This window comes from Bos indicus, chromosome 11 (assembly GCF_029378745.1).
Source record: "Bos indicus isolate NIAB-ARS_2022 breed Sahiwal x Tharparkar chromosome 11, NIAB-ARS_B.indTharparkar_mat_pri_1.0, whole genome shotgun sequence".
Classification (NCBI taxonomy): Eukaryota; Metazoa; Chordata; class Mammalia; order Artiodactyla; family Bovidae; genus Bos; species Bos indicus.
In genome coordinates, this window is record NC_091770.1 from 4,255,910 (window position 1) to 4,326,743 (window position 70,834).

Here is a 70,834-nt window from a genome sequence, read left to right on the forward strand (position 1 = left end):
TTGTGCGGTAGTTTGAGCATTCTTTGGCATTGCCTTTCTTTGGGGTTGGAATGAAAACTGACCTTTTCCAGTCCTGTGGCCACTGCTGAGTTTTCCAAATTTGCTGGCATATTGAGTGCAGCACTTTCACAGCATCATCTTTCAGGATTTGAAATAGCTCAACTGGAATTCCATCACCTCCACTAGCTTTGTTTGTAGTGATGCTTTCTAAGGCCCACTTGACTTCACGTTCCAGGATGTCTGGCTCTAGGTCTGTGATCACACCATCGTGATTAACTAGGTTGTGAAGTCTTTTTTGTATAGTTCTGTGTATTCTTGCCACCTCTTCTTAATATTTTCTGCTTCTGTTAGGTCCATACCATTTCTGTCCTTTATTGAGCCCATCTTTGCATGAAATGTTCCCTTGGGATCTAAGTTTCTTGAAGAGACCTCTAGTCTTTCCCATTCTATTGTTTTCCTCTGTTTCTTTGCATTGATTGCTGGGAAAGGCTTTCCTACCTCTCCTTGCTATTCTTTGCAACTCTGCATTCAAACAGGTATATCTTTCCTTTTCTCCTTTGCTTTTTGCTTCTCTTCTTTTCACAGCTATTTGTAAGGTCTCCTCAGACAGCCATTTTGCTTTTTTGCATTTTTTTCCTGGGGATGGTCTTGATCCCTGTCTCCTCTACAATGTCACAAACCTCCGTCCATAGTTCATCAGGCACTCTATCAGATCTAGTCCCTTAAATCTATTTGTCACTTCCACTGTATAATCATAAGGGATTTGATTTAGGTCATACCTGAATGGTCTAGTGGTTTTCCCCACTTTCTTCAACTTATGTTCTGAATTTGGCAATAAGGAGTTCATGATCTGAGCCACAGTCAGCTCCCAGTCTTGTTTTTGCTGACTGTATAGAGCTTCTCCATCTTTGGCTGCAAAGAATATAATCAATCTGATTTTGGTGTTGGCCATCTGGTGATGTCCATGTGTAAAGTCTTCTCTTGTGTTGTTGGAAGAGAGTGTTTGCTATGACCAGTGCGTTCTCTTGGAAAAACTGTATTACCTTTGCCCGGCTTCATTCTGTACTCCAAGGCCAAATTTGCCTGTTACTCCAGTTATTTCTTGACTTGCTACTTTTGCATTCCAGTCCCCTATAATGAAAAGGACATCTTTTTTGGGTGTTAGTCCTAAAAGGTCTTGTAGGTCTTCATAGAACCGTTCAACTTCAGCTTCTTCAGCATTACTGGTCGGGTCATAGACTTGGATTACCGTGATATTGAATGGTTTGCCTTGGAAACGAACAGAGATCATTCTGTCATTTTTGAGATTGCACCCAAGTACAGCATTTCAGACTCTTTTGTTGACTGTGATGGCTACTCCATTTCTTCTAAGGCATTCCTGCCCACAGTAGTAGATATAATGGTCATCTGGGTTAAATTCACACAGTTCAGTCCATTTTAGTTCGCTGATTCCTAGAATGTCGACATTCACTCTTGCCATCTCCTGTTTGACCACTTCCAACTTGTCTTGATTCATGAACCTAACATTCCAGGTTCCTATGCAATATTGCTCTTTACAGCATCGGACCTTGCTTCTATCACCAGTCACATCCACAGCTGGGTATTATTTTTGCTTTGGCTCCATCCCTTCATTCTTTCTTATTTCTCCACTGATCTCTAGTATCATATTGGGCACCTACCAACTTGGGGAGTTCATCTTTTTGCCTGTTCATACTGTTCATGGGATTCTCAAGACAACAATACTGAAGTGGTTTGCCATTCCCTTCTCCAGTGGACCACATTGTGTCAGACCTCTCCACCATGACCCATCCATCTTGGGTGGCCCCACATGGCATGGCCTAAGGCACCGACTTAGGAAATGACAATTTAATGCAGTGATTTTCAAACTCTAAAAACTAGAGTAAAAAATGTCTTATGTTGTGCACCAGCATACACGTATGTTGTCTGTTTCACAATACGATGCTTACCCTTTACTACTCACTTAGCTGATATTTTATATTCACTTTTATTTCATCTTAAAAATTAACTTTATGACCCATTAATAGGTCAAGACTTAAATTGTTTAAAATAGGGAAAGTAGACAAACCCGTAAATGCTTACAAAATGAGAAAAGTATCGGATTCATGTTGATATATGGCAAAACCAATACAATATTGTAAAGTTAAAAAAATAAAATATAAAAAAAAAAAAGAAAAAGAAAAGTCCAGGCAGTTAGACAATACGGGATCCCCACTTGGAGCCATCGGGGACCTGATATTGACTTTGAGCCCTGAGGAATGCAAAGGCAGCCGTGCCATGTGGAGCAGGGAGGAGAGTAGTCAGGTTGTATCAGCGATCTGTTGCTACATACCAAACCACTCCAAAACTTGGTGGCTAAAACAGCGGTCATTTATTCAATCCAAAGTCAAGGTGACAGCAGGTTTGGTTTCTTCTGAGGCCCATCTCCTTCGCTTGCAGGTGGTGGCATCTTGCTATGACTTCACGTAGTCTCTCCTCTGTGCATATCTAGATCAGGATATCCACTTTTTATAAGGACACCCATCATACTGGATTAGGGTCACCTACAGACAGAACTTATTTCTTTGAAGACCTTATTTCCAAATATGGTTACATTCCGAGGTACCAGGGATTGGGATTTAAACGTGAATTTCTAGGGGTTATGTGTGTGCACAATCAACCCTTAACAGAGGGGTTTCAGGGTCCCCCCCAACCCCAGACTACTCTGCCCAACTCTGTTCCTATGACCTCTACCTGGCTTTGTCCCTCCACACTATTCACTCTTGATTTGAAATCTTCAAGCTTTTCCAGATGTGATGTTCAGAAGGGCACTCTCCAACACCAGGACTTCTATTTCCCTCTACAGACTTTAGCTTAGCTTATTCTTCAAGCTTCTGGTCTGCCCACTGCCTCTAGCAGTATCCCCTCTCCCAGCTGATCCCCATGAGACCTAGTCTGTCCCCAACCAGTCAACTGGCATGTCTATGGATAGGCTTTCCCAGGACAATTGATGCTAAGCTGCAGAGCTTTACAGATGTTGCAGTCAAGGTTAAGTGAGCTACAAAATGCATCTGGTATTACTAAAAGGCTTGCTTTGCCTTTATAAGGAGTTAAGTAATAGAGGATAACTGAATTTAGGTAAATATCTGCTGAAGACACATAATTTTAGGGACTTCCTGGGTGGTCCAGTGGCTAAGGTCTTGATTCATTCATCAACATCCAAACAAGAGAAAATCTGGGGAAATGTTTCAACTAACTATACTTGAAACACTAAGTACTCTGAGTAACCTATTGATAAAAGTGAATTCAGGATTGGTCACACAACTGAACAAGGAATCCATACATTAGTAAAATATAAAAATTTATTGTTAAATTCATACATTATAGGAATGATCTGTCCACAGTTAAAAAAAAAACCCAACATTCATTTAAAGTAGAAATATATATGTAAATTAGGCTACTATCCATCATATTTTTTTTGTGTGCTTATTATGAAAAATGTCCACTGTTGTTTCATGACATGGTCTTAAGTCAAAATCACAATATCCAAGGGAAAAACGACTCTAAAAAGAGAAGAGAAGAGTTTTTTTTAACAAAAATGATCAAAGCCACTTTTTAAAGAATGCTACACAGTCACACATGAGACTATATCCTACCTGTGGTTTCTTAAAATAATCAAGTCCCCTTCCGATCTTAATTATCCATCCATTGTTGAACCTATTGAAATTAGTTATATAGTATTACACTCCAGACATTTAGGTCAGACAATGATCAAAGTTGTATGAAGTGTCAGCTAAATCTCCCCCTAACAAATAAAATCACTTCTTGCAGTGGCGAGTTGAACCAAACCTGGGTTTACCTATGGGCTGTGTCTACAATGAAACAAAACAACCATTAGCTGATAAAAGATTTTAACAATTCAATTAAACCTTCCTCATGAATTTCATCTTCCTGAGAAAGCTTCCCTGTTCTGTTAACAAGTGGCTTCCAAGTGTACTCAGGCAGACTGGTGATGTTTCAGGGACTCCCGTGCCTAGAGGTGGGGATGTGCCAGGGCAGAGGAAGCCCTGATGGGCACAACACAGCATCCTGTCATGCCTGCTAGAAAATTTAATAAACTATAAGAAGTAAAGCCAAATTAAATAAATACCACTATCACCCCAAAAGGAAATTATCCCAATGTCATAATACTGTATGTATAATTGGATAGAAAAGTACTTCCTTTGCTCAGATGACACAGAACATGTAAATTTTATTCCATTAGGAAACAGGAAACTCACACAGAGGACACAATTAGCCAGATTTTTTCTTCAAAAGTGAAAAATACTAAAATTAAGCTTTATTTAAATTTTTAATATTTAAGTGGAATAGTATATGTAATTATATATAATTTGTGAGAAATAAAAATAAGTATTTTTCAACTGCATAAAAATTAAAGTATTACTATATACTAACCTAATTTCTCGGTCATGTATTGAAGAAGAATATTCTAATTCCAAACTCACTCCGTGATTCCTGAGCGACTGTTTTATTTCTTCTAGGCCACTATGCTGATCTTTCCCAGTGCCCTGTCAATAGGAAAAAAATTTTTGTTTACTCAGTTATTAATATTTTAAATTATTCCTAAGCGATGCAGTGTGTGTTCAGTTGCACAGCTGTGTCACTGGCAGGTAGATTCTTTACCTCTGAACCACCTAGAAAGCCCATGCAATGTATATCTTAAAATGTAAATATTCTACACTAGTTTTACTGTCCATTACTGCAAAGAAGCAACCAAAGAAGATGAAGTAGTTTAAGAGCAACTGTTTTTATCAAAATAATCATTTTTTTTCCTAATGTGAACATAACACAACTTGGTGCCATCTCCTAAGATGTATTTTAACGGTGCTGTTTATTCAGATGAGGCTTTCTTCTCAAATTAATCCTGGAAATATGAATTGTTTAGAATTATCCCTATTTAAATCAAAATCATGATAGAAACTATCAATACTGAAGACAGAGTGATTGACTCATAGAACATCCAAGAAACTAAACTCACAAACTATTTGAATAGAGAGCTTAGCTAAGTGGCCAAATGCAAGGTACAACATACTAAAATCAACAGCGTTTTCTCCAATGTATTTTATGCCTAATCCCAGATGGCTCAGGAATAAAGAGTCCACCTGCCAATGTAGGAGACGCTAGAAACGCGGGTTTGATCCCTGGGTCGGGAAGACCTCCTGGAGGAGGAAATGGCAACCCACTCTCAGTATTCTTGCCTGGAGAATCCCATGGACAGAGGACCCTGGTGGGCTATAGTCCATGGGGCCGCAAAGAGTCAGACACAACTGAGCGACTGAGCATGAAGATAGCAAGTTCATTTCCAATGAAAGAGCTCTGGCTGAAGCATTACATCCAAGTTTGCCTTGAACTACATCTTACAACTGAGTGAAGTCCATGATGTTAAGAAAGAGAAAATGCTTTCAGGTACCTACTTCATCCAGAGAGGTGAGAAGATGAATAGTTTTTACTTTACATGGCCTCTTAACCAGCATCTCACAAAATCGAAGGAAGTTATACAGCTGAAAGACATAGGATGGGTTATTACTCGTACATGTTAAATAATGACTATTTCATCCTGTGTGAGTACATTTCACCTACCTGATGTGTGTGTCTAATATAAGGATCTTCTATCCAAACTTCTGTAACTGTTTCACTCAGGTATTCTTGAAAAAGGGACTCATAGCTGAAACCTGTTGCATTCTCTTCTATCTTAATTTGCTTGTGATATTTTCCAGCTACAAAACAGAAGTTTCTGTAATAAAACCAGTGACTACTTGTTTTCTTTTTATACATACTATAAACAGTGAGGAGCACATACAAGTTAATGTTTTTAAACTCATGCACTCAGCGAGCATTTTTGAATGCTCAATCTATACCGGACACATTGCCGGATGCTACACACACAGAGGTTATAAGGCAAACCATTCAATGAGTTTCGCCTTCATGGAGGCCAGGCAAGTGGGAAAGTCCAGAGATTTCTTGGAATAGGTTCTTGAGCTAAATCCTACAGAACCAGACAGTTTATTCAAGAAAGAACCTACTGTATATAAAGATATCTAATATTTTTGTCACCATGAGTAGAATCATAAGCTTTGATTGAGTGGGCAACTGGTCTTTCTCTTCAGATTTAAGTCTTTTTATGTCTTGCAATTTAATAGCTGAGGTATTACATATATGGTTTCCCCAATGGCTCAGCAGTAAAGAATCCACCTGCAATGCAGGAGATGCAGGTTTGATCCTTGTGTTGGGAAGATTCCCTAGAGAATTCCAGTATTCAACTCATTTCAGTATTCTTGCCTGAAAAATCCCATGGACGGAGGAGCCTCGTGGGCTACAGTCCAAAGGGTCACAAAGAGTCAGACATGAGTGAGTTACTACGCACACATTAAATAAATAAATGCAATATAATATGGAATCTAGGAGTCTTAGAACTTGTAGAGAGTGTGTTAAGCAAAAACTTATAGTACTTCTTAATAATCCAAGCCAAAGACTAGAATGCCATAGGGTCAGCAGGGGAGTTCTATTGTTTTTGTTCATTCAAAATGAATAATTATTGAATAAGTTATCAAAGACCTTTAAGGTTTGTTTTTTTTTAAATATGATCCTTAATGGTAGTTCCTGATTTATACGGTGGTTGCACTTTTAAACTTTGTTTGAAAATCAGTGGTTTGGATTGTCTTCCTAATATTTCAAAACATAAAATGTTACAAACTGTGCATCAGTTTTGAAGCCAAGCTAGTCACACAGGTTAGTTTTAGCCAGTGTATTTAAGCCACAAAGTTGATGGTACTCTATTTCCTTCAGATTTCAGAGGGAAACTGCATTGCAGGTTTCAATTTGGGATGAAGTAAACAATTTTATTACTCCTCAACAAAGTAGCCAGCTAGCCAGGTTAATCTGGGTAGCCAGGGTTTGGGATAGTACAGAATACCAGGAAGAGGCGTGCAGAGGGCAGGAGTAAACAGGAGCTGAGGGCTGGGGGACATTGTTTTTTTTTTTTTTTTTTGAGGACAGCAGTTCCTTTGACTGTAGGATGCAGCAGCTGTGAATGTCAGGTGGCAACGGCCATTTGTGTCTGTATGTCTGTAAACTGGATGCTCAAAAAGTAGTGAACTAACCATACCTCCTGCATCTCTCATCACTGTGAGTCTCAGTCATGTCTGACTCTATGACCCCATGGACTACAGCCCACCAGGCTCCTCTGTCCATGGGATTTCCCAGGCAAGAATACTGGAGTGGGTTGTCATATCCTCCTCCAGGGGATCTTCCCCACCCAGCGATCAAACCCGTGTCTCCTGTATTGGTAGGCTGATTCTTTACCACTGCGCCACCTGGGGAGCCCCCAGAGAACCAATTATAAATAGGGAACCATACCTTCTGCATCTTTCATCATTAAGAATACCTAACTCCTCAAACGTTCTGATTCAAGACAAAAATCGCAAAGCAGCCCTGGGCATTTCTTGAGCTACTTTAATATTTTGGTCATTTTATAAATGGAGATACAAATAAAATATAGGCTTTACGTTCAGTATTGCTCTGCTTCATGGGGATCATGAATTCCTTAAAATGGCATGCAAAGTTCTGCAGTATGTAGAGCTGTCCTCAAATTCTCAGGAGGAGAATCTGACTGCCACCTTCCCCTGAGCAGAAAACAAAACAAAACAGGGCAAAGGGGCTTCCCTTGTGGTCTAGTGGCTAAGACTCTGAGATCCCAGTGCAGGGCTCTGGGTTTGACCCCTGGTTAGGGAACTAGATCCCATACACTGCAACCAAAAAAAAAAAAAAAGACCCTGTCCTTTTTTTAGTGATGCAACTAAGAGCCAATGTAGCCAAATAAATAAATATTAAAAAAAAAGTTAAGAACTGGAAATGCAGAAGAGATCTGTAAGCTCCCAAGGGTAAACAGTCCAGACCACACTGAGCTCCAAAGGGCACAGCCAGGAACACTGGGTGAGACAGGCTTTGTCACAAGGGCTCAGGCACACACTCTCCAAAACAGCCTCCTTACCTTCTTTTTCTTGGTCCAAGCGTTTCTTTAAGTGTTCTGCTCTATCCATGTGGTCAGAAATTATTTTTCTGAGATTACGCTTCTTTGTTTCATCTTTGGTGCCTACAAATTAAAAAATAGACTCTCAAGATTCCAAACAGGCTTTCTCTTTGGTATAGGCAGTGTTTCCTAAGTTTTCCATGGATTTCCTGTCCTTTGGCATGGTTTGCCATGGTCCTAAAATACACAAATAATAGGTCCCAGTTTAGCTTGATCCTGTATGACCTCCACCTTTTCACTGAGCATTGGAAGCCCTTTATTTAGAAGTGGGGACTCTGACACTGTGACTGATAGCTGGGGACACTCAATCCAGTGTGGAAACAAAGGTGGCTTATTACATGTCACTGACTATGAGCACTATTTTGTTCCAATTACCCATAAGTTTGAAATCTTAGCATAATCAAAAGATAGCAAACAACATCTTTCTTCCACAAAACCAGTCTCTATTCTAGACTTCCCCTTTACAGCTTACGTTGACTCATTTTCCCAGCCATCCCAAAAATCAAAGGTATTTTTGAGTATACAGTATCAATAAAAGCTTATCCCAAGCCCCACCTCCAACCAGTTAACAAATTACTTCTGGTCCCTTCCTTCCTCCCTCCCTTTTAATACTGCTTTCACTTTTCACTTTAATTTCATTTTTAAACTCTGTTTTTAAAAATATTTTATTTTGAATTAATTGTATATTTATGGAAAAGCTAGGAACATGGCAGAGACTCCCTTCATCCGGATTCCCCTATATTAACATATTACACAACTACAGTACAATTATCAGAGCAAGCACGTGAACATTCATACAACACTAGCAGCTCATCTACACACCTTACTGGTATTTCATTAATTGTCCACTTTATTGTCCTTTGTTGTGCCTGCCCATCTTTGGGTGCAATATTCCCTTGATATGTCCAACTTTCCTGAGATCTCTAGTCTTTCCCTTTTGTTGTTTTCTTCTAGTTTTATGTACTGTTCATTGAAGAAGGCCTTCTTGTCTCTCTGTGCTATTCTCTGGAACTCTGTGTCGAGTTGGATGTAAAATTGGAAATATCAAGGGAACGTTTCACCCAAAGGTGGGCACAATAAAGTACAGAAACAATAAAGACCTAGTAGACGCTGAAGAGATCAAGAAGAGATGGAAAGAATACACAGGAGAACTGTACAAAAAAGGTCTTAATGAACCAGATTACTCTGAGGATGTGGTCAGTCACCCAGAGCCACACATTCTGGAGTTTGAAGTCAAGTGGGCTTTAGGACTCACTGCTGTTAATAAAGCTAGTGGATGTGATGGAATTCCAGTGCTCACTCACTTCAGTTGTGAGACTCCATAACTGTAGCCTGCCAGGCTCCTCTGTACATGGGATTCTCCAGGCAGGAATACTGGAGTGGGTTGCCATACCCCTCTCCAGGAGATCTTCCCGACCCAGGGATCAAACCTACATCTCTTACATCTCCTGCACTGGCAGGTGGCTTCTTTACCACTAGCACCACCTGGAATTACAGTAGAACTATTCAAACAAAACCCCAAAGGATGATGCCCTCAAGGTGTTGCTGTCAGTATGTCAGCAAATCTGGAAGACTCAGCAGTGGCCACAGGACTGGAAAAGGTCAATCCTCATCCCAATTCCCAAGAAGGGCAGTACTAAAGAATGAGCTAACAGTCGGATAACAGTTGGATAATTGCACTCATCTCCCATGCTAGTAAGGTCATTCTTAAAATCTTGCATATTAAACTTCAGCATTATGTGAACCAAGAAGTTCCAGATGAACAAGCTGGGTCTAGAAAAGGAAGAGGAACCAGAGATCAAATTGCCAACATTTGCTGGATCTTAGAGAAAGCAATGGAATTCCAGAAAAACATCTACCTCTGTTTCATCAACTATGCTAAAGCCTTTGACTTTATCATCCACCTAGTGTGGATGATAACAAACTATGGAAAGCTCTTAAAGAGATGGGAATACCAGACCATCTTACCTGTCTCCTGAGAAACCTGTGTGCAGGTCAAGAAGCAACAGTTAGAAGCCTGTATGGAACAACTGATCGGTTCAAGATTGAGAAAGGAGTATGACAGGGCTGTCTGCTGTCACCCTCTTTGTTTAACCTATACGCTGCTGAGCACATCATGAGAAATGCTGGGTTGGATGAGCTACAAGCTGGAATCAAGATAGGCGGGAAAAACATCAACAACCTTAGATATGTGGATGATACCACTCTAATGGCAGAAAGTGAAGAGGAACTAGAGAGCCTCTTAATGAGGGTGAAGGAGGAGAGTAACTTCTAAAAGAACTAAGATCATGTCATCCAGCCCCATTACTTCATGACAAATGGAAGGGGAAAAGGTGGAAGTAGTGACAGATTTCCTCTTCTTGAGCTCTAAAATCACTGCACATGGTGACTACAGTCATGAGGTCAGAAGACGATTGTTTCTTGACAGGAAAGCTATGACAAACCTATACAGTGTGCTGAAAAGCAGAGACATTACTTTGCTGACAAAGGTCCGTATAGTCAAGGCTATGGTCTCCCCAGTGGTCATGTGTGGATGTGAGAGCTAGACCGTAAAGAAAGCAGAATGCCAAAGAACTGATGCCTTTGAACTGTGGTGCTGGAGAAGACTCCTGAAAGCCCCCTGGACAGCAAGGAAATAAAATCAGCCAATCTTAAGGGAAACCAACCCTGAATATTCATTGGAAGGACTGATGCTGAAGCTCTATTTGGTCATCTGATGCAAACAGCCAATTCATTGGAAAAGTCCCTGATGCTAGGAAAGATTGAGGGCAGGAGAAGAGGGTGTCAAGAGGATGAGATGGATGGATGGCATCACTGATGCAATGGACATTAACTTGGGCAAATTTTGGGAGATGGTGAGGAACAGGGAGGCCTGGCATGCTGCAGTCAATGGGCTTGAAGAGTTGGACACAACTGGGTGACTGAATAACAACAAATATCCCACTAAAGAAAGTTTTCTGGTCTAGGATCCCACATAGCATTTAGGGGTTATGCCTCTTTAGTCTTCTCCAGTCTGTAATAGTTCCTTTAGTATGTTTCTGCCTTTTATGACCTTGACATTTAGGAAGAGTAAACAGTTATTTTGCAGAATGTGTCTCACTTTGGGCTGCCACTGTTTTCTAAGGGTAAGATTGAGGTTATACATATTTTTAGCAAGAAAATCACAGAAGTATTGTGCCCTTCTCAGTGGGTACATGAGGTCAATATGTCTTATTACTGGAGATGTCAACTTTGATGACTTGGTTACGGTGGAGTTTACAGATTTCTCCACTAGAAAGTCACTATTTTCTATTTTGTATGAAAAAGCTATCTTGTGGGTAAATATCCTATCTCTCTTCACTCTTCATCCACTAATTTTAGGACCCACTGATGGTCTTTTTTTTTTTTTTTTTTTGGCCATGGCATGCAGCATGTGGGATCTTAGCTGCCCGACCAGGGACTGAACTTGAGCCCCCTGCATTGGAAGGCAAAATCTTAACCATTGGACTGCCAAGGAAGTCCCATTGATGGCCTTTCCCTGTAGCAATTACTACTGCAGTATTTGCCAAATGGTGATTTTCTACTTCCATCATTTCTACTTAATGTATTAACTGGAATTCCACTGTAAGAAAAAGCTGTCCCTTCTCACCCATCTACTTATTTATTCTACTAATAATTTATATCAATATGGACTCATGGCGATTTTACTTTATGGGTTGTAATTGAAAACTATCATCATTTTCCTTTTTTTAATTTATTTTTTTATTGAAGGATAATTGCTTTACAGAATTTTGTTGTTTTCTGTCAAACCTAAATATGAATCAGCCATAGGTATACATATATCCCCTCCCTTTTGAACCTCCCTCCCACCTCCCACCCCATCCCTCCCCTCTAGATTGATACAGAGCCCCCGTCTGAGTTTCCTGAGCCATACAGCAAATTTCTGTTGGCTATCTATTTTATACATGGTAATGTAAGTTTCCATGTTACTCTTTCCATGCATCTCACCCTCTCCTCCCCTCCCCATGTCCATAAGTCTATTCTCTGTCTGTTTCTCCACTGCTGCCCTGTGAATAAATTCTTCAGTGCCATTTTTCTAGATTCCGTATATATGCCATAGAATATGATATTTATCTTTCTCTTTCTGACTCACTTCACTGTGTATAATAGGTTCTAGGTTCATCCACCTCATCAGAACTTACTCAAATGTGTTCCTTTTTATGGTGAATATAAAAATGTAGTAATATTCCATTGTGTATATCTACCACAGCTTCTTTATCCAATCATCTGTCGATGGACATCTAGGTTGCTTCCATGTTCTAGCTATTTAAAATAGTGCTGCAATGAACATTAGGGTACATATGCCTTTTTCAATTTTGGTTTCCTCAGGGTATATGCCTTCTAGTGAGATTGCTGGATCATATAGTGGTTTTATTCCTAGTTTTTAAAGGAATCTCCATACTGTCTTCCATAGTGGCTGTATCAATTTACATTCCCACCAACAGTGCAAGAGCGTTCCTTTTTCTCCACACCCTCTCCAGCATTTATTGTTTGTAGACTTTTTGATGATGGCCATTCTGACTGGTGTGAGGTGATATCTCATTGTAGTTTTGATTTGCATTTCCCTAACAATGAGTGGTGTTGAGCATCTTTTCATGTGCGTTTGTTAGCCATCTTTATGTCTTCTTTGGAGAAATGTCTGTTTAGGTCTTTTTCCCTCTTTTTGATTGGGTTGTTTTTCTGGCATTGGGTTGTATGAGCTGCTTTTTCGGAAATTAATCCTTTGTCAGTTGTTTCATTTGCTATTATTTTCTCCCATTCTGAGGGTTGTCTTTTCACCTTGCTTAGTTTCCTTTGCTGTGCAAAAGCTTTTAAGTTTAATCAGCTCCTACTTGTTTACTTTTGTGTTTATTTCTGTTACTCTAGGAGGTGGGTCATAGAGGATCTTGCTTTGATTTATGTCATCAAGTGTTCTGCCTATGTTTTCCTCTAAGAGTTTTATAGTTTCTGGTCTTACATTTAGGTCTTTAATCCATTTTGAATTTATCTTTGTGTATGGTGTTAGGAAGTGTTCTAATTTCATTCTTTTACCTGTAGCTGTCCAGTTTTCCCAGCACCATTTGTTGAAGAGCCTGTCTTTGCCCCATTGTATATTCTTGCCTCCTTTGTCAAAAATAAGGTACCCACAAGTGCATGAGTTTATTTCTGGGCTTTTGATCTTGCTCCATTTGTCTGTATTTCTGTTTTTGTGCCAGTACCATACTGTCTTGATGACTGTAGCTTTGTAGTATAATCTGAGGTCAGGAAGGTTGATTCTTCCAGCTCCATTCTTCTTTCTCAAGACAGCTTTGGCTATTTGGGGTCTTTTGTGTATCCATATGAATTGTGAAATTTTTTTGTTCTAGTTCTGTGAAAAATGCCATTGGTAATTTGATAGGGATTGCATTGAATCTGTAGATTGCATTTGGTAGTATAGTCATTTTCACAATCTTGATTCTTCCTACCCAGGAACATGGAATATTTCTCCATCTGTTTATGTAGTCTTTGATTTCTTTCCTTAGTGTTTTATAATTTTCTGTGTACAGTTCTTTTGTCTCCTTAGGTAAGTTTATTCCTATTTAATTCTTTTTGTTGCAATGGTGAATGGGATTGTTGCTTAATTTCTCTTTCTGATTTTTCATTGTTGGTGTATATTAGTATATAGAAATGCAAGTGATTTCGGTGTATTGATTTTGTATCCTGCATCTTTGCTAAATTCACTGATTAGCTCTAATAATTTTCTGAACTATCTTTAGTGTCACATCATCTGCAAATAATGAGAGCTTTACTTCTTCTTTTCCAATCTGGATTCCTTTTATTTCTTTTTCTTCTCTGATTAATGTAACTATGTTGAATAACAGTGGTGAAAGTGGACACCCTTGTCTTGTCCCTGATCTTAGGGGGAATGCTTTCAGTTTTTTACCATTGAGAATAATGTTTACTATAGGTTTATCATATATGGCCTTTACTATGTTGAGGTAGGCTCCTTCCATGCCCATTTTTTGAAAAGTTTTAATCATAAATGGGTGCTGAATTTTGTCAAAGGCTTTTTCTGCACCCATTGAGATTATTATATGCTTTTTATCTTTCAATTTGTTAATATGGTATACCACATTGACTGATTTGCATATATTGAAAAATCCTTGCATTCTTGGAATAAACCCAACTTGATGATGGTGTATGGACTATTTGATGTGTTGCTGAATTGTGTTTGCTAAAATTTTGTTGAGATTTTTGCATCTATGTTCATCAGTGATATTGGCCTGTAGTTTTCTTTTTTTGTGTTGTCTTTGTCTGGTTTTGGTATCAGGATGATGGTGGCCTCGTAAAATGAGTTTGGAAGCATTCCTTCCTCTGCAAGCATTTTTTGGAAGAGTTTTAGAAGGACAGGCATTAGCTCTTCTCTAAATGTTTGACAGAATTCTCTTGTGAAGCCATCTGGTCCTGGGCTTTTGGGAAACTATCATCATTTTCCTGGTTAAATATTATCAGCATTGGCTTTGAGAGCTCCTTGTGCTGGCTCCTGTGTTCTTTTGACGTACCCCATTATTTTTTGACTACTTCCTTACATTTTGGTGCAAAACGTAGTTTTCTTGCTCCAGCCTCAAAATCAACCATTTCTCCCAGAGACTTTGGTTTGTTTATTGGAGAATGGTATCAAGAGATCATATTCTGAGTGCTAAGTGTGTTCACTGTGGCTTGGGGAAAGTCTAGACCCTTTCTGTCAAGACAGGCAGAAAGTCTATGGAGGTTTACTAATACATACATCTCTATTGCTGTATCTGTCCATCTGCATCAAAACCCACAAATTCATGTTAACTTTGATCCCACAGGGTTCATTCTAGCCTTCCTCCTTTCCTTACCTGTAACTTCTTTCATTATCCACAATATATTTACTAGCTTGTTCCTGGTTAGATCCCTGGGTAGGGAAGATCCCCTGGGGAAGGAAATGGCTACCCACTCCAGTTATTCTTGCCTGGAGAATCCCATGGACAGAGGAGCCCGGTAGGCCACAGTTCATGGGGTTGCAAAGAGTCGGACATAATTGAGCAACTAATACTTTCACTTTCAAGTTCAATATAGACATCAAGCAGTTTCAGAATTCTTAACCCATACTGTTGTGAGAAAACAAAATTAACCGACTAAAATATAATGTTTGGGGACTTCCTTGGTGATCCAGAGGTTAAGAATACGCCTTCCAATGCAGGGTACTTGGATTCAATCCCTGGTCAGGGAACTAAGATCCCACATGCCACGGGGCAACTAAGCCCATCTGCCTCAACTAGAGAACCCATGCTGCAACGAAGACCCAGCACAGTCAAAAAAGAATTAAAAAACAAAACCTGCTTTGCCACTTTTAGCTGTGTGACCTTGGCCAGTTATTCAACCTCTTTTTATCTTCTTGTCTAACACGGAAAGAGTAACAGCACCCTAGAAAATTGTGGAGAGGACTAATTATGAAAAACTAATTGCAAAGAGTTGACATGACTTAGCATCTGAACAACAACAAATTATGATACTGGCATGCAGAAAATAGTAAATGTCAGTATCATTATCATCTACTTAATTTCTTTATACACTGCCCTCTCGGCTTCCTCTAGAACTAGATTTTATCTAACACCTGTTTTCTTAACTCTACTGTTACTTTGCTACTGCCTATAAACATAGGCTATTTCCCCTGTCCTCTTTCTTAATCATTATCCTCAATCACAGTTTGACCCATTCTTCAAACATGACTTTGTCTTCCAGGTTTCATCATATAGCCATCTCCAAGTCCCATTGGAAACTCACTCCCACATCTAATCAATGAGCCAATGCCAGTAATTCGATGTCCACTCTGTCCTCTCTCTTTCCTAGTAAGTGGTGTCATTCAGGTCATGGTTCATTCAGGCCCTCATCTCCTCTCATCTTGACTCCTGCAGGAGCTCATTAATTGATCTGCTTGACTTCAGTCTCTTCAGGTTCATGTCTCTCCTACTCTCTTGCCCTGTTCACTCATTTATTCAAGAAATATTTACTGAGAACTTACCACATGCCAGGCATTATTCTAAGCACTGGAGACACAGCAGTTAATAAAACAAAACACAATTCCCCACTATCATTCAAATGGGCGGAAAGACAACAACAGAGGTAAATTGGTAAAACACATATGTTAGACTGTGATAAAGTGCTATTAAATAAAGCAAGGAAGAAGGATAAAAGAGTCCTGGAATGGGGGTTATAATTTCACATTGGGGGTCAGGGAATGGCCTCACAAATAAGGTGATATTTGTATAAATACCTGAAAGAGGAGAGAGAATAGGTCATGCAAATATTTGGGAGAAAAACATGTGCCTAAGAGAGGCAGGCCCTGAAATGCAACTTTAATTTTGTCACTCCTTTGCAGAAACTTTAGTTTCTCCTTGTCAATGGAATGAGTTAAAATCTGGCGGTCAAGGCCATCCACAGCATGCTCCAACCATCAGTCTACCTTTAAACTTCTCCTCTTCCTCTATAGGTATATGCTAAAGTGAACTGAACCATTTATTTAGTAAAACAGCACAGACAGAACTGGAACACTTTTAGCTGAGTTTCTTAAATTCTACTTAACCTTCCAAAACCCCTATCGAAAGCAAGCCCCACCTTTCCATCCCCAAATGACCACTGGCTGTTTAAATCCTCATTGCATTTGTTTCCATGGCTCTTGGCACTTATTCCCTGCAGTACAGTTATTTGCGTTTATATCTTAACCTTCAAGATCATGTCACTGTCTCTTGAACCACCACAGGATCAGTGGAGCACACAGGAGCAGAACTCCTGGGATTCTGCTGCTTCAGGGTCCACCACTGTATGCCATGTCCCTTTCTGAGAGTCAGCAGAGCAGAGCTGCTAAAGCCTTGGGGTCCAGTTGTGACTCTACCAATGGTGGCTGAACTGGAAAGTGAACTTTGCTTTTTATGCTGTTAAAATGAGGGTAACATCACCTCATACTTCATAGGGCAACCGTAAGGACGAATTGGGATCATGCTTCTAATGTGCTCTGAATACTGCCTACCACTCAAGACTTATAAATGATAGCTACTCTTATTATCACCGTCATCAAATGGTCCCTGCCCAAGGTAGGGTTTTAGAGTTCTAAGAAAAGCACTGTACACTGAAGACCAGCCTCTGCTGTCTCAAAGCTTCTGAAACATATCAGAAATATGCAGGCAGAAAGGTATAGAGGGGAGATCTTAGGCCAGACAGGAAACGCAAGAGGATGGGGAGCAGGGGCTCATTTTAAGTCAATTAATATATAATTACATGTTTATTAGCTGCAAGGGATTGTGCTCGATGTTAAGGTTATTTGGGTACTTCTAGGGGCTTCCCTGGTGGCTCAGAGGTTAAAGCGTGTGCCTGCAATGCGGGAGACCCGGGTTTGATCCCTGGGTTGGGAAGAGCCCCTGGAGAAGGAAATGGCAACCCACTCCAGTACTCTTGCCTGGAGAATCCCATGGAGGGAAGAGCCTGGTAGGCTATAGTCCACGGGGTCGCAAAGAGTCGGACACGACTGAGCTACTTCACAACACTGAATTGGTCATCTGACTTGGACAGCCAACTCATTGGAAAAGTCCCTGATGCTGGGATAGATTGAGGGCAGAAGGAGAAGAGGGCATCAGAGGATGAGATGGCTGGATGGCATCAACTGATGGAATGGACATGAACTTCAGCAAACTTTGGGAGATGGTGAGGGACAGGGAGGCCTGGCATGCTGCAGTCCATGGGGTCACAAAGAGTCGGACACGACTGGATGACTGAACGACTGAACAACAACAACACTAATGACCATGTAACAGAAAGTCTTAACTCTCACAATCCTATACATTTCTCACACGAAATTTCAGTATATCCATTTCTAATGAAAAAACTTAAATTGGAGTATAGTGTGATAAAGAACCCACCTGCCAATGCAGGAGACGTAGGAAACACTGGCTCAAACCCTGGGTCAGGAAGACCCACTCTAGTATTCTTGCCTGAAAAACCCCATGGACAGAGGAGCCTGGCAGGCCACAGTCCATGGGGTCACAAAAAATCCCACATGACTGAGCAACTAATACTTTCATAGCTGATTTAGACTGTCGTGGTGGTTTCATGGGTACGGCAAAGTGAATCAGTTACACACACACATATATCCACTGTTTTTAAAATTCTTCTCCCATGCAAGTCATTAGAGAGTACTGAGTAGAGTTCCCCGTGCTATACAGTAGGCCCGTATTAGTTTTTTAAACTTATAATGAAAATGTTTAATGAGAAAAATAAGGAAAAGGGTGTAATGATCTTATTATCTATCACCTAGATTTAAAAACTGATAGCATTTTGTCATATTTGCTTCAACGTTCAAATTCAGACATCATAATTCCTTTCCAAACATGTTAGTCTTCACCCCTAAAATTAAGAAGAGTTTGAAAAATACCATACTACCTAACAAAGTTAATAATTTTATTGCTACTTGTTCCATATACAATCTTCCTAAATTGATCCCCAAATGTTTATACAGTTCCTTCAAACCCAAGTCGCTTCAAGGCAACTATTACATCTGCTGCTGCTAAGTCGCTTCAGTCGTGTCCGACTCTGTGCGACCCCATAGACGGCAGCCCATCAGGCTTCCTGGTCCCTGGGATTCTCCAGGCAAGAACATTAGAGTGGGTTGCCATTTCCTTCTCCAGTGCATGAAAGTGAAAAGTGAAAGTGAAGTCGCTCAGTCGTATCCGACTCTTCGCGACCCCATGGACTGCAGCCCATCAGGCTCCTCTGTCCATGGGATTTTCCAGGCAACAGTACTGGAGTGGGGTGCCATTGCCTTCTCCTTCTTCTCTTCTTCTCTAACTATTACGTCTAGTTACCTCTTAAAATTCTAGAACAGTAACCTCTCTTTCACTGACGACATCAATCTAATAAAGATATAAAAAGAAACCAGTCCACCTGTCCTGTAGAATACCCCATCTTCTGTATTTCACTGCTGTCTCGCGGCGAAAGGAATCGTTTTAACTCTTTCACTCCCACTCAGGCAAGACGGATTGCAACTCCATTTCCTCCAGTCTCGGCTCCCCGGCTCACTGCTCACCTTTCAGAACCTGCAGGAGCAGATCGATCCCCTCCTGGTAACACACCAGAGCCTGCGGGCCCCGGGACTCGGACTCCAGATCTAACGCCCGCTTTAACACAGTAAATGCAGCTGTGCTCCCAGGGTCCTGCGCCAGGCTGGACCTCGACATAATCTCCGAAACTACTGTCAGCTTCTTCCAGTTTCTTGGTGGGTGGGTCTGCGGCGCGCCTGCTCGCGGTCACGTGACGCCTCTGCGCTCACTTTTTATGGTGCCGGAGTGGGAGAGAGTCGGCAGGAACTAAAGTGCTGCACTGTGTGTACGCACTGTTACGGCCGAGTTTGAGTGTGGCACTCTGGGTCCTTCCTCGGCTCCTGTTCTCAGTGGTTAACTTAAGGCTGAGAGACTTCTAGCAACTGCTGGTGAGTGGGGAGTGAGTGGCTGAAGGTATTGCACTTTTGCTAGGAGCATATATCTGGGAACCCTATGCAGAAGAGGATTGATTTTGTCTATCCAGTTCTGGGTTTACGGGTCACAGTAAGCTGTATGGGCCTGCGGCCAGGGTTGGCCCTTGGTCTCCCGAAAAGCCGCTTACCGCCTGGATCACGTCTCCCGGTTTGAGGGATCCCGGGATGCGGCCTGAGGAGCCCCGCTTCCTGGAGCTCGAGGGCTGAGCGTCCCCGGCCTGGCAGTCTGGCGGGAAAGGGTGTTTTAGCATTTTCTGTGCTTCTGTTTTATCCGTAACTTTGGCTTTCTGCTGGGGTCAGCCTAACGAATTGTTAATGGTGACACAAAATTGTCTAATTTAAAAATTGCTGCATTTAGAACGGAGTTGGCTTAGTTTACCTTTTGGGATTTCCCTGACGGTCCAGTGGTTAAGACTCCTCGCTTGGGCTGCAGGAGGCGTGGGTGCCACCCTTGGTAGAGAAACTTAAGATCCCGCTTGCTGTGGGACGCAGGCAAAAAAAAAAAAAAATTACCGTTTTACCAACAGTCGTGATTTTGCAACCGTGTCTTGATCGCCACCTACTCAAAGCTACTTGTTCTGCGTTGTTTTGTTTTGTATTTTCCCAAGAGGCACTTAGGAGGGCTGCCTAGTAGGCATTAGAGTTCAAAAAAGAGGCATTTCTTGCCCTCAGAGATGTCAGTTTGTTCAAAGGGAAGTTCTACGTTCTGCGTTCCTTCCCGACCCCCATTTACTATTAAATAGATGTCTTGCCTCTTTAGAAAAGGAATTAGTTTTCTTTTTTTAAGAACAGTTACATGTACGGTCATTGTAAAAGAACAGCAACAAACCTATCAGACAATACCAGGGGTGGAAGTTTGAGAAAATAGCTCTGGTAGCCTGCCCTTCTGTCCTCAGATATGCTAACGTTTCTCTGATAGGCTTCTAGAGTTTCACAGACATTGCTCTCTCTTTTTAATGGAATGGAAGTGGGATCATACTCCTCATGTGTATGTGTGTGTGTGTGTGCTCAGTCTTGTCCAACTCTTTGTGACCCCATGGACTGTAGCTCACCAGCCTCTGTCCATTGGATTTTCCAGGCAAGAATACTGGAGTGAATTGCCATTTCCTACTACTCCAAGGGATCTTCCTGACCCAGGGATCGCACCCATATCGCTTGCCTCTCCTGCATTGGCAGGCGGATTCTTTACCTCTGCACCACCTGGGAAGCCCTGCATTTATTTTCCTGGCTTTTCATCTGTCCGAGAGAAAGGTAGTTGTACAGTGAAACAGTATAATTGCTTCAAGGTCTTTAATTGCTTCAAGAGTTATGTGCCTAATTATTAAGAACAACTTTTACTTTATTGAAAGTTAATGACTTTTGACTATCACACCTTCTGAAGTCTGGAAGTGAAACTTCATTCAGCGAAAATTGAGTGGCTGCTACAAGGCTGTGCTACTTAGGTAGATGCTTGAAATATATCTGTGAATAGATAGAGCAAACCAAAAACAAAACAAAATTTTAAAATCTTTGTCCTTGTGGAACTCACATGCTATTGGGTGGAAACAGATGGTAAACGACAAACCTAACAAGTAATTAAATTATGTTAGAAGATGTTAAGGGCTGTGGAAAGAAAGTCAAGTAGAGTAAAAGACATTGGGAGTGCTGACAATTGTCCTCTGGGTCAAAATGTTAAATAATGGAATCAGGGTAGACCTCATTGAGAAGATGAGATTGGAGCCAGAAATTGAAGGATGTGAGAGAATTAACTATGTGGATATCAGGGACCTTCCAGTAGAGGGAATAGTCAGGGGAGTATGCCTGCCTGGCAACTTACAGGGCTTTCTTGCAGCGGGTGTGTATAGCAACTGAGCAGGAGAATAATTGGAGATGAAATCCTCAGGGTGGAAGGTTAAGGACTGGCTGCCAGTCTAAAATGAAGAGGTGTTAAGTTAGAAGTTTTCAGTCTAGTAGTAAATAAACTTTAATTTTGGAGTAATTTTAGATTTACAGAAAAGTTATGCAGATACTAATATGTCCTATATACCCTGCCTGTCGGGAGCCGCGTTAGGCATTACTGACAAAATGGAGGCATGGCCCTAAACCCCCTCCCTTTGTTCCGCAGGCACGGACCCGGAATGAAGGAGTTAGGCTTTGTGATTCTGACTTGTTTTTCCCTTTCCTCGGCTGAGTTGACTGAAGAGAATATTAAGGTGCTTATTGTTTTTGAGAGGAGCATAAGAAGGCATAAAGCCTTTTGCAGCTGTGCTCAAAGAGTAATTCATAAAGTTAATCACTGACATTTGTTCAAGGACTTTTACAAAAAGTGTTCCAGGGTGAGCACACAGGCCGCAGCTTGAGGCCATGGGAGGGATTGCTATCTGAAGCCCATTTGTGAGAAAAGTGTTTATGGCAAAAGAGTTTGCTGAATTTAGGGCTTAGGAATAATTAAAATAGAAGCTAAAGATTTAAGGATTGCTGTAGTGTTAGCATATTCTACTATAGCTTATAGAAATTAGGGACTTTAGAGATATTATTAGGTAGAAGCCCTTTCTAAGAAATAGTGAGCTTAGGATACTAGGGGCAAACAGGACTTAGAAAGATAAGAAATAAACTGAGGAATGTGATATGCAGCCCAGACATTAGCATGAGTTACAGTGTATTCACAAAGACACATGAGAAAAAGTAGATAAGAGAATCGGTAAGGAAGGAGCTCCTTTTGAGGGGCAACAATGATTTCTGGAGAAAAATAAATCTGGGTCCATGGGAACTAAAAATATCAAACCTCTGACCTACTGCTTTTGTAAAAGTATAAAAGAGAATCATAAGCTTGAAATAAAGAGGCAGTCCAAGAAAAATGAGAGGCTGCCTCAGTTTCTCGCCGACACCGCTCATCCCTTCAGGCTGAATCCCTGGCTGCTGGAGCTGGACTCCGGCACCTGCCCACACAAAATTTCCCTTTATTAACATCTTACATCAGTGTGGTATATTTGTTACAATCGATAAGCCAATATGAATACCTTGTTAACTAAAGGTCGTACTTCATTCAGGTTTTTTTAGTTTTTGTCTGATGTCCTTTTACTCTTTCAAAATTCCATCCAAGGTACCACATTATGTTTAGTTGTCAAGTATTCCTCTTGACTATGACAGTTTCTCAGACTTACCTTGGTTTTGATGACCGTGACAGTTTTGAGGTGGTCAGGTATTTGAGGAAATACTGGCCAAGTATTTTGTACAATGTCCTTCAACTGGAGTCTGTCTGATATTTTTCTGTTAGAGTGATGAAAGGGGTTTTTGGAAGGAAGACATAGAGGTGAAGTGCTGTTCTCGTTCTGTCATTCCGTACATGCTATCAGCTTGGCATTTATCACAGCTGATGTTAATCTTGATCACTTTGAAGATGTAGTGTTGGTTAGATTTGTCTAGTGTAACATTATTCCCTCCTCCCCGCCCACCCCGACTTCTTTCCTGACTCTGGCAGAAAGTCTTTAAGCATACCCCATGCTTAAGTGTTGATAGCTTTTCTCCACCTCTTTAAGAGGGGAGTATCTACATAAATTATTTGAAATTCTTCTGTAAGAGAGTTTTTTTTTCCCCTCTCTCTCATTATTCATCTGTTTATATCAGTATGGATTCATGGTTAGTTTATGTTTTGGGTTATATGCCAAAACTGTATTACTTACCTTGTTGCTCATATTATTTCAGCTGTAGCTGCTGGGAGCTCTTTCAGTTGGCTTCTATTCCCTTTGACATACCCCCGTCATTTTTGACTTTTTTGAGTAGTTCCTTTCTAGCACTACAAGATGCTCCAGACTTATCTTTATATATGCTTTATATATGCCTTGCTACAGCTGTGTAATCAGCCTTTTCTCCAAGGAGTCCTGGTTCTTTTTATCAGAGAATGCTATTAGGAACTAAGATCTTAGCACTGGGTGTGCTCATTCCTATTGGGATGCCATTGTTTTTAGGTCCTCTCAGCTAAGAGGGCCAACCCATGTATGTATATGTATCTATAATTATTTCTATATCCATCACATCTTTATTTAGCTAAATATTAGTTCCAGCACTAATCCTGTGTCATCGGATGACATAGATATTCTACCCTTCCTCTCTGGCTTGTGTGTAACCACCTACTCTAACAATGAGAAACTGGCTCTTTGGAAGGTTTTGAGCAGAGGTGTTGATATTACCTGATTTCAGATTTAGTGAGATGATTGCTGCTGTAGGGAAAAGACCTTGGGGAAATTAGAATAGAAGCTGCTGCTGCTGCTGCTGCTGCTGCTAAGTCGCTTCAGTCGTGTCCAACTCTGTGCGACCCCATAGACGGCAGCCCACCAGGCTCACCTGTCCCTGGGATTCTCCAGGCAAGAACACTGGAGTGGGTTGCCATTTCCTTCTCCAATGCATGAAAGTGAAAAGTGAAAGTGAAGTCGCTCAGTTGTGTCTGACCCTTAGTGACCCCATGGACTGCAGCCTACCAGGCTCCTCCGTCCATGGGATTTTCCAGGCAACAGTATTGGAGTGGGGTGCCATTGCCTTCTCCGAGAATAGAAGCGGGAAGGCCAATTAGGACACTTTGCTTGGAATCTAAATAAGAGAAAGATTTAACAAAGAGCCAAGCTAAATAAATTGAATTAGTACCTAACTTTGTGCTTAGGTACCTACTATCTTTGTTAGTACCTAAGAAAATACTTAACTTTGGAGGAAGAAGTATGGTAGGGAAAATAATTTAGATTGTTTGATTGGAGGGCTGGAGGAGTAAGCATCTCTTCTAAAGAAGCCTTGATACAAAGGATCTAAACAGCCAGCCAAGCAAACTGGATAATTTGAAGTAGAAATTGCTGTGCTGTATTGTAATGTTTGAAGTATAAAATCTGAATGATGGTTATGAAATTCTGATTTACTTCTGAATTCTCGGTTGAGTGGACCATGGATGAAACCCATTAATTAATTCAGACATGCATCAACAAACCCTGGGTACCTGCTGTCTATCAGATGGTGTGCTAGATGCCACAAGTATAGAATATGAATAAAACAAAATTTTTGCTTTGGGGGCACTCAGAATATAGTAGTTAGCTCTTCTAAAACTGATACAGAATTTTGAAATACTGGTTCAGTTGCTGATAATTTTTCTGAAGTCAGGCCCTTTTAGGGGGACATCTTGTATTAATTTCCCAACTTCATTGCTTTTTCCACACCACAGGAAAAACCTGCAGAGCTTGAGTGAGCCAGAATCTGGTAGACATTGAAATACAGCACTTACTTTATTTTGGCATAAGGTTAGGGTACTCTTATTATAGCTTTGTAATAACTTAATGATCTTATAATAGTAAAAGTTACTATCTATTAAGGGCTTCTGATGTGCCAAGTACTGTTCTAGATGTTTTTAGAATAATTCATTTGCAAGATAGGTGTTATTTTCTTTCTGTTCTTGGAGGCGGTGGGGGGGGGGGGGGGGGGGGGGGGCGGAATTGAAACATATGAATTAAGTCACGTATCCAAAATATATTAATGCATGTAGTTCATGAACTTAATCTTTCTGCGTTCAGTTTAAGTCAGTGTGTGTGTGTGTGTGTGTGTGTTAGTCACTCAATCATGTCTGACTCTTTGTGACCCCATGGACTCTAGCTCACCAGGCTCCTCTGTCCATGGAATTCTCCAGGCAAGAATACTGGAGTGGGTAGCCATTTCCTTCTCCAGGGTATCTTTCCAGCCCAGGGGTCGAACCCAGGTCTCCTGTATTGCAGGTAGATTCTTTGCCCTTTGGCAAAGGGAGCCACCAGGGAAGCCCTTAAGTCAGTATACTAGGCTATAATTGTTCTCTGTCTAAATAAATGTGACTTTTACTTTATAAAAGCAGTGCATGTTCATTAAGAATAGTTTAAAATGCAAATAAGCAAAAAAGAGCATCCTACTGTTCTTAACAGAAAGGTATTAGGATTTAATGAAAATGTAATAGAAGAATTAGGTTCCAGACCATATACTCTCTCTTTTTTTTTTTTTTTTTTTTGACACTCAAACACATCTTTTTATTATATATTAAATTTAAAAGTACAAATCTTATTAAAAATGCTTATGAAACATTATATACATAAGTACTGTCAAATACTATCAGATTATGACATTACGTACATTTGCTAAGGTTAATTAGAAACAGAACAACATTCATAACTTTGCTGATAACGAATTTCAGAAGTCAAATATTTTAATTGGCATTTGGCAACTTTGAAGTAGTGATCTGCACAGGAAGATGTCTGCAGAGGTAAAACAGTGAGAAGACAAACGGAAAAATGCAGGTATTCCTGCCCTCGGTGTCAATAAGGAGATCTCGTCTTCATCCTCTTAAGTCAGAAATTAAAGTGCATAAGACCACCAGGAATACCTGATTCGGTTGTACCCTGAAGCTGGAGGCTCTTGGGTGAAATGACTGACCTCTCTGGGATTCATTTTCCATATAAATAAAGTAAGAAGATCATTAGTTCCAATTAGGGGTTGGGATTTCTTCAGTCCTTTCCAGCTCTTTCTTTTTTTGTTATACTAGAGGAAAGCATTCTTTATCTGCCCTCCCTGTTGAAGATTTTTTGAATGATAGTAACCTCCACTGCCCATTTTTGTTGTTGAGATCAACTTAGGGTTTAACTTTTTGGTGAAAATGGTACATGGTTAATGTATAATTACCGCCTATGGTTTTCTTGAACTCTGACTAAAACATTTATTATAACTTAATTCTTGTCTTTATTGTATTAAAACAACCAAGATTGTACTGTTAAACATCCAGCTTTTCAATTTGCTCAGCTTTTTGTTACTACAGAAATGGGGGAGCTATCCGTTTCCAAAGCATACGTGACCCACAGATCTATTTTTTTCGTCTCACAGCCTCTAAGGAGAACAGCCACCACATCCATGGCAGGGATTTTGCGCTCAATAGTTCAGAGGCCCCCAGGGAGACTACAAGTAAGTGTTTCTTTTCAGTAATTATCTTTTTCAGTTGTCTTGCTGTTCTATTCCTTAAGAACTTTTAATCTCTTTTCTAATTAACAAAACATACAGGCAAGTTAAATTTTCAAGTTTCTTTATATATTTTTTCTTTTTTTTAATGTTGAGAGTTGATTTTATTTGGTTTATTTGCTGTTTTATCCCTAAAGAATTGAAATCACAAAAGACCTTTTCCTGGAGAACTTGCTGGTAAAAAATGACTAGTGTTGATCCCCCTTTGTTCACCTTAATCTTTTTAGATTTTTTTCCCTTCAATTTTAAAGAGAGTCCATTTTCAATCTTAGAAAATTAGAAAAATGTAGAAACATAGAAAGAAGAGAAACAATTTCCCAGAGATGATTTATGTTTGTACTTTCATGTATTTCCTCCTGGTCTTTCTTTTAGAAATTGCAGTGGAGTAGCCTAGTCTACTTATGAGGGCCAGAGTCTAGGTAGGCCTGCAATTAGATGATGATAATGTCAGGTGCTTGAGATTCTTACCTTAGCCTCAGATTAATCTTGAGTGGTCAGTATTATTTCCTGGTGGATCAGAGCCTGTGTCCATCATTTCCCCCCACCCCCCGCCCCCATTTCTTCCTGCTTATTCTCCCAGTGCCCTCTGCTGTCCAGGGAAGGCATAGAGGGAATGATTACTGCCTACCCAGAGGAATTTCCTAGTATGAAGGATTGGCAGTGAATCCTTTTTCTTTGGCAGCCTAGGAGAAATACTACTGGAGGCTTGTAGAAAGAGGACAGGAGACAGGAACCCAGAGTTGATGGCACTATTGGGACTAGAAAGAAAACTGGAAACTCATTTTGACTTTCTTTTACATTGTGTTGTTGAAGGGTAAATTACCGTATGTTGTCTTGAGCGCATTGATGATCTGTAACCTACAGGCCAGGTTCAGCCCACCATCTGTTTTTGAAAAAGTTTTATTAGAACACAGCCATAACGATTTGTTTATATATTGTCGATGGCTGCTTTCGCCCTGCGGTGACAGAGCTGAGACTTGGCTCTGGGAACCATGTAGCCCAGAACTGGAAATATTTATTGTCTACTCCTTTACAGAAAATTATTTCCAATCGCTGGTTTAAACATTTATATTAATATTTAATGTTAGTAGTAAGATAAGATGTATTCATTCAGCTAGGTGGTTGAGATAAATGTTCAATAATTACAGGTTAGATAAGAATAGGGCTTCCCTGATGGCTCAGACAGTAAAGAATCTGCCTGCAATGCAGGAGACCCAGGTTCAATCCCTGGGTTGGGAAGATCCCTGGAGAAGGAAATGGCTACCCACTCCAATATTCTTGCCTGGAGAACTCCATGGACAGAGGAACCTGGCAAGCTAGAGTCCATGGGGCTGCAAAAAGTCATACAAGACTGAGCAACTAACACAAGAACAAAAAGAATGGACTTTCGTCACCTAAAAATAGTAGGTTTGGGTTTCTGCACTAGATAGAGTGCTAAAAAACAAATGTTTTATGTCATATTTTAGACGGCAACAAAAGGTGTGGAACCTCTTGTTTGTACAGACTGGATTCGTCACAAATTTACGAGGTCAAGAATTCCAGATGAAGTAAGAACAAGGTTTTGTTTTCCTGTTACTATTTTTGAAAAACATGTTGTATTTTGAAAGGTACTGGTTTTTGTAATATTGGAAACTTTCACGTTAAATTATTTGTCAATATAGGTAGAAGGGTAGAGTTTTAAACATAGTGTGATTTAGGTAAATAATTATTAAAAATAAAGTTGTGCTACTGGCCTTTTAAGTAGTGGATTTTTTATCATCTCAGAACCTGTTTATTCCTGTTTATTCCAAAAAATATTATGGTTTTTTCCCTTAATATTTTGTGTTTTCATATCACCGTTGTCCTGAGAAAACAAACTGTCTTCCTCCTGCTCAGACTGTCCCTGTGGCTCTTGGTTTTCACTCTCTATCAACTGTTGCTAATTTGGATCTTCTCTGCTAAACTTGTCTGTACCTATCATTGTTTCAAAAAACTCTGGCTAAGCCCTCAATAGATTTTTGTTTTGTTTTCTCCAAATTTTCAGTATTATGGTAAAATGCATAAGATATAAACTTTAGTATCTTAACTGTTTTTTTAAGTGTACACTTCAGTGATATTATGGGCTTCACTGGTGGCTCACATGGTAAAGAATCTACCTGCAATGCAGGAGACCCTGGTTCAGTCCCTGGGTGTGGAAGATCCCCTAGAGAAGGGAATGGCAACCCACTTTAGTATTCTTTCTTGGAGAATTCCATGGACAGAGGAGCCTGGTGAGCTACAGTCTAGGAGGTCGGAAAGAGTTGGACCCAACTGAACGACTAACACTTTCACTCAGTGATATTAAGTACTTTCAGATTATTCTGTGACCATCACCAGCATCCCTCTCCAGAACTCTTCATCTTACAAAATTGGAACAACTCTGTTCCCATTAGACAGTAACTCCTCATACCTTCTTCCCCCAGTCTCTGGCAACCAGCATTCTCTACTGATTGTTTAAAAGCTAAAATAGTATTACCGTCGATTATTTTGATACCCTTAACATACTTGATGTTCTTTTATCAGAACTCTCTTTTTTTCCAAGTCATGGTCTGCAACTACATTGTCATATCTTTCCGTGTTTCTTAGACTGTAAACTTCTGGAAGAAAAGGATAGGTACAGATGTTAACATTTGTTTAAAATGTGGAAGGCAGTGATTTTGATCGCCAGCTGTAGTGAGTGTGAAAACTTTCCAGCCTCATAGAAATGACCCTGAAGTGTGCATCTGTAGCCCGTTGCTTATCTCCCAGACTTATTCCTGTTTTCTCAAATAATTTCTAAACCTTGCTGCTTGGATAACCCATAGGTATTTCAAGTTATCCAAAATTGAGCTCATTGTCTTACTTTCCCTCCAAATAAGCAAACTAAAAGAACATGCTTGTCCTGTATTAGTGATGTCAGTTGATCCTCTGTCTGATTTCCCAGACTGAAAACCTTTGAGTCAGTCTCAACCCCGTCTGCTCCCTCACCCACCACAAATCCATCTATTTTGCTGGCCAGAGTCCCTAGATCAGTCCTTTTCTGTTCCAGCTGCTGTAATTCAGACCCTTAAACCATGTCCCTAAGTCCTTCTTGAGTTTTTTTTTGTATCAGTCTCCACCTCCAGTTCTTTTGAAAGAGTTTTCTTTCCAAGTCTATCTTTGAAATGTCATATTGTTTCAAATCTCCAATAGCTTTATATGCCTTCTGGAAATTTCTAAAGACTCAGCATAGTTGAGCTTGGTTTAACTCCCCTTGCATTGCTTTTCATGTTTTTTTTTCCTACCTTATTCACATGGAACCACTGACTTTTCCTGAATATTTCATGGTCCTCACACCATTTCTTTATGTCGTCTCTCCTTTTCTTTGGTGTGCCTACCCCATCCTGTGTCTGCCACCATTCTTCTCACCCAACATTTCATCAAAAGCTCTAGAAAAATATCCTTCATCCCACCTGTTTGGAGACAACCACTGCCCACACCCTCCATGTACTCCTCTTTTATGTATTTTTAAAGATGTGCATCATCTTGGCTGTCATGCTTCTCTAGCTGCTTTCATCACTTAGCAATGTAACCTGATCCTCCATGGAGAAATTAATGATTGAATAATATTCTTTGTGATTAAAGTAACATCTTTTTTTGTCCTTCCTCAGTCTGTTTCTCCAAAGGTATGACTCTCGACTTAATGTTTTTGAGACCTTTCTGCATTTAAGGGTGTGTGTATGTATGTGTACATGTATACACACACATATATGGGTTCCCTGGTGGCTCAGTGGTAAAGAATCTGCCTGCAATTAGGAGACCTGGGTTTGATCCCTGGGTCAGGAAGACCCCCTGCCAACTCCAGTATTCTTGCCTGGAGAATTCCATGGACAGAGGAGCCTGATAGGCTATGGTCCATGAGGTCCCAAAGAGTTAGACACGACTGAAGGACTAACACACACACATATGTATAGAATTGTTTGATTCATGTTTAGAATTTAAGGTCATATTCTTAGAATCAATATTTATAGAATATATCACATGTACACACTCATCATGGTATCAGTAAAGTTAAGTCGCTCAGTCGTGTCTGACTCTTTGCGACCCCATGAATCACAGCACGCCAGGTCTCCCTGTCCATCACCAACTCCTGGAATTCACGCAAACTCACATCCATCGAGTTGGTGATTCCATCCAGCCATCTCATCCTCAGTCATCCCCTTCTCCTCCTGCCCCCAATCTCTCCCAACATCAGAGTCTTTTCCAATGAGACAACTCTTCGCATGAGGTGGCCAAAGTATTGGAGTTTCAGCTTTAGCATCATTCCTTCCAATGAACACCCAGGACTGATCTCCTTTAGAATGGACTGGTTAGATCTCCTTGCAGTCCAAGGGACTCTCTCAAGAGTCTTCTCCAACACCACAGTTCAAAAGCATCAATTCTTCGGTGCTCAGCTTTCATCACAGTCCAACTCTCACATCCATACATGACTACTGGAGAAACAATAGCCTTCACTAGACGGACCTTTGTTGGCAAAGTAATGTCTCTGCTTTTGAATATGCTATCTAGGTTGGTCATAACTTTTCTTCCAAGGAGTAAGCATCTTTGAATTTCATGGCTGCAATCACCATCTGCAGTGATTTTGGAGCCCCAAAAAATAAAGTCTGACACTGTTTCCACTCTTTCCCCATCTATTTCCCATGAAGTGATGGGACTAGATGCCATGATCTTAGTTTTCTGAATGTTGAGCTTTAAGCCAACTTTTTCACTCTCCTCTTTGACTTTCATCAAGAGGCTCTTTAGTTCCTCTTCACTTTCTGCCATAAGGGTAGTGTCATCTGCATATCTGAGGTTATTGATATTTCTCCCGGCAATCTTGATTCCAGCTTGTGTTTCTTCCAGTCCAGCGTTTCTCATGATGTATGTACTCTGCACGTAAGTTAAATAAGCAGGGTGACAATATACAGCCTTGATGTACTCCTTTTCCTATTTGGAACCAGTCTATTGTTCCATGTCCAGTTCTAACTCTTGCTTCCTGACCTGCATGTAGGTTTCTCAAGAGGCAGGTCGGGTGGTCTGGTATTCCCATCTCTTTCAGAATTTCCCACAGTTTCTTGTGATGCACACAGTCAAAGGCTTTGGCATAGTCAGAAAAGCAGAAATAGATGTTTTTCTGGAACTCTCTTGCTTTTTCTATGATCCAGCGGATGTTGACAATTTGATCTCTGGTTCCTCTGCCTTTTCTAAAACCAGCTTGAACATCTGGAAGTTCACGGTTCACGTATTGCTGAAGCCTGGCTTGGAGAATTTTGAACATTACTTTACTAGCATGTGAGATGAGTGCAATTGTGTGGTAGTTTGAGCATTCTTTGGCATTGCCTTTCTTTGGGATTGGAATGAAAACTGACCTTTTCCAGTCCTATGGCCACTGCTGAGCTTTCCAAATTTGCTGGCATATTGAGTGCAGCACTTTCACAGCATCATCTTTCAGGATTTGAAATAGCTCAACTGGAATTCCATCACCTCCACTAGCTTTGTTTGTAGTGATGCTTTCTAAGGCCCACTTGACTTCACATTCCAGGATGTCTGGCTCTAGGTGAGTGATCACACCATCATGATTATCTGGGTCATGAAGATCTTTTATGTACAGTTCTTTTGTGTATTCTTGCCACCTCTTCTTAATATCTTCTGCTTCTGTTAGGTCCATACAATTTCTGTCCTTTATCGAGCCCATCTTTGCATGAAATGTCCCCTTGGTATCTCTAATTTTCTTGAAGAGATCTCTAGTCTTTCCCATTCTGTTGTTTTCCTCTATTTCTTTGCATTGATCGCTGAAGAAGGCTTTCTTATCTCTTGTTGCTGTTCTTTGGAACTCTGCATTCAGATGTTTATATCCTTTTCTCCTTTGCTTTTCACTTCTCTTCTTTTCACAGCTATTTGTAAGGCCTCCCCAGACAGCCATTTTGCTTTTTTGCATTTCTTTTCCATGGGGATGGTCTTGATCCCTGTCTGCTGTACAATGTCACGAACCTCTGTTTGGTATAGATGAAGCAAATACAGAATCCTGCTACACATAGTGATGTGGAAATTTGTTTTTTTGTGGTGTGGAAATTTGGTTGTTTTTGCTCAAGAGTATATTGTGACCATCCTTCAAAGTTAGTACCTACAAAAGTGGTAAATGTAAGCCTTATTTATTTTAATAGCAGCATTAAATTCAGTAGAATCCAACGTAATTTATTTGCATCATATCTGATTTAGTTATATTATTACTAGTTTTATTTAGAATGTAATAATTATGACTATGCAATAATCATAATTTTTTAGCTGTTCTCTTGAGGAATATGGATATGGCCTTTAAATGTTTCAGTATTACAAATAGTGTTATACATATATCCTTATTTGGGGATGTAGCCCAGTGCATACTTCTTTTTAATAATACCCAAGTGTTATTGTAAGTTTATATTTATCCCCTCCTTGAATGGGGTAGGGGATGCAGTTCAAGGCCCATCGGTATAGTGCAGTGCCTTCTCCTGGCATTTGTCATCCGGTTCCTCCTGCTTTGTTCTTTATCAAAACAAAACAAAATCCCTGGCTATGTGATGTTTTTCTTAGTGCATGAACTCCTTTGACTTCATCTATCTGAGTAGTTGGACTGGTAGAAATGTTCAATTTGAGGATGAGGATTGTAGAATGATTAGATATGAAATCATAATGTAGTTGTTTGAAGTTTTGGGGGTACATTGAAGCTATGTTGAAAATTTATCATTTATAGTTCTTCTTTCTAGGTTTTTCGGCCTTCACCTGAAGATCATGAAAAATATGGTGGGGATCCACAGCAACCTCATAAACTGCATATTGTTACCAGAATAAAAAGTACAAAAAGACGTCCATATTGGGAGAAAGATATAATAAAGATGCTTGGGTTACAAAAAGTATGTACCTGTTTTAGTCATCTTTAGTGTTGTTTAAATTTGCTGTAAATTTTCCACCTTTAAAACTTTTAACCTACTTATTCAATATTTCTTTTGTTTAAACGTATTATTTCATGTAATGTATTAGAAAGTTTGATTTAGATAGAAGGAGACTTCACCTTAACCTCTTCCTGACACATGGGACCATCTGCACTGTTGAAATTGATCCCTAATGTTGTTTCCTTTGTTTGTAGGCACACACTCCTCAAGTTCACAAGAATATCCCTTCAGTGAATGCAAAGCTGAAAATAGTTAAACATTTGATAAGGTTTGTTATCTGTTATTCTAGCAGTTTCTTAAAATGTGTTACCTGGTATGACACTAACAGCATCCTCTCATGTCACAGAATCAAGCCCCTGAAGCTGCCCCAGGGTCTCCCAACAGAGGAGGACATGTCCAACACGTGCCTGAAGAGCACTGGCGAGCTGGTCACGCGGTGGCTTCTGAACCCAGCGGACCAGGAAGCGAAGAAGTGCTGACGGCCCAGCAGCTTCAGAGTAAAAAGTGGAAGTCATTTCTATTTAAAGATGGTGAGAAAGTTCTCATTAAAATATTGAAAAAATTCTAATCCTTTTCACTGGCTAAACATGGTGTGATTCTTCCTTGGTGTAGACTTGGAGGTTTTAGTGCTATTAATTGGTTTAATTCACTCCCCACCCCACCCTCGGTAGTTTATCTCCCCTTCCTCCCCAACCACCCCCCAGTAGTGAACTGGAAAATGGGTAAGAATAGCAATGTTTAAACACGTGGGTTCAGGTGACACCTTAGCAATCATCATTAACTTTTTTAAAAACTGGTTTTCTCATTTGGATTCAGCACACTCTATGAGTGGCCCTTTAAAAACATTTTTTTTAAATTTTTAATTGAAGGATAGTTGCTTTACAGTATTGTGTTGGTTTCTGCCAAACATCAACATGAATTAACCGTAGGTATATATATGTCCTCTTGAACCTCCCTCCCCATCCCATCCTTCTAGGTTGTTACAGAGCCTATAAGTAGCCCTTTGAGTAAAGAGTGTGTTATGTGTTGGGGAAATCCAGAGCTGACCAGATGTGGTTCCTGCCCTAAAGGAGCTTAGTCTGCTCTGTTGGAGAACAGAGATTCAGCCAGAGGCATTAGACACCGGGTATAGCTTGACAGATTGCTGTGTGCTGTCATCTCTATAAGTTCATATGTGGACTTGGCTTCATTCTATTCTTTAACACCCAGTAGTATCTATTTTCTAGTTATAAATCTCATTTGGCCTAAACTTTATTGATATTCCTTGAATTCCTAGAAACCTCTGCCAACAGTTGAGGTTTATTATTTAAAAAAAGAATGAGAAGGGACAAATTCTATAGGGAAAATTATTTCCTTTCCTTTGTTTCCTTTTCAGATAGTTGTAGGGGTGGGGAGAAGTAAGAATTTTAGGAGAGGTTTAGTACTGGGAGATCTGTGGCAACTGATAACTAAAGATGATGCTGAAGACTCGGAATTCTGTTGCCCTTTATTTTCCTTCCTTCAACTCTCCTAAAACCTGGCTCAGGCAGCAGTAACATTGGCATACTCGCTGCCTGTGGTCCTGTGTCTGTCCTGTCAAAGTCTAGGCATCAAGCAGAAGTGCTGCCTGAAGTGAAGCCAGATCCATGAATTAATAAACTTCAAGGAGTCACAGTTTCAGTTCCACAATTACTGACCATCCGGTACATATATAGCCTGGAGAGGATATAAAGTGGAAGGATACTAACTTCACAGGGCTGGTTCTAACTGGTTCAAGTGAAGTCACTCAGTCGTGTCCAACTCTTTGGGATCTCATGGACTGTATCCTACCAGGATCCTCCATCCATGGAGTTTTCCAGGCAAGAGTACTGGAGTGGGTTGCCATTTCCTTCTCCTGGGGAACTTCCTGACCCAGGGATCGAACCCAGGTCTCCCACATTGCAGGCAGACACTTTACCATCTTTGCCATCAGGGAAATCCCCCTCACCAGGGAAATCCCCCATTCTAACTGGAGAGATACCTATTTGCCACAACAGAAGCTGTCCATGCTGGAGTTAGCTTGAGGCCAGTTGTGGATATGAAAGTTGCCCCTGCTGATGTTTTCCCATCTTTTAGTGGGCTAATATTGTTTTACATGGGGAGAGGACCATTGGTTAATTTTTACCCAAAGAGTCTAACAAAGTTTGGATAAGTTATTTTAACCTTAGCTATGCCTGACTAAAGGAAAATATCTAAATCTTCATTTGGATGTTTAGAAATGAAATTGTCCAGAAGAGTAAAAGCCTGTTGGGAGATGAGCACAGGCTAGAGCGTTTGTTTTCTGTTGTCGTGTGACAGTACCACAGTCTCAGCCGCTTAAAACCACATGTGCTCATTACCCCACTGTTTGTCTGGGTCAGGCATCTGGGCATGGCTTAGCTTGCTAGTCCACTTAGGGTCTGACAAGGTTACAAAAAAGGTATCAGCCAAAACTGGCCTCTTGTCAGAGCCTTGACAGAACAGGTATCTGCTTCTAAGCTCTCCCAGGTTGTTGGCAGAATTCATTTCCTCGTGGCTGTAAAAATCAAGGCAAGCTGCTTCTTTAAAAGCAGCATCAGAGTGAGAGACTCCAGCAAGATGGGTGCTACCTCTTAGGTTATCATGTAAATGCAGTCATCTGGATTCCATCTCCTTTGTTGCATTCCACTGGTTAGAAGCAAGTCATGGGTCCAGCCCACATTCGAGGAGGAGGGAAGTTCCACAAAGACATGACCACCAGGGGCCGGGGTCAGGGGGCCTCCATGAAGTTGATATGCCAAGCCTGGTCAAGTCCATCCTCAAGTTGGACAAGGGGAATCCCAAGATTCATACTCCTTTGCCTCCCATCATTTCAAACCTTGTGAAGTGAAGTGAAGTGAAGTCTCAGTTATGTCTGACTCTTGGCCACCCCCTGGACTGTAGCCTACCGAGCTCCTCTGTCCCTGGGATTCTCCAGGCAAGAGTACTGGAGTGGGTTGCCATTTCCTTCTCCAGGAGATCTGCCCAACCCAGGGATCGAACAAGGGTCTCCCACATTGCAGGCAGATGCTTTACCATCTGAGCCACTTTGTAGGGACTTCTTCTCCCCTGTCTTTGTGTCTCTGAGAATTGCTTTATTTCACAAGGTTTGTCTGGCCACTCCTTGGTGAAACCATTGGCCCTTTGGTCAGGCTCAAGGGAGATAAAGTTACCTAAGTACTATCTTTTTAAGAGCCTCTCCACTTCCCAGGGTCTTCTCAATCTAAATGGTGCCTCTTTCAGTCCAAACACCTGTTTTCTTCATCTTTTCTTGATAACAGTACTAACTGTTAATAGTATGCTTATCATTCTGTCACAGTTTCACCAAAGTTTGGAATTGCACTGGCCACTTTAGGAAGCTTTCGCCATGAGCAAAATTGTGTGTTTGGGAGATACTTTAGAACAAAAAGAAAAGAAATCTCAATGAAGACATTATTTGTCTTGTTTTTTTTAAAAAAATTTTTTAAAGACTTTTTTTAATGTAGGTGGTATTCTTCCCTTCTTATATTTTGAGGAGTATTAAGTATTGACTTTCAAGCACACAGCTTGATAAAAATATCAAGGGTCTAAATTACTGTCTAAACCATCTGTCACCTTTTTTAAAGTATACATGTCACAATCTGTTTTATACATTAAAACTTTTCTCAACTTTAATATCTTAGGTAAATAATTAATTAATTAAGACTGGGGGACTTCCTTGGCAGTCCAGTAGTTAAGATTCCACACTTCCACTTCAGGAGGCGCAGGTTCAATCCCTGGTCAGGGAGGTAATCTCCCACATGCCATGCAGCCTGGCCAAAAATAAAAAAAAAAAGACTAGAAGTCTGGACAGTTTCCAAATAAGAAACAGATACAAAACATTAATCACTAAATAAAAATTTTACCCTTATTGCTTAGCATGGCAATCTAGTGACAAATGATGAAATGCCTTTGGATAAGATTACTTATATTTATTTTTCCCTCGAAAGTAGTAAGATGATATGAAATGATTGGAGAAAAAAATAGCCAAACAATTTTTCATTTTCTGTCCTCTAATTTTCTTCATTGTTTGGAGAAAAAATTATTGATCACTTCAGTTAATGATAATGTAGTTAATTATGCATGTGTACCTGCTCAGTCAGTCAGTCGTGTCTGACTCTTTGACCCAGTGAACTGTAGCCTGCCAGCCTCCTCTGTCCATGAGATTTCCCAGGCAAGAATACTGGAGTGGATAGCCATTTCTTCCTCCAGGGAATTTTCCCAAACCAGGGATGGAACCCAAGTCTCCTGCATTGGCAGGCGGGTTCTTTACCACTGAGCTACCTGGGAAGCCCAGAGGGAACATACCTCAACATAATAAGGGCCATATACGACACACCCACAGCAAACATCATTCTCAATGGTAGAAAACCTGGAAGCATTTCCTCTTAAGATCAGGAACAAGACAAGGATGTCCACTGTCTCCACTATTATTCAACATAGTTTTGGAAGTCCTAGCCATGATAATCAAAGAAGAAAAAGGAATAAAAGAAACCCAAATTGGAAAAGAAGTATGCATAGAAAATCCTAAAGATGCTACCAGAAAACTACTAGAGCTCATCAATGAATTTGGTAAAGTTTCAGGATACAGAATTACTACACAGAAATCTCTTGCAATCCTATACACCAAAAATGAAAGATCAGAAAGAGAAATTAAGGAAACAATCCCATTCACCATCAGATCAAAAAGAAAAAAATTCCTAGGATTAAATCTACCTTCAGTTCAGTTCAGTCGCTCAGTCATGTCCAACTCTTTGTGACCCCATGAACTGCAGCACGCAAGGCCTCCCTGTCCATCACCAACTCCCGGAGTCCACCCAAACCCATGTCCATCGAGTTGGTGATGTCATCCAATCATCTCATCCTCTGTCATCCCCTTCTCCTCCCACCTTCAATCTTTCCCAGCATCAGGATCTTTTCAAATGAGTCAGTTCTTCACATCAAAGTGGCCAAAGTATTGGAGTTTCAGCTTCAGCATCAGTCCTTCCAGTGAACACTCAGGACTGATCTCCTTTAAGATGGACTGGTTGGATCTCCTTGCAGTCCAAGTGATTCTCAAGAGCCTTCTCCAACACCACAGTTCAAAAGCATCAATTCTTTGGCACTCAGCTTTCTTTGTAGTCCAACTCACATCCGTACGTGACTACTGGAAAAAACCATAGCCTTGACTAGACGGACCTTTGTTGGCAAAGTAATGTCTCTGCTTTTTAATATGCTGTCTAGGTTGGTCATAACTTTCCTTTTAAGGAGTAAGCATCTTTTAATTTCATGGCTGCAGTCACCGTCTGCAGTGATTTTGGAACCAAAAAAAAAAAAAAAGTCTGACACTGTTTCCACTGTTTCCCCATCTATTTGCCATGAAGTGATGGGACCGGATGCCATGATCTTAGTTTTCTGAATGTTGCACTTTAAGCCAACTTTTTCACTCTCCTCTTTCATCAGGAGGCTCTTTAGTTCTTTGCTTTCTGCCGTAAGGGTGGTATCATCTGCATATCTGAGGTTATTGATATTTCTCCCAGCAATCTTGATTCCAGCTTGTGCTTCATCCAGCCCAACATTTCTCATGATGTACTCTGCATATAAGTTAAATAAGCAGGGTGACAATATACAGCCTGATGTACTCCTTTTCCTATTTGGAACCAGTCGGTTGTTCCATGTCCAATTCTAACTATTGCTTCCTGACCTGCATATAGGTTTCTCAAGAGGCAGGTCAGGTGGTCTGGTATTCCCATCTCTTTTAGAATTTTCCACAGTTTGTTGTGATCCACACAGTCAAAGGCTTTGGCATAGTCAATAAAGCAGAAATAGATGTTTTTCTGGAACTCTCTTGCTTTTTCAGTGATCCAGCGAATGTTGGCAATTTGATCTCTGGTTCCTCTGCCTCTAAAACCAGCTTGAACATCTCTAAGTTCATGGTTCAAGCCTGGCTTGGAGAATTTTGAGCATTATTTTACTAGCGTGTGAGAGGAGCGCAGTTGTGTGGTAGTTTGAGCATTCTTTGGCATTACCTTTCTTTGGGATTAGAATGAAAACTGACCTTTTCCAGTCTTGTGGCCACTGCTGAGTTTTCCAAATTTGCTGGTATATTGAGTGCAGCACTTTCACAGCATCATCTTTCAGGATTTGAAATAGTTCAACTCGAATTCCATCACCTCCACTAGCTTTGTTCATAGTCATGCTTCCTAAGGCCCACTTGACTTCACATTCCAGGACGTCTGGCTCTAGGTGAGTGATCACACCATTGTGATTATCTGGGTCGTGAAGCTCTTTTTTGTAGAGTTCTTCTGTGTATTCTTGCCACCTCAATATTTTCTGCTTCTGTTAGGTCCACACCATTTCATCTTTGCATGAAATGTTCCCTTGGTATCTCTAATTTTCTTGAAGAGATCTCTAGTCTTTCCCATTCTATTGTTTTCCTGTATTTCTTTTTACTGATCACTGAGGAAGGCTTTCTTATCTCTCCTTACCATTTTTTGGAACTCTGCATTCAAATGGGTTATCTTTCCTTTTCTCCTTTGTTTTTTACTTCTCTTCTTTTTCTCAGCTATTTGTAAGGCCTCCTTAAACAGCCATTTTGCTTTTTTGGATTTCTTTTTCTTGGGGATGGTCTTGATCCCTGTCTCCTGTAAAATAAATCTACCTATGGGGGCAAAATTACTTTTAAAAAGTAATATCAACAAAAAATAAAAAGTAGGGGGAATTGATCTTCCTAGGTTAGTTATATGTCCATTAAATACATTTCAGTGAATATATTTTTTAAGTTAAACATAGTCCTTGGACACAAAGACTGGTACCATAAAAATATCTTCTAGAAGTTTTCTCCACTGTTCTGAAATTAAAAATTCTCCCCTTGCCCCCACTCCCTTTATTATTATGAATCTGAACAGGTACTAGGGAACAGCTTCAGTTAAATGGAAATCACCAGAGGCTCTTGGCTTATTTCAGTCTTTCTTCACCTCCAGTAGCCAAGATGTGTATCCACCTTGTCTAAGAACCACAGCAGCAATAATAAAAGTATGAAAACTTCAGTTGATTTAGTTCTTGGGTCTCCATTAATCTTAATGGCTTCCCATGCTGTGCTATATAGACTCCCACTGACAGTAAACCCCTGGCATCTTTCAGATAATCACCTAACCTGTGGTAAACTGGTGCTGTTCCTTCACACATCGCTGTCCAGTATTGTCACTCTAAACCCAGCCACCTCCTTCCCTCTCCCACAAAGGGACAGCCCACAGTTGCTTGCCTCAGGGAACTAGCCATACCCTACACTGACCTTCTAAAGACTCCCCTGAATAACTGATTTAATTGTGTGTGTAGATTATGCATACTTAGTAAAATTAAAAATTACTAAGTCATTTTAAATTTTAAATGGGTTATCAGACTCAAATTTGCCCTTGAAATATAAGCTTTCTTCAAAAATTATATCCATTTGGACTTCCTTGGTCCAGAGATTAAGAATCTGCCTGACAGTGCAGGGGATATGGATTGGATCCCTGGTCCAAGATCACACATGCCACGGAGCAAGTAAGCCTGAGCACCCTAGAGCCTGAGCTCCACGAGAGAAGCCACCACGGTGAAAAACCTGAGCACCACAGTGAAGAGCAGCCCGCCACTCACCACAACCAGAGAAAGCCCAGTGCAGCAACAAGGACCCAGTGCATCCATAAATAAATAAATAATTTTTTAAAAAATATTTAAAACATTATATCCATTCAATGCCCTCTCCCAGATCTGCCCAGTAACAAAACTAAATATTTATACCGATAGGCTAGGTAGCTGATTTGGAGTTAGTCCATGATGCTTTAGAAACAAATGTGCTGATCATCACAGGAGCCCTACAAAACTGACAAAGAATGAAAGAGCCTTGAAGTGCTTTTCTATATGTGAGGAGGTGGACATAATAAAAAGTGAAACTTAGCAAGTATGTTTTGTGATATTACCCAGAGGCAGAGGAACAGCAGCAGCAGCACTGGGCCAGCGCTGGTAGGGTAATTTTAAAGATATCACTGAAGGTTTTTCCACTGCACATCCTACCTGCCAGCAATGCAGTTCTGACAAGTCTAGACAGGATGTTCAAAGCCCCTTTGAACACCTTGATTTCCTCTCAGCTGGTGGTGGTTGGGGGTGAGGCGGTGTATTTCTGGTTGTATTTATATACTACAGGGCATGCACAACTGTGGATATAAGAATAAATAAAACACCTGATTCTCTAAAGGGTTAGATTCTCTAAAGGGTTAGAATCCACCTGCTGGATTCTGGGGTGTCTTCAGTGTTTTCATTGCTTGGGTTTTATAATCCGGGACGCTGGCTTTGTAAAACTTGTCACAAGACTCATGATCTTTTGGTTTCTGGTACTTGCCTGTGTTATGGTTGGTCATTGTTGTTATTGTTCAGTTGCTAAGTCATGTCCAACTTTTTGCAACCCCGTGAACTGCAGCATGCCGGGCTTCCCTGTCCTTGACTACCTCCTGGAGTTTGTCCGAACTCAGGCGCATTGAGTTGGTGATGCCATCCAGCCATCTCATCCTCTGTCGTCCCTTCTCCTCCTGCCTTCTATCTTTTGTCCTTGTATCCTGTCCAAAATCTTAAATGCTGCTGTGCAGTCATTGTCTCATCAGATGACTCAGCAACTCATCCTACGACAGCAGAGGGGCCATTAGCTCTGGTCCAATAAAGACTATGCCCTCTGGACATCTTCCTGGTCTCACCTGGCAGACTTTCCTGTTTTGTTTTTCTTTTTTGCCACACCCCACGGCATTCGGGATCTTAGTTCCCCAACCAGGGATGGAACCCATGCCCCCGCCAGTGGTCCTAACCGCTGGACCCCCAGGGAATTTCCTGAATCAGCAAACTCTTGACAAGTGAAAAATCTGGCTGTCGTGGATTCATGCCTGTGGTCTGACTTTGTCCAAGGAGGTCTTTGGCCAAGGAGGATCATTAGAGAAAAACAACTCTGACAGTCAGGAGCTGGCTTGGAACCATCACACCTTGGTGTGTCTAGGAGCTGGAGCGATTTCACAGATCACCAACATCAGATAAAGTCGCTGTGACTGATGGTGGTTTAGTTGCTAAGTTGTGTTCGACTCTCGTGACCCCATGGACTGTAGCCCACCAGGCTCCTCTGTCCATGGGCTTCTCCAGGCAAGGATACTGGAGTAGGCTGACATTTCCTTCTCCATCTGTGACTGACGGATCAAGACAAAAACAAGCTCATTGTGTAATCATGTCTGAGCATAGATGAAAACACCAACATTGTTCAAGCCAGAAAACTGACTGAACATTCCCCTCTTCTGGGTAACGTGGGGGCTGCTGCTCCTTGTCACACAGCTTCAGCCTCACTTCTTCCCTCTCACCTTCTAGATGAGATTAATGAAGACACCAGTCATAGAGCCATCTCTTTTTCCTGACAGCGTCCAATCCTGAGCAACCCCTGCTTCTTTGAACACTCATCAAAATCGTCTAATAAAAGCCAAATCCTGTAAAGTCCTTCCCAAAGAACTTTTTCTGAGATGCAGTAAAGGGAACCTACCAAGCTCCAGGTGTGTCTTTGGGTCTGTGTCGAGCCAGCACTCTCGATGCTAATTCTTTTTTTTGGCTGCGTCAGGCCTTAGTTGGGGCACTTTGTTGTGTCTTGCAGGGTCTTTCATTGCATTGCCTGGGCTCAAGAGTTGCAGCGTGGGCTTAGTTGCCCCATGGCATGTGGGATCTTAGTTCCCTGACCAGTGGTTGAACCCAAGTCGCCTGCATTGCAAGGTGGATTCCACTGGACCACCAGGGAAGTCCCCTGATGCTAATTCTTGTTGCTTTCAGGGTCTAAGCTGCTAGGATCTCTCCTTAAGATCATTCCACCCAGCCTCCACCTCTTTAGAGTATCTCTGCTCCTAGCTTCACTGCAGGTAACCCAGTCTGCTGGTTCCTCTGCTTGGAGAACTTGCCAGAAAGAAACTCAAGTGGTCCAAGTCTTCCTTTCTCTTCTGTGCAGGGGGATCCGTCACTTCCCTGCTTTCTGTATTCCTTTTCCCAGCATGGCTGGTGCAATTCCAGGCCCTCAGGATGGCTTGGCATGACATGTGAGGGGAATCTCTAGGGAAGAGAATCTGAGATCAAGCCATGGGGGTGAGGAACAGGGTGCAGGGAACAGGGTGGGAGTAACCATCAGGTGCCACTGCCCCCACCAGGAAACCCTGCCCCTGTTCCTCCCTGTCTGAGGCTTGTGTCCTGCCCACCGCATTCCCAAGGATGTCCCCGATAAGGGCCACTGTCAACAACTGCATGTCAGTATCTGGCTGTGAGGTGTCTTCATGCATGTACATATGTGGAATCTCCCAGAGCTGGCATTCTGCTGTTTGAGGAGCCTGGAGAAGATGCTGCTTCCACTGTTCCCACTTCAGTGTCCACAGCCCTTTCTGAGCCTCCCTGACACCAGCCTCCACCTTCTCAGTGGACCTACAAGGTCTCCCAGCCTCTGCTGGAGTGCCTTCCACAGGCTCGTTTTCCCTCACTGCACCTGTCCAGGCTCTGCTCATTGTCTCCCTTCTCACCGGTGGGTCCTGCCCCACCACACTTTCCCACCTCATCACTGGCTTTTGTTTTGCCGCTCCCTTCTCACTGGCATCTCCTGCTCCCACGGCTGGCCTCACCACGTTGCTCCAGAATGCCCTAGCCACTGTGTCCTCCTAATCGTCACTCGTCCTCTTCACTCCGCCTCATCCCCTCTGGCTTCCCATCTTGGCCACCAAGGTCTTCTCTGTCATTAGTCCCACCTCTTTCCCACCAGAGCCCTTTGTGCCCCTGGACTGCAGTCTTTCTGGACCATCCTCCGGCCCCCACCAGAGCACACTCAGATACACGATCTTGTTCCCCAGCTAGACTCCCGCTTTGTCTCTGGGGGTCTCTTCTGTACCCCCATGTTCATAGGAGCATTATTTACAATAGCCAAGACATGGAAATAACCTAAGTATCCATCAATGGCTGAATGGATAAACAAAATGTGGTTGTATAATGAGCATTGCATGCTAAATCACTGCAGTTGTGTCTGGCTCTTTGTCATCCTTTGGACTGTAGCCCTCCAGGTTCCTCTGTCCCTGGGATTCTCCAGGCAAGAATGTTGGAGTGGGTTGCCATGCCCTCCTCCAGGAGATCTTCTTGACTCGGGGACTGAACCATTGTCTCTTATGTCTCCAATTGGCAGGCCGCTTCTTAACCACTGCACCACCTGGGAAGCCCCGTATTATTCAGCCATAAAAAGAAGGAAATTCTATCGTTTGCAACAACAGGAATGGGCCTTGACAGCATTATGCTAAATGAAATAAGTCAGAGGAAGACTAATGGTGTATGATATCACTAATACGGGGACTCTTAAAAAAAAGAAAGAAACAGCTCATAGGAAGAGAGATCAGGTTTGTGGTTACCATAGGCAAAGGCCCAAACTTCCAGTTATAAGTAAATAAATCCTGGGAGGTAATGTACCATGTGATAACTTGTTAACACTGCTGTATGATATATTTGAAAGTTTGTAAGAGAGTAGATCCTAAGAGTTCTCTTCACAAGTTAAAATTTTTTTGTTTTTAATGTGTCATCATGAGATGATGGACATGAACTAAATTCATTGTGATCATCATTTAATAAAACGTGTAAATCACATCATTGTGCTGTATATGTTAAACTTACACAGTATTATGTGTCAATTATGGGGGCTTCCGTGGTGGCTTAGTGATAAAGAATATGCCTGCTAATGCAGGAGACATGGATTCAACCCCTGAGTCAGGAAGATTCCCTGGAGGAGGAAATGGCAACCCACTCCAGTATTCTTGCCTGGAGAATCCCATGGACAGGGGAGCCTGGCTGCAGTCTGGGGTCGAAAAGAGTCAAACATGACTGAGCGACTTTCACATACACAGTACACTCATTATAGAATAAGATTAATTTGCCATCACTGTTCAGTATTCAATGAGTAATACCTTTACTAATAAGGGTACTAATGTACACTTTGCATACAAAGCTGCTATTGAAACACACTCTCAGGTGGACATTCACCCCTTTGCTCTTTGAGCAGAAGGCTTCTCTCCTCTCAGATTGCATCTTCCATACTCTGAAGATACCCATGACTCTCACAACTTCCCCCTCCAACTCTGCTCTCACTGGGGGTACTAGACCTCAGGACTTTTCAGAGGTCTTCCCTGGTGATGATAGTTAAGGCCTCCACAGATCTCCATAGTGTGGATACTCTCCCCAGATCCCCCTGAGAAGACCCCAAGGCCCAGAACCATCCATAGAGTCTCATGCTCTTCACCTGTCTTAAAAGAATGCCGAGGATAAGAGACAGCATGGTAATAGACCCTATCTCTTAGCACTGCTCTGTAAATAAGAGCAGAGACAGATGCTAGAAAGATAATAGAAACTAAAACAACCCATGCACTGCACATATAGGAAAGTCTTCACAAGCACCACGATGTTGTGCAACTGTGAGGAAAACTGTGTTTTGTTCACTCATAAACCCCACAGCAATACCTTCAGAACTGTACTGCACTAAAGATGTATCTTTTTCCCCTAAGATACTCTTGTCAAAACATTCCAGAACCCAGGACAATCCTAAGATCCGTTAATTATATTTTTGCAAGAAAATGAAACTAAAAATGTGTGTGCATAATCCAATTTAACCTAATTAGTATGCTTTCTATTTTAATAAAGGATAGGAACACATGTTGGAACAAAATTTTTATCTGATCATTTTAATTTTAGATCCATGGACACAAAGCTCAAAGGATACCTGATCAGGGAACTCTCTTTCTTTAGAGAGGACTCCAAAAAACCTCCTCAAAGCTGTAAGCGATAAGGAATTTTTGTTTTTCACCTGTGAAAAGACTAATCCAGATTCTCTGGCTCTAGTTCCTTACGTCAGAAGCAGTACATCTTTGAAATACCTTGACCGAGAGTTCACTTTGTAACATATCTTTGTCTTAATTTTAGAATTCAGTACGGGAAAAAGGCAGGAAGTAGTGACGGAAGGCTTGGGAATAGAGGCAGCAGGAGGGGACGCCAAGCCCATGGAAGACCCTTAGGAAATGAAGAGGTTTGTGTAGACCTAAGAGTTCAGAAGGGGCAAACGACCTGAGGAACAGGTGGAGGAGCACAGGTCCTGCAGAGGGAAGGACCATGAGTGTGAGGGACTGAGTGAAGGACATAGTGGGAACGAGAATTAGGAGAGGAGAAGACACGGTTAGGAACAGAGCCGCATGGAGAATTAGGGAAGCCAAACCTGTTGATTTTCACAACATTGACTTGGGATGTGCAAACAGATAAGATGGGATGCTGACAGTCATGGCTCCGTATGGTTTTGCTAGTTTCAAATTACAGTGAACAGCCTCCAGCAGCTTATTTCATTCTTTAAAAAATGAGAAAAGCTGTTTTTCCTCAATGATAATTACACTCAAAATGGATTTGACAAAGCCAAGCACTGGAGTGGTGTTGCTACTCTTTGCTGCTGTTAAATTTGAGCTTCTCAATCAAATAGGAATTCAACCCCAGGCAACCAGCAAAAAAGATAAACAAGTGGAACAGAAATGAGAAGCAATTCACACCCAATTCACACCCAAGCAATTCCGGTGGCAGCCCTTCTCAGGATGCCAGAGACTGCAGATGCGTGTAAAACAGTGGTCCCTAACCTTTGTGGCACCGGGGACCGGTTTCCTGGAAGACAGTGTTTCCACGGACTGGGGGTGGGGATGTGGCTTCAGGATGATTCAAGTGCATTCCATTTATTGTGCACTTTATTTCTATTATTACATCAGCTCCACTTCAGATCACCAGGCACTAGGTCCTGGAGGTTGGGGACCCCTCTTGTAAAGCGTTCAGGCTCTTTAACCTCAAAGGCACAATCACACGCCTCCCCATCCCTTTCTGCTCTTCACATTTTTAGAGCTTCAGCCATGTTTTAACCTTTCATCTTAAAAATAAACAGCATAGCTTTTCTGAGGAACGTATTGAGTGAACCCAAGCAGCAGGTATGTCCACGTGGCATAATTCCTTTCACACTTTAATCTGTGTTTTGTTCTTTGTGTTTTGTCTCCCTCATTGGCCAGGCCTTCCTTTGTGTTCCTTTGACTAAAGCCAGCCTCTGTTTCAGGCATTTGTGAGGTTTGTTTTGGGGTCAGGGAGGTGGTCAGGGTCTTAGTTCCCTGACCAGTGATTGAACACGTAGGAGAAATAAGAGACACGGATTCAATCTCTGGGTCGAGAAGATCCCCTGAAGAAGGGCATGGCAACCCACTCCAGTATTCTTGCCTGGAGAATCCATAGACAGAGGAGTCCTTAGGATAACAAAGAGTTGAACACGACTGAAGCAACAGCACAGGCTAGAGGGAGGAAAGAGAGGTTTTCTGGAGAGTGCCCTATACACAGGCAAGGGCCTTCCTGTGTCCCTAGACATTTCAGGATTTCAGTTGATTTACAACTGCCAGGATCTGCATGTCGGCATCTACGGCCTCCTTCCCTTGGAAGTGCAGGTAAGTACACTGCCTAGTTGGCACGGCAGACCAGAAGGGCAAAGAATTAACCTGCTCTCGCCTCAACAGGCAGATACTTGGTCAATGGCTCTTAGAAGTTGATGCATAAATACCCCAGCTCCTTGTCCCTAGAATGTAATATTAATAATTCTGCAGTGTGTGTTTTGTACAGTTCCTTGATGTTTGCTTGGAGGACCAAACGCCAGTGCCCACTGTGGTAGCCGGCTTGATGACATATGTTTGATGAGTTGTCTCCCTTCCCTGTATCCCCGAGCCACTTCATACCAGCATTCCCTGCACCACTCAAATAAACCACCTGCACCTGAGGGTCAGGGTCAGGGTCAGGGTCTACTTCTATGGTAACCAAACTAAGACACCTTAAATATGGACTCTGCTCTACAACATCTGGTATCTCAGTCAAAAGTCATACTGTTTCTTGTTTTTAAATTATTTTGAAATGATCTCACCTGGGTGTACTTTATTGCTTTAGTGGTGACATTGAAGGAGTTTGCAGTTAAATGGAGAACATGTTTGTGTTTTCCCCCACAGAAGAATTCATTCTTGAGCAAAGTGAATGTCTAAAGAATGTCCTGGATTGCCTATATGCAGAGATAATAATCAAAATATTAAACAGCTGATACAGCATGGTCCTCATTTGATCATAGAAGATGCTGGCCTGTATACTGCAGGGCTGCCACACTATTGGCTCTGCCCCAGTGAAACACAGGGGTCCCAGTTCTGCCTGGGTCACATCTTCAGGCAGGGTTGAGAGATCACTGAGCAGAGAAGGGTTTACCGGGCTTTGTCCAGGGGGGCTCAGATGTAGGCGGTTATTTTTTTTTTTCAGCTGTGCTGAGCCTTGGTTACTGCTCGAGGGCTTTCTCTAGTCTCAGTGTGGGGGGGGGGGGCACTCTTTGTTGCTGTGCAAGGGCTTCTCGTTGCGGTGACTTCTCTTTCTGTGGAGTACAGGCTGTAAGGCACAAGGGCTCAGCGGTTGCAGCACACAGACTCAGTAGTCTCAGAGCAGGTGGGATCTTCCCAGACCAGGGATCGAACCCCTGTCCCCTATATTGACAGGCAGATTCTTATCCACTGGACTAGGGAAGTCAGGTGGGTATGATTTTGATTCTTCCTTAGAAAAAGAAGTGATGCATAGAAACATTCATCAAACATCTCTGAAGGAAGCTAAAGGCCCAGCAGGGACCACATCGGCAGGGACTTTGAGAACTTTACAATCCAACATGTTACTGGTGTTTTCTCCTGAGTATGGAAGTAAAAGCCGCACTCTGCCTGAGGTTCCAGGAGGAATGTCTCTTCTCCATGGTAGGTGGTCTGGGCAAGACCAAAAAGCAAAGCAGCCAGCCCGTAGGTATGTGATCCAAGATAGTCCATCAGAGTCTCTCCCCTGGGATGATAAAAGTGAAGCAGAATGGTGAAAGGATGGGAGAAAAAGGCATTGGAGTTCATCTATGCAGTGAGCGCACTAGTTCATTCATGCAGTAGGCTGCTACAAAGCATGGTCAACTGGTTCCTGCTACCCAGAGTCCAGAGTTGCCCGGTTTCTCTTCTTGTCCTTGATCTTCTCTTTGGCTCTGTGAGCCTTTTGATAGCCTTGCAGTAATTTCCTTTTATTGCTTAAAATTTCGAGGATTGGCTTTTACTTGCACCTAAAGAACCATAACAAATTCAGGCCCAATATGCTTATCTTTGGCCACATTTTGTGGAGAATGGACCCCTTGAAAGAGCATATGGCAGCAACTACTGACAAAAAAGGAAAAAAGAGAAGCCAGTCCCTGGATCTTCATCAAAGAAGAGGAAGAAGACATAGGAGACAGGAGTGGGCCTGAGGGATGTGGTCCTTGAGGAGGATTAGCTTTGCCGAGGTTGGCTCTTAGGTGCCCAGGGAGCTCAGATTCCACCCTGGGAATTCGAGGGTTTCTCCACCGTCTCCCAGGTTGGCTTATGAGTCAGGGATCCCTCACAAGCAAAGCTCTAGGGGCTTGAGCAGATGCTGGGAGGAGGTCCAAGGCTCAGGTCAGGCTGTCTTCTTATTAGTAATTCTGGTAAGACAGGGAGTATGTGGGCATTGAAATCATGAGCTAGGACTTCCTGGTTGTCCAGTGGTTAAGACTGTGCTTCTACTGCAGGGGGCACAGGTTTGATCCCTGGTTGGGGAACTAAGATCCCACATGCTGTGTGGTGTAGTCAAGAAAACAAAAATTGTGGGCTAAAATGAGGCCCTGCTGAAATAGGTAGACTTATTCCTAAGAATATGGTAAGAATACATCATTTACTGTGATATTCACTTTTACTGCACAGTAATTATGCATATATCTATATATATCTCATGGGAAACATAATGTGAACTGGATGGATTTTCCCTTTTTTATGCTTATTTGCATGAAGAAGAGTAGGAAATGAATTTTTTGTCTTAAATGCAACCATTCCTTTGCCAGCATTGGGTACAACACAACCTTATCAAATCCTCAAAGAGGGGCCATATGAGCACCTACCAACCTGGCCCGCCCATGGGGCTTTGTCTAGAAGCCGCGCTTCTTATAGAACTTAGCTCGGGCTAAAACATCATTGACATAGTCAGCCTGTATGTCTGCGGAGGTGGCAATGGCTTCAGTTCCTGACTTGAAGGCTGAGAGACCACCTGAAATGAAACCAGAGGTTCGGGTTGAAAAATTAACTTTCAACAGAAGTAAGCTATGAGCAAATCTCCAAAAGCATAGTCCCAGATCTTCTTTCCCCTTCCTCTCCTCCTCAGAGGATCTACTTCCTCAAGAGTCACTGAGAAGATTCCAGATTGCTTTCCTTCTGTCTCTCTTTTTCTAGAGGCTTTTGTTTTCTTGCTGCAAAAGTCAGATTTGCCTCTCATTTCTTTACCAATCTTCACTCTGAGAATACTTATAGCATTGTCTCAGTCGTTCAATAACTCATTTATTCACTCATTCATTCAATAAATGTTTTTAAGCAACTACTGTGCACCAGGATGGGTGCCACACCGACTTGCACACTGCACAATGATGCCCGAGACACACTCATTTCTTTGTAGGGGTATGTGTGCAGTATGCATGTGTGTGTTGTATACCCTAGAAGGTTAATCTTCAGTAGTTACTCATGTGTTTAACATAACCGTGCTCTGCTTGGATGTCTAGAGAAAAAGACCCCTGGCCTTGATCCCTGCCTCCTAGGACCTTGAAATAGAATATAGAAATTGTTTATTCAAAAATCAGGCTGTAAAGTGTGTAAAGTGCATACAATGGGTCCGTAGGAGGTGTGGTTGGATGTAAAAGGAGAAGGAACCAGGGAACCTCAGAAAACAATCTGGTTGTTCTGGCCAGGATGACTGGGTATATTTTGGTGCCCTCCACAGAGACAGAGAATACAGAGGAAAAAGCAAATGTATAATGGGAGGCTAGTGAGTTAATTCGCTTCCCTGTAGCTCAGCTGGTAAAGAACCCACCCGCCAATGCAGGAGATGCAAGACATGTGGGATCCCTGGATTGGGAAGATCCCCTGGAGAAGGAAATGGCAACCCTCTCCAGTATTCTTGCCTGGGAAAGCGCATGGACAGAGGAGCCTGGTGGGCTACAGTCCATGGGATCGAAAAGAGTCAGGTACGACTGAGCGAGCAGGCAAAGTGAGTTGATTCAGTCTGGGAAATGCTGAACCTGAGGTGGTCTGTGATCAGCCTAGAAAGCATCTTCCCTGGACACATCATGGTACTTAAAGCCCTGCTGTCACTGAGGATGCTCATGGGGTGAACATTCATTCCAACAATTCAGAAAGTGAGCAACAGTTTCTTGCACCAGGGGAAGAAAACCCATCAGAGAAAGGCAAACATATTCTTTTAAACAATCACACTAACTCTCAGGGCATCACTCAAGGACCAATGATTGGCTCAAGGACCAATGAGAAGTCTTCCCTGGTGGTCCAGTGGTTAAAAATCCCCTGCCAAGCCAGGGGACATGGGTTTGATCCCTGGTCCTGGAAGATCCCACATGCCATGGGGGCAACTAAGCCTGTGAACCGCAACTACCGAGCCTGTGCTCTGGAGCTCGCAAGCCGCAACTACTGAGCCCATGTGCTGCAACTTCTGAAGCCCACATGCCTAGAGCCCATACCACCATGCCTCCACAGTGAGAAGCCTGTGCTCTGCAAGTAGAGAGTAGCCTCCAGTTGCCACAACTATAGAAAATCCTGCATGCAGCAATGAAGACCCAGCACAGCCATAAATAGGTAAATGTTTTTTTAAAAAGGAGAACCAAGGAGCGATGTAAAAGGAACCCCAATGTCTGGCATAAGGGGAATGCAAGCAGAAAAGAAGACCACTCCAGGGAGCTCAGTGCTTCAGAGAGCGTTTAGGCTCCTCCCAGGGCCAGTGCTGCTCTGGTGGGCATAGGCCCAGGAATACCCAGGGCACACCCGGCCTTCAGGGCTCTCTCACTCACCGCTCTTCTAAACAAAGCACTACACATCTGGCCTACCTTTGAGGTGTTGAGCCACACTCCAGCTGGGGAATTTTTTCTGGATTGCCTTAATACTGTCTGTGAGAATCCCAACAGCCTGCAAAAGGTGTTCTTTGCCATCCCAGGTACCAACAGGATGATGAATTTTTTTATCAAGCTAGAAAATTCAGATAAGAATGTCAGCATCTGAATGGAGCAACACAGGTTTCTGCTGTCCTGATTTCTACTCCTTATGTTCAAGGTCATGGGCACCGCCTTGCCCCTTTTCTCTGTTTCAACAGAATCAATTCTAAATGTCCTTTCTTTCACGGGAAAGAGAGTCTGAAAAACAAAGTAAGATTTGGGAGAACTGGGTGTGGCATAGTTTTAGTTAAGCACTCAAATATTAACAAATACATAAAGGAAAAAGTTGTTTTAAAACAAATAATGAGCACCCAAAATCTAGATATTTGAAGTCAAAAATATCTTTTTCTAAGTAGGGAGACTGGAAGTCTGGGTTTCTCAGACCATTCAAAATAAAGCCTGGTGGAATTTCCTGGTGGTCCAGTGGTTGGGATTTGGTGACTCCACTTCTGGGGCCCAGGTTCAATCCCTGGTTAGGGAACAAAGATCCTACAAGCTGTGTGATACAGCCAAAAAATAATTAAATATGAATTTTAAAATAAATAAATAATAAAAGCCTGGAAGCAAATATTCTGAAAATTTGGGTCCCCTTCCTCCAAATTGTCTAACGAACAATTTGGTTCAAGTAGGACTTCATTATATTGTTTTGATCTACATGGATGAAATTTACTATTTCATGAACCTCAAGTGGATACTGGTAATAGTGCCCTTTTTTTATAAGATTTTCTCAATTTAAGTATATTGCATAGTATTCATTGCAAATTGTAGTCATAAAACCCGTAAGATACTTTTTTAAAAAGATATCAAATAACTGGTATATCCTGACATGTTACAGAATTACCAGCAGAAACCATGCAAGTACCAGTGTTTTAAAGCCTAGGATAAATGCAAATAGATGCAAATAATCTATCAGGAAGGATGGAGTGGGGCTGATAAAAAGCTTCTGGTTGCGTACCTGCATCAGGCCAAATTTAAGTCCTGTGTGGTCCCAGCCATCCAGCAGGATGGTTCCACCGTGGCTTTCTCTAGAGATGATGGCTGCAATGAGAGCAGGGTCCACGCAGTGCCGCAGTCCAATTTCTTTGATCAGAATTTGATAAGACTGTAAGGCCTTCAAATCCATCTCAGCAAACATCTCAGAACCACGGATGCCTGAGTCAATAGAAAATAAATGGTGTTCTCCACTTCATAAGAGAACTCTTTTTCAGTTTAATAAGTAAGCCACAGGAGCTGTGTAGCTGTGTAGCCACCTGTAGCCCCTCAGGCTTGGGACAGCCATTTTAGGACATTTTTGATCTCTGATTGCATAAATCCGGAAAGGTCCATAGCCCAGATAGATATCACTTCCGCTTTCTTTATTGTTCTGTTTTCAGCCACATTTGGTGCAAGAGGGGAAGTCTTGGACATGAAGTCAGCCAACCTAAGTTTGAGTCTGGTTCTGCTGCTACCTAGCCCTGGAACCTTGGGAAGTCCTTCCTCCTTGCTAAGGCTCAGTTGTCTGATCTGTAAATTGGGAAGGTAGGATTAGATTGACCTTGCAGTTGCTTCAAACTCTGACGTGCTAATACTGGGACAACGTGAAGAGTCTTCAGAACAGAAGACCAGGAGAGGACATAAGGGAGCCTTGCCCAAGATGCTTGTGTTGTAACATGAAACAAACCCAGCAACAGATGGAAAACAGCCAGAAATGGACATTTTACTATGTAGAAGTAAACACATCTGGGTCAGGTTTGGAAAGGATGAAGGGAAAACAAGAAGTTTGTTAGATGGGTCGGGATTCTGTTTTCCTCTAGTTTTTAATTTTGATAATGCAGCTATAAAAGTGAACTTCTCAAAATTAAGCTACTTCCTAAGAAAGAATCTGAAAATGATGAAAGGAGGCTAGCCAGATGCTTGCATGGCCTTACACTCACCGCAGGCAATCATCCTGGTGTTATCACAGGGGATACCAGGGGTCTCCATGATCATGACGTCTCCGTAGCAGCCATGGTACAGGCGGAAGTGCAGGCGAGGACTCATTGTGTGAGTAAAGGAGTGTGAGCCCCTAGAAGTGCCTGTAGGGCAGAATGATAATTCACATGAAACCTTCGAGGAAATACTGCTCGAGTTGCTCTTATGAGCATTACTAAACCAATGGCAAAGCCATAGGCTTAATCCTCCCAAACCCCTCTCCAAGACCCCAGAATGGCTCACTAGATGGAACTGAACAGAAGATTCCCTCTTCCCACTCTAGTCCAACCTTAAAAAAATTGAATACTACCCTTAATTCTAAACTTTGTTCAAAGTATTATGACAATAAGTTCTTATAGGTCTCAAAAACATTTGCTACAATCTTCATCAGAATGAAAACTGCCAATAGAGTTTTAAGTAAAAACTTGGAGAAAATTTTTAAGACACAAGTGCTTCTGGAAATGTAAACATCTGAATTCATAATAGCTTTTGTTTAGGAAGATAAGAAAGAAGAGTATCATTCGCTTAAAGAAAGAAGGGTATCATTCACTTAAAATAGTAATTTGATACCATTTTTCTGTGAAGTTGAGTTTCTATCTAAGTCTAATTAAGAAAATTGGAAATAAAAATTTAACTTACCATTATTTTTAAGTTAAATCTATTCTTATTTTTTATTTTGTTATTATGAAGTGAGTTTCTATTTACTGAAGAAGATAAGAAGCTTGTCTATAAGTTGAAAAGTCTCTTCTAGTAGTTGTTGCTGCTGCTGTTGCTGCTAAGTTGCTTCAGTCGTGTCTGACTCTGTGCGACCCCATAGATGGCAGCCCACCAGGCTCCCGCGTCCCTGGGATTCTCCAGGCAAGAACACTGGAGTGGGTTGCCATTTCCTTCTCCAGTGCATGAAAGTGAAAAGTGAAAGTGAAGTTGCTCAGTCATATCCGACTCTTTGAGACCCCATGGACTGCAGCCCACCAGGCTCCTCTGTCCATGGGATCTTCCAGGCAAGAGTACTGGAGTGGGGTGCCATCGCCTTCTCCAAGGATGGCTGAATTGTGCCTTAAGACCACAAATTTTTGTTGTAACAAATTATATTTGTTAAAACATTTGCTGTGAAAACCTGTGTTGCACTTAGTGTTGTGAATGGTGTTTTTCACTAGAGAGGTAGATTTTACCCTTTTCCCATAGATCAGTTCTGATCAACTAGACAGTATAAATTCTAGAGACTTCCTTAGAATTAGGCACAAAGTCAATGGAACTCTTCCTTGCAAATGTTTAGTCACTAAATCATGCCTGGCTCTTTTGTGATCCCATGGACTATAGCCCTCCCAGACTAGAATTTTTTCTATTTACTCATATAACTCTTATTTACTGTCTGGAATTGACAGTTTTCTCCTCATATGTCTTGCCTCACAAAGCACTGTTCCATAATTTCCTACCGATAACACCTCCACTTGCTTGGCAAGAAAACACTCTTAATTATAGAAATAAGCAGCTGATTCATGGCTGGGCCTGTCAGGAGAGCCCACCCCCAACCCCATGACGTACAATCACTACCATTTCTGATTTATGACTGGGCTGGATGGGGCTAGATGTTTTTGTGGACACCTTGCAAACAGTGCTAAATGTCAATCAAGGACTTACCAATGAGGACAAAAAGGCCCCCAAACAGGGCAAAAGAGAGCATGGTAGGTGGTGGCTCGTATCCTACAGCACCTGTGGTGATTCAAAAGAGAAACTGGTTAATTTTAAAACTTGAAAGTTTCCTAAAGAAACTAGTATTGATTTTCTTAAAAAAGTTTCTTTTCAATTCAGTGCCCTTCTTTTGTGTCCAAGATATTATTCTCATAGACTCAGTTCATTGGATCACTCTCTATCCTAAGCACCAACTCCCAACTCATTTTAACCAGATTTCATACTGACATGAGCCCATGAACATCTTTTTAAAATTTATTTTTAAATTGGGGTATAATTGCTCTACAATGTCGTTTTGGTTTCTGCTATTCAGTGGCCTGAATCAACCATGTTGTTGCTGTTTATTCGCTAAGACATGTCCAACTCTTGCAGTCCCATGGATTGTAGCCCCGCCAGGCTCCTCTGTCTGTGGGATTTCCCAGGCAAGAATACTAGAGCGGGTTGCCATTTCCTCTTCCAAGGGCTCTTCCTGACTCAGGGATCTAACCTACTTCTCCTGCTTTGGTAGGCAGGTTCTTTACCTCTGAGCACCAAGGAAGCCCAAATCAGTCATCAGGTGAGTTCAGTTCAGTCGCTCAGTCATGTCCGACTCTGCGACCCCATGGACTGCAGCATGCCAGGCCTCCCTGTACATCAACAACTCCTAGAGCTTACTCAAACTCATGTCCATTGAGTCCGTGATGCCATCCAGCCATCTCATCCTCTGTCATCCCCTTCTTCTCCCACCTTCAATCTTTCCCAGCATCAGGGTCTTTTCCAAGGAGTCAGTTATTCACATCAGGTGGCCAAAGTATTGGAGTTTCAGCTTCAGCATCAGTCCTTCCAATGAATATTCAGGACTGATTCCTTTAGGATGGACTGGTTGGATCTCCATGCAGTCATGGAGTCTCCAAGAGACTCTCAAGAGTCTTCTCCAACACCAAAGTTCCAAAGCACCAATTCTTTGGTGCTCAGCTTTCTTTATAGTCCAACTCTCACATCCATACATGACCACTGGAAAAACCATAGCCTTGACTAGATGGACCTTTGTTGGCAAAGTAATGTCTCTGCTTTTTAATATGCTGTCTATGTTGGTCATAACTTTTCTTTCAAGGCTGTAGTCACCATCTGCATAGGTATACGTATATCCCCTCCCTCTTCAGCCTCCCTCCCACCCTCCTGTTCCACCCCTCTTGATCATCACAGGAGTCTATGAACAACTACTTACATATGCTACCTACACACACACTCCCATCCATCTCCAAACAAGGTCACACCACAATTTTGTTCCTATTCTTGTACTAGTTTCCTGAGAAAATCAAAAGGAACCACTTTTGATAAGAGGAACCTTTGAGACCATGACTCAGAAGAGGTTTTCTGTGCTCCATTTCTTCCTCCATGGGCTCTGTTCTTGGTTTCATTCAAAAAGCAGCTTATGTGTTTTACAAGATATAACAAGGCTAGGACTCCAAACTGTTCTCCATACTGGCTATATTGGGAGATTAGGATTGATATATATACACTGCCATGTGTAACACAGATAGCTAGTGGAAACCTGCTATATAGCACAGGGAGCTCACTGGCGCTCTGTGACCTACAGGAGTGGGATAGGGGTGGGGGGTAGTTGGGGAGGGAGGCTTAATAGGGAGGGAAAATGTGTATACTTATAGCTGATATACTTCATTGTACAGCAGAGACTAACACAACATTGTAAAGCAATTATACTCCAACTAAAAAACAAACACAATAAAGCTAGGACTAACCTGGTTTGGGACTTTGCAGAGAAAAATCTCTCGTCTCTCTTTGAGAAGGTCCTCTGAACTCAGCAGCAACCCGTCAGGACTTTACACAGTGGTGGCCTTGGTCCTATAACAGAGGTTGGTTTAAGTTTGAAAATCCATTAGCAAATTTCCGTCTTCCTGGCTTCAATCCACTGCCTTCAGTGCAGCTCTTGTGCTGTGGAGGAGCTTTTAAACACCAGCGTGCATTCTTGCCTGCCTCTCTCACCTTCATCCTGTACCTCCGATCTGGGAGGAGCTTTATATATGCTTTAAAGCCCTCTCTATAAACCACTGACCTCATTAGGCCTGATTATAATGGTACTCGGGGCTTAGGTGGCCCTTTTAATAAAAGGATTTAAAAGCATATATTAACCACTATTAATCAATTAATCTAATGAACCCCCAAGTTGTACTGGAGGTATATATTTGGCGGACTGTTTCTGGGTTTCTAAAGTTGTGCTAGGCAAACATCTTCTGAATGTGAGAACAAGAAACAGATAATTAGCCTTAAAAAGATAAATAGGAAATACTAGCAGCTGCCACTCTTGGATTGTTTACCTGAAATGCTAAGCCTCCTGCTCTTTGTTCTTCATTCCACGGTCACATGGTCCTTTTGGCTCTTTGCTCCAATTCTGCCTCTGACAAGTGAATCTAAGAGTGTCTGCCTGCTCTTGAGATGTCACTGAAAAGCCAGGGACTAGAAATATGGGTACTGGTTTCCCAAACTTCTGAAGAAATGTGAAAACAAAATTTGGCCAGGGATGAACATTTCTTCGAGAATGGACTGTCTTCACTGATTTGTAGGAAGAGATGGAGCCCATTGTGCAGCTCCAGAAACAGGAAGTGGAAGGGATGTTCTTTTTTCGCGTGTGTCTGCACTGGGTCTTTGAGAGGCACTCAGGCCTCTCTTTAGTTTTGGCACAGGGGCTTAGTTGCCCCGTAGTTTGTGGGATCTTAGTTCCCTGACCAGGGATGGAACCCACATCTCCTGCCTTCCAGGCAGATTCTTAACCAGTGGACCACCAGGGAGGTCCTGGGCAAAGTACATTTTCCAGAGGGGAGGAGAGTCTGACACGGGTCCTGCCACCAGTGTGAGAAGTTTCGAAAAATGTACACATTCTTTCATTCATCCCCCAGGTGAACAGAGGTGTGAGGGAGACTGGGCAGGAGACAGGGAAGACAGAGGCCCTGAGTCTAGCGACTTCCAGGCTCCCTGGCAGTGAGCAGCCACACCTCCTGGGAAAAGCTGATCTCTGTTCAGCCCACTGCACTAGCTGCCGCCCGGATCCATCTCTGGTTTGTAGAATAGTCAGCCCTTCACAAGGCCTCCAGCCTTGCATTCCAGGGAAGAAGGGTGGGGCTGTCCTGACAGATGATGCTCCAGCCATCAGGAAAATGACTCTTGCAGGCCCTGCTCCACCACTACTGTCATCGTCGTGGTCAGGGCCACTCTGTACAAAGCGGTTTGGCGTGGGTCCAGCTGCTCCCAGATGGCCCTCGGGAGTGCATGGGCTACCGCCAGTGACCATGGCCCCAGCTCATAGCCTTCCCAGTGCCAGGGCTTCTGTGGGGCTTACCAGCTAGGAGTAAGCAGAAAGATCAAGAAAGGGAGAAGAGTTAAATTAGGTAAGAGATACTGGGTAGAGTCTCTAGACTCTACTGTCAAGCTGTCTACTTGAGAATACTTGTCTACTACTCAAGCTGTCTCTAGAGAATAAAAGAAATCATAAAACACAGAAAGGACTGTTGAATGTGGAGCTGAGTTTATTCTTCTCCCTGTTTTCAGAGAAGGGGCCTCCAGTCCTTCCAGGTATGAAGGTCTTAATGTCCACGCCCTCTGCAGTTTAAAAAATGGCTTTCAAACTCATGTGGATTATGAAGCTTTGCCCAAGTTATGAGACTACAAATGAGCATTTATTTGACACCCATCGTCCATTAGGACCGAAGCGACTTAGCAGCAGCAGCAGCAGTCCATTAGGTTGCTGTGGACATTGTATTGTTTGATCCTCCCAACGACCTTGTGCTGCTGCTGCTGAGTCACTTCAGTCGTGTCCGACTCTGTGCGACCCCATAGATGGCAGCCCACCAGGATGCCCCGTCCCTGGGATTCTCCAGGCAAAAACACTGGAATGGGTTGCCATTTCCTTCTCCAATGCATGAAAGTGAAAAGTGAAAGTGAAGTCGCTCAGTCATGTCCGTAGGTATTATCCTTTATTTTAGAGATGAGGAAAATGAGACTCAGAGAAGTTAAGCAATTTATCAAAGGTTACATGTGTAGGACATGGCAAAGCTGGGATGTGAACCCAGGACCACAAAATTCCAAAATCCACGTTCTTCTACTGCATCAGAGGTACTGGCACCACGGTCCAATGACCCCAGGGAGTGGTTTACCCTAACAGGCTCAAATCAACCAGTGTGCACACAAAGCATTGTCTGTGGTCTGAGTAAATAATTCCAGTCACAGATATTTACCAGTCATTCAAGTAGATGCTGTTCTTTTTAGATACAAATGAGTATGAGTCAACTGTATCCTCAGTGTCCACTTGTCACTGTGCCTCTTCCCCATCAACAGCAACGGCAGCTAACATGCATTGAGCTTGTACAGCAAGCCTAGTAGAGTAGTAGGAAGGGGTACAGCCTAGGCCTGAACCCAGATTGGTTGCCCTCTAAAGCCTAACTCTTTTTTTAAAAAAATTATTTTATTGAAGTATAGTTGATTTACACTGTCATGTTAATTCTGTTATACATATATACATTCTTTTTCAAACTCTTTTCCATTAGGGTTTATCACAAGATACTGAATATAATCCCTTGTTCCATATGGTAGGACCTTATTGTTTACCCATTTTACATATAATAGTTTGTATCTGCTAACCCCAAACTCCCTACTGCCTGCTTGGCAAGCACAAATTTGCTTTCTATGTCTGTGAAGTCTGTTTCTGTTTCATAGATAAATTTGTGTCATTTATTTGATTATTTTTATTACTTTTGGCTGGACAGCTTGTGGGATCTTAGTTCCCCAACCAGGGATTGGACCCACACGCTCAGAAGTGAAAGCTTGGAATCCTAACATCTGGACCACCAGGGGATTCCCTGTGTCATGTTTTAGATTCTATCCATAAGTGATATATGATTCTTTGTCTTTCTCCATCTGACTTCACTTAGTTTGATCATCTCTAGGTCCATCTGTGTTTCTGCACATGGCATTATTTTATTCTTTTTTATGGCTGAGTAGTATTCCATTGTATGTATATACCACATCTTCTTTTCCATTCATCTAGCAATGGACATTTAGGTTGTCTACATGTCATGGCTATTGTAAATAGTGCTACTATGAACACTGGGGTGCATGTATCTTTTCAAATTATAGTTTTCTCTGGCTATATCCCCAGAAGTGGAATTGCTGGATCATATGGCAACTTTAGTTTTAGTTTTTTGAGGGACCTCCATACTGTTTTCCATAGCAGCTGCACCAATTTACATTCCCTAAAACCTAGTTCTTTTTGTATTCATTCATTTATTTATTTTTGGTTGTGCTAGGTCTTCATAGCTGCACAGGCTGTCTCTAGTTGTGGCAAGTGGGGGCTACTCTCTGCCGTGGGGCTCGGGCTTCTCATTGCTGTGGCTTCTCTTGTTGCAGAGCACAGGCTTTAGGAGCACAGGCCTCAGTAGTTGTGGCCACAGGCTTAGCGGCTCTGCAGCATGTGCAATCTTCCCAGGTCATGGATCAAACCCATGCACTCGGCACTGGCAGGCTGATTCTTATTCACTGTACCACCAGGGAAGTCCTAAAGCCTAGTTCTTACCATTGCGATCTACTGTCCCAATGATGATTAAACCCAAGTGCTATCATGTGAGGATCTTAGTTGCTGTTCAGTCACTCAGTCCTGTCCGACTCTGTGACCTTGTGGACTGTGGCACACCAGGCTTCCCTGTCCTCTGCTATCTCCAGGAGTCTGCCCAAACTCATGTTCATTGAGTCAGTGATGCCATCCAACTATCTCATCCTCTGTCATCCCCTTCTCCTCCCTCAATCTTTCCCAGCATCAGGGTCTTTTTCAATGAGTCGGCTCTTCACATCAAGTAACCAAAGTATTAGAGCTTCTTAGTAATTTTTGGATGATCTTAGTAATTTTTGATATTTTGAAAGGAATTTACTGAATTTACTGAATGATTCTCCATCTCTTCCTAGGAATGCCAAAAATGGCTCTGCACGTGAGTTGTGTTCATGCTGTCAGAAGGGGCTTGCGGGGACCTTGTCACCTGCTATAATCTCCCTCAGTCCCCAGGCTTTCCAAAATAAAAATATACTCTCATGCATGCAATGTCCTTGCTGTGCAAATGGAACTCTATGACCAGTCCCCTGACCTCATGCCTCTTCCAATCAGTTGTCTGCCTCTCAAACTTCACAAGATAGCAATTCTCTGGCAGCCTCTGGCAGAAATATCCCCAGCCTGGATGTCTAGAGACCCAGCTCCCAGTCTCCGATATTCCACTAACCAGCTAGGGGTAGCCAACAGTGCAGACTCTACTTTCCCATTTATAGAGTCAAAAAGTTGGGTGAAACCAGATGATCAATGAGATCTCCTCTGGCTCCCACTGTCTTCTGGAGTTGGTGAGTCAAGTGTGTCTGGATCTAGGAGAGGGAGTAAACATGGGAGGTTGGGGAGAAAGTGAGTTGTAATTTTGGAGTTCTTGCAGGAGAAGATAAGCACACATCCTTTTACTCCACCATCTTGTGGGCCTTTGACTGTGTGGATCACAACAAACTATGTAAGTTTCTTAAAGAGATGGGAATACCAGACCACCTTACCTGCCTCCTGAGAAATCTGTATGCAGGTTAAGAAGCAACAGTTAGAACTGGACATGGAACAACAGACTGGTTCCAAATAGGAAAAGGAGTATGTCAAGGCTGTATATTATCACCCTGCTTATTTAATTTATATGCAGAGTACATCATGTGAAATGCCAGACTGGATGAAGCACAAGCTGGAATCAAGATTGCCAGGAGAAGTATCAATAACCTCAGATATACAGATGACACCACCCTTATGGCAGAAAGTGAAGAAGAACTAAAGAGCCTCTTGATGAAAGTGAAAGAGGAGAGTGAAAAAGCTGGCTTAACACTCAACATTCAGAAAACTAAGATCATGGCATCCAGTCCTATAACTTCATGACAAATAGATGGGGAAACAATGGAAACAGTGAGAGACTTTATTTTCTTGGACTCCAAAATCACTGCAGATGGTGACTGCAGCCATAAAATTAAGACACTTTCTCCTTGGAAGAAAAGTTATGACCAACCTAGACAGCATTTTAAAAAGCAGAGACATTACTTTGCCAACAAAGTCTAGCCAAGGCTATGATTTTTCCAATAGTCGTGTATGGATGAGAGAGTTGGACTATAAAGAAAGCTGAGCACTAAAGAATTGATGCTTTTGAACTGTGGTGTTGGAGAAGACTCTTGAGAGTCCCTTGGACTGCAAGGAGATCCAACCAGTCCATCCTAAAGGAAATCAGTCCTGGGTGTTCATTGGAAGGACTGATGCTGAAGCTGAAACTCTAATACTTTGGCCACCTGATATGAAGAACTGACTCCTTGGAAAAGACCCTGATGCAGGGAAAGATAGAAGGGGACGACGGAGGATGAGATGGTTGGATAGCTTCACCAACTTGATGGACATGAGTTTGAGCAAGCTTGGGGAATGGGTGATGGACAGGGAAGCCTGGCCGTGGTGCAGTCCATGGGGTTGCAAATAGTCGGACGTGACTGAGTGACTGAGCGAGTGAACTGAACTGAACTGAGAAGAAAGGTATGGAAACTTGGACTGCATTTCTGGTCTCATCAAAATGACAAGTGCCATGCAACTCATCCTGTGTTTAAGGTGGCTTTCAAAGTGAATTTTCTCTGATTTTCCTCTCTACCTTGCAATTAGTCAATAGTAGAAGGTGTTGCAATGGTAAAGAATCTGCCTGCCAGTGGAGGAGACAAGGGTTCAGCCCCTGGGTCAGGAAGATCCCCTGAGGAAGAAATGGCAACCTACTCCAGTATTCTTGCCTGGCAAATTCAATGGACAGAGGAGCCTGGCGGGCTAGTCCATAGAGTCACAAAGAGTCAGACACGAACAAGCAACTGAACTCACACACACGAAGACCTTTATCATATATAAATCCAGAATTTAAATTCAAGACCCTGTTCATCAACCATTTTCATATGGACAAGGACAATATAAAAAGAAGTGTCGTTTGCTGGCTTGCTTGTTAGTCTCAGCCATAATTATGGATTTCCCTGTCAGGCTGGGTGACTCAGAGCAGGTATGAGCACTGCCAATGAGGTTTTTAAACTGCATGTGTCGAGTGGCTCAAAATTTCCCAAATAATGTAAACAGCTGACAAATACAGTAAGTTGAAAAATCAAGCTTCTCTTTTAAAAAATCATAATCGTCAGGAGACTTTGATCCAGGTTCTGGTCACTGTCTCTCATAGTCTGGGGCTCAGTGGAGGCCACAGTCTGTCGTAGTGTCTGTCACTGTGATGTCCGGGTCTGAGACAAGAGTCAGACGCCTCGAGCGAGTCCACTGAATTTCCCAGTTTTCTTTCCTGCTGCCTCTCTCCTTCCTGACCCCAGTTTCTTCCTTCTCCTTGGGCTAATCTGATAACGGAATTGTAGTCATGATGACCGAAAGTATATAGTCATAGCATTTTCAGGTACAATTTAATTTTTGACCAGGGCTCTTAATACCTAATTTTGTTTTCTCAAAATGAAAAATGACCCAGTCTGAGGTGGGTCCCCCACCTCCAGGATCTAATGCCTGATGACCTGAGGTGGAGCTGATATAATAGTAATAGAAATAAAGTGCATAATAAATGTAATGCACTTGAATCATCCTGAAGTCCGTCCATACCCCCACCCCATCCCAGTCCTTGGGAAAAAGTGTCTCCATGAAACCCGTCCTTGGTGCCAAAGGTTGGGGACTGCTGTGCTAGGGGACACCAGAGCATAGAGGTGTCACACGCCGTTGCAAAGGGGGGTATTATTTTTACAGTAAAGCACATACATTTAAAAATCCATACCTTTATTGTGGAGAAAAATGTGCAACCTTCATGAATGTTTAAGATGGAGCATCAGATTAAAAATCTTTCTCTTTCTGCTCCTTGTGACTCTGCTCAGATACTCTCTTTCCCAGGGCGGCCTCAGTGTGCCTCTGCCGTTGAGAGACCTCCAAGAGAAAAGCTTAAGGAGTATGTCCTCCTAGTTAGGAGAAGGCGATGCGTGATGCTGGGATGTGAAGCACTGTGTGTCTCCAGAAGTCAGTATTGGTGGGTGTTCCTTGAGGGAGTCCTCAAATCACACCCAGGAAAGAAAGAGCCATGTCGCATCCTTGGGAGTTAAAGCAGGCCAGCATCACAAGCTCCCCTGTTTCCCTCTCCCTCTTCATCCCCACTCACCTCCCTCCCAGAACCGGTCTGTCGTCATAGACATATAGGTTTGATTCCACCGTGCTGCCGTTTGTGAATGCCAGCCATGGTCCTCCATTCTTTGTTTTTGTTTTTTTTTTAATAATTGTATTTATTTATTTATTTATTTTTGGCTCTGCTGGGTCTTCATTGCTATATGGGCTTTTCACTAGTTTCAGAGATCGGGGGCTACTCCTTGTTGCAGTGCCTGGGCTTTCCACTGCAGTGGCTTTTCTTTTGTGAAGTGTGGGTTCTAGAGTGTGCAGGCTTCCGTAGTTGCAGCTCCCAGGCTCTGGAGCACAGGCTTAATAGTTGTGGCTCACTGGCTTAGTTGCTCCATGGCATGTGGCGTCTTCCCGGCACAGGACTTGAACCCATGTCTCCTACGTTGGCAGGCGGGGTTTTTACACCTGAGCCACCAGGGAAGCCCCACAGTGCTCCACCCTTAAGAACAGCCAAGGTTGGTTATCGTGTGTCACTCCTTTAACCTCTCTGGGCCTTAGTTGGCCTCATCTGTAAAATGGACATGATAATGATGCCCTATAACTTTGTTTTGAAGATAAAAATAAATTATATATGTGAAAACATCTTGTAAACTGCAATGCTTCCCACAGATTCCAGTTATTATGATGGGGTTGTCCTCACATCCTGATGGGTTAGCTGGTTGTTGATTTATTCATTTGCTCGTTTATTTATCCATGAAGCTTCAGGAGCAGTAGCGAATAATTGACTTATAGGACAGGAAGTAACAAATAAAGCCTCCTTTCCTCCAGGAAGGAAATATGGCAGAACAAGCAAGGGCTATTGCTGGGACTCTGCAGCCTGCCTAGTGAGACCGGAGGAGAAGAGAAATAGCCAGGCATCTACTACATGGCTTCAAAACCTATGAAATGAAAGGGCTGCCTAAACACCCATGGCAAACGCACTTTGGTAACAGAAGCTGGGGGGAAGGCCGAAGTGGAGCCTTTTGATCACATTTCACTAAAAAGTTCAATTTAATCTCAAGATATTTTCGTGCCTGGCTTGAGCTGCTGAATGTTTTTCTTGCTTGAGGTTTAATCATTATATGCTGGGGCTTCCCAGGTAGCACTAGTGGTAAAGAACCCACCTGATAATATCAGAAACATAAGGGACTCAGGTTCAATCCCTGGTTTGGGAAGATCCTCTGGAGGAGGACATGGTAACCCATTCCAGTATTCTTGCCTGGAGAATCCCACGGACAGAGGAGCCTGGCGGGCTCCATGGGGTCACAAAGAGTCGGACACGACTGAAGCAACTGAGCATTGATACACCACTATATGGTAGGTAAACTGCCATGTCCTTCTAAAGACACACTTATATGGCCTTCCAGGGTCAGATATGGGACCAACATTTCGGAAAAGAAGATATACAAATGGTCAAGAACCTCATGAAGAAGGTGCTCAACATCATTAGACATCAGGAAATTATTACAAATTAAAACGACAATGAGAAAGCATTTCAGGCTCTCTGAAAAGACTAAAATCAAACACTGGCTATGTCCAATGTTGGTGAGAACATAAAGCAAATAGAATTTCATGCATTTGGACTGTAAAATGGTATCATTTCTTCGGAGAGTTGTGTAGCAGTTTTTAATGAAATTAAACACGCATCTACTCTATGACCTAGCCATTTCATTCTGCAGTATTTTTTCAAGAGAAATGAAAACAAATGTCTCCCGAAGACTTGTACAAGAATGTTCATAGTAGTTTGATTCATAATAGACCAACACTCCAAAAGTTCATCAACAGGGGAATGGATTAACGATTGTGGTATATGCAGATCTTCCTGGTGGTCCTGTGGTTGAGACTACTTGCTTTCACTGCAAGGGGCATGGGTTCAGTCACTGGTTGGGGAACAAAGATCCCATATACTGCACAGTGTCACCAAAAGAAAAAAGAAACCAAAGGGCTTCCCTGGTGCCTCAGTGATAAAGAATCTGCCTGCCAAAGCAGGAGACACAAGTTTGATCCCTGATTGAGAAGATTCCACATGCCAGTGAGCTTGCGCTCCAGAGACCAGGAGCTGCAACGACTGAGCCCATGTGCTGCAACTGCTGAAGCCCGAGCACCCTGGAGCCCCTGTTCCACCACAAGAGGAGCCACCGCATTGAGAAGCCCGTGCACTGCAACTAGAGAGTAGCCCCTGCTCTCACAACCAGAGAAAAGCCCAGGCGACAACGAAGACCCAGTGCAACCAAAAATAAATAAATTATAAAAAAAGAAGAAAAGGAAAAACAGCTGTGGTGTAGCCATATTATGGAATAATACTCAGATTAACACGCAAACAAATGAAGGTAGAACTCCCACCCCTTGGTTAGGTCAGGTGCCCACATTCAACTACATCTAGAAACAGAATTGTTTGAAAAGAAGCTTCCTTGTGGTTTAAAAAGGAGAAAGGAGAAGTCTGAATTTTTAAGACATGTGCCAGGATTGCTCACTCTGCCTGTGATGGAGACAAGAGCTGAGGTGGCATCTGGAGGAAGACTTGGGTGGGGCCGTTTTCTTAGGGCTGATGCTTCAAGTGACTCAGAATATTTACATACTGTAGAAGGTATTGAGGATGTTGGGAGTGGAAGCATTATGTCATCAAGTAATGTTAAAGGTATGAGTTTAAAAGCATAGAGACTGGCCTGGGGCAGGAATGGGAACCCCTCTTCCACTGAAGCAGGAAGGAGAGGAAGAAGTCAGATAGCAATGCAGTTCAATTTATAGAATTTTGTTATTAACTAATTAATCAATATTTTGGCTGTGCTGGGGCTGCAATGCAGCGTGTGCACTCTTCACTGTGGTGCGAGGGGGTTTCCCTGGTTTCAGTGCTTGAACTCAGTAAGTTGCCACACACTGGCTCTCTAGTGGCACCCGGGTTTTAGTTGCCCTGAAGCATGTGGGATCTTAGTTTCTCCACCAGGGATTGAACCCGTGTCCCCTGCATTGGAAGGCAGATTCTTAACCACTGGACCACCAGGGAAGTCCCCAGTTTATAGAACTGATGGGAGAAGATGGAGAGAGCTCTCTAACGATTCCTAATCCCTCTGTGAAATAGGAGTTCAAGTCGTGTGCTGAGAGTGAAAAATATGTGGAATTAGAGGCTTAAGGAAATGGAGAAAATGTGGGAAAGTTAATCTGGAGACTCAGAACTGACAAGAGAGCCAAAAGGATTGTTGTTCAGTCTCTGTCACGTCCGTCTCTTTATGACCCTGTGGACTATAGTCCACCAGGTTCCTCTGTCCTCCACTCCATCTTGCAGAGTTCAAATTCATGTCCATTGAGTCAGTGATGCTATCTAACCATTTCATCCTCCACTGCCCACTTCTTATTTTGCCTTCAATCTTTCTCAGCAAATTAAAAATTAAATTGTACCTGGAAATGATAGGACTTGAATCTTTCCCAGCCAAAAAGATTACTGGGCTCCAGACACAGATGAGCTGAGGTTGGAGCCCATCGCTGTTCAGAGGCTCCAAAATGCTAGATTTGGGGCTTAGTAACCTCGACATGGACAGGGAGAAAACAGAGGGCTTGCCTCTGTCCCACATGAACTTCTCTCTCTGTCACTTCTGACACCACCCACGGCTGCAGCTTATAGCAACACAGAAGATTCCACCTGCTTTGCCTGGCCCTTCTCTACTGCCATTCACTCCCTATTCCTGCCTCCTGTAGTTTTCATTTCTAGGAGAACTGGAAACCCCTAGCATTTCCCCTTTGGTCACAGGAGCAAAATCAAGGGCAGAAGGACAGTTTGGGGGTGGGCAGTGGATCAACGAGAGGAACAGGTCAAGCATGCAGCATCCTCGCTGGCAGCGGGGAGCCTTCAGCTCTGGTGTGTGCAAAGGCCTCCGGTGACCTTTAGTCAGGCCAGAGACCCCTTGAGGTGCAGAGAGAGGAAGTGCAGGTTAGGCCTCAGCTGGAGGCTTTTTAATAATAAGTGTTCTTGTTTATCAACAAGAAATATTCATGACATTGTTAAGCACTTTATGTAACCAGGTTATTAAAGGGTGCTAATGAATATTACCAATTTTGTTTTAAGCAGGTGTATATATAGTTAGAGAAAATAAGCCGAGATACATCTTCAGCTGTACCAGATCTTATAAGGTCACGCTTCAAAGTAGCCACACTACAGTTACCCTCTGGGGGTGAGGGGAGCATCTTCACAAATATTGTCTATTATCATACTTTAAATTGGGTAAGAAAAGTCTCATTTCCCCAATTAAGGTTTGTTGTCTTTTTCTCATTTTTAAAAATAGGATTCCTTGTTACACTGTCATCTGGGTCCGAGTCTTTTGTTAATCATATGAAAACTAAAGAAAAGAATCGCTTCTCTGCAGAGATATATAAAAAAAGCAGAAACATCACTTTGCCGACAAAGGTCCATGTAGTCAAAGCTATGGTTTTTCCAATAATCATGTACGGATGGAGCTGAGCACCGAAGAATTGATGTTTTCAAATTATGGTCCCGGAGAAGATTCTTGAGAGCCCCTTGGACTGCAAGGAGGTCAAACCAGTCCATCCTAAAGGCATTGGAAGGGCTGATGCTGAAACTCCAATACTCTGGCCACCTGATGTGAAAGAGGGGATTCATTGGAAAAGATCCTGATGCTGGGAAAGATTGAAGGCAAAAGGAGAAGGGTGATGCAGAGGCTGAGATGGTTAAATAGTATCACAGACTCAGTGGACATGAATCTGAGCCAACACTGGGAAATAGTGGAGGACAGAGGAGCCTGGTGTGCTGCAGTCCATGGGGTCACCAAGAGTTGGCCATGACTGAAGTGATTTAGCATGTATGCCCACACATGTTACATCCCTAATATTTATTTATCTTATAATGAAAGCTTGTTCCTTTTGACTGCCTTCATCCTGGCCCCCCTACCACCACACCCCCACCTATGGTAACCACAGATTTGGAAATCTCTCTTTTTCTGAATTTGTTTGTTTTTGAAGTATAACTAACCTACAACGCGTTGTTAGTTCCTGTTACACAATATAGTGACCCAATATTTCTATGCATTTCATACTGATCAATGCAATATTCTAGTTGCGATGTATCACCATACAAAGACAGTACATAGTTACTGACTATATTCCCCACACAGTGCACTTCATACTCACAACTCGTTTATTTTGCACCTGAAACTTCATACCTCTGACTCCCCTTGTTCTATTTCTTTTCACCCACTACCCCTTCCCCCTCTGGAACACATATTTGTTATCTGTTTCTATAACTCTATGGGCTAAAAAAATTTTTTTTTTAATT

At 42.2% G+C, this 70,834-nt stretch overlaps 3 protein-coding genes across 5 annotated transcripts; 1 reads left to right on the forward strand and 2 right to left on the reverse strand.

Moving 5' to 3' along the window:
* Positions 1-3,341: 3,341 nt before the first annotated feature.
* MITD1 (microtubule interacting and trafficking domain containing 1) lies at positions 3,342-19,402 on the reverse strand. 2 transcript variants are annotated; one of them, XM_019969780.2, is made up of 7 exons: positions 19,188-19,402; positions 8,048-8,149; positions 5,638-5,774; positions 5,472-5,558; positions 4,453-4,565; positions 3,654-3,714; positions 3,342-3,560 (listed from the first exon to the last, which is right to left on the reverse strand). In XM_019969780.2, exons 1-7 carry the CDS (start codon positions 19,336-19,338, stop codon positions 3,465-3,467), a joined length of 747 nt encoding a protein of 248 aa, XP_019825339.2. In that variant the 5' UTR covers positions 19,339-19,402; the 3' UTR covers positions 3,342-3,464. The 2 variants fall into 2 exon arrangements, with proteins under 2 accessions (XP_019825339.2, XP_019825340.2); XM_019969781.2 differs by lacking the exon at positions 19,188-19,402 and adding an exon at positions 19,046-19,181.
* A 55-nt stretch (positions 19,403-19,457) lies between these two features.
* MRPL30 (mitochondrial ribosomal protein L30) lies at positions 19,458-34,136 on the forward strand. Of its 2 annotated transcripts, XM_019969782.2 has the most exons (7): positions 19,460-19,589; positions 20,713-20,885; positions 26,490-26,567; positions 28,088-28,168; positions 33,383-33,529; positions 33,763-33,836; positions 33,915-34,136. In XM_019969782.2, exons 3-7 carry the CDS (start codon positions 26,517-26,519, stop codon positions 34,045-34,047), a joined length of 486 nt encoding a protein of 161 aa, XP_019825341.1. In that variant the 5' UTR covers positions 19,460-19,589; positions 20,713-20,885; positions 26,490-26,516; the 3' UTR covers positions 34,048-34,136. The 2 variants fall into 2 exon arrangements, with proteins under 2 accessions (XP_019825342.1, XP_019825341.1); XM_019969783.2 differs by lacking the exon at positions 20,713-20,885 and having other exon boundaries at positions 19,458-19,589.
* Positions 34,137-46,354: 12,218 nt separating this feature from the next.
* LYG2 (lysozyme g2) lies at positions 46,355-59,637 on the reverse strand. The gene is made up of 6 exons (XM_070798152.1): positions 59,535-59,637; positions 56,298-56,369; positions 54,620-54,760; positions 53,662-53,858; positions 52,602-52,740; positions 46,355-50,764 (listed from the first exon to the last, which is right to left on the reverse strand). The coding sequence occupies exons 1-6, from the start codon at positions 59,635-59,637 to the stop codon at positions 50,646-50,648; spliced, it is 771 nt and encodes a 256-aa protein (XP_070654253.1). The 3' UTR covers positions 46,355-50,645.
* Positions 59,638-70,834: the final 11,197 nt, after the last annotated feature.

What these genes read in the sequence shown, in the direction of transcription:
- MITD1 (XM_019969780.2), bottom strand. Translation starts at nt 19,338, where the DNA reads ATGTCGAGGTCCAGCCTGGCGCAGGACCCTGGGAGCACAGCTGCATTT. An exon ending in TTCTCACCTCTCTGGATGAA is followed by an intron (nt 4,566 to 5,471) that starts GTAGGTACCTGA and finishes TCCTATTGACAG; the next exon opens with GGCACTGGGAAAGATCAGCA. An exon ending in ATTATTTTAAGAAACCACAG is followed by an intron (nt 3,561 to 3,653) that starts GTAGGATATAGT and finishes TTCTCTTTTTAG; the next exon opens with AGTCGTTTTTCCCTTGGATA.
- MRPL30 (XM_019969783.2), top strand. Translation starts at nt 26,517, where the DNA reads ATGGCAGGGATTTTGCGCTCAATAGTTCAGAGGCCCCCAGGGAGACTA. An exon ending in GGCCCCCAGGGAGACTACAA is followed by an intron (nt 26,568 to 28,087) that starts GTAAGTGTTTCT and finishes GTCATATTTTAG; the next exon opens with ACGGCAACAAAAGGTGTGGA. An exon ending in ATAGTTAAACATTTGATAAG is followed by an intron (nt 33,837 to 33,914) that starts GTTTGTTATCTG and finishes CTCATGTCACAG; the next exon opens with AATCAAGCCCCTGAAGCTGC.
- LYG2 (XM_070798152.1), bottom strand. Translation starts at nt 59,637, where the DNA reads ATGGTCACTGGCGGTAGCCCATGCACTCCCGAGGGCCATCTGGGAGCA. An exon ending in CACCAGGATGATTGCCTGCG is followed by an intron (nt 53,859 to 54,619) that starts GTGAGTGTAAGG and finishes CTATTGACTCAG; the next exon opens with GCATCCGTGGTTCTGAGATG. An exon ending in TTAAATTTGGCCTGATGCAG is followed by an intron (nt 52,741 to 53,661) that starts GTACGCAACCAG and finishes TGAATTTTCTAG; the next exon opens with CTTGATAAAAAAATTCATCA.